The following is a 72,089-nucleotide window of genomic DNA, read 5'->3' as shown; positions in this document are numbered from 1 at the left end:
GGGAGTGTTGTGTGTGTATGTCCCTGTTTTTTCCCTCCCCCCTCCCCTGTGTCGTAGGTGCAGTACTCACCGTGGTCTTCGCCGCCAGCGTTCGTGCTCCTGGTAGAGGAGCAGGAAGACTATCGCAGGTAGAATTTGGAGTTCCGGTTCCATGGTGTCCTCGTTCCTCATGGGGTGTGTAGAGGTGAGTGTTTTCCCTTCGGAATTCCTTTTTCCGCCGTGTTTTTATCCGTGGTGAATCCGCCCTGAAAAAGGTGGTGGATTGGCCTGTCATAACAGTGTGGGCGGTACATTGTCTCCCGCCTGTCTGTTGGCGGTGACCGCCAAGCTGTTTGTTTGTACCGCCGTGGCGGTCGGAGGGTTAAAGTGACTGTCTTTGTTGGTGGTTTCCGCCACGGTCTAATTCCAATTTTTTTACCGCCGGCCTATTGGCGGTCTTACCGCCGCTTTAACACCGTCTGCCAGGGTTGTAATGACCCCCAAAGTCTTTATCTTGTAGAAAGATGAAATCAAGCGTTGCAGTTCTTCTGTATAGTTCAACCGGTTGGGAATTTATTGGTTACAAAAAAATCCTTATGGTTCCATGAATAAAGTGATTGATTTCAAATATACCCCTGCCAGCACTTGTTTTGTCTAGGGGAGTGACCCTATGACTTCCTCAGGGCTAAAATCTTAAAAAAAGAAGAACGAACAGAACGTAAGTATATATGTGAGCAGTATAGAATACCCTTCACCGTAGTGTTATAGGGATGGAAACCAATTGTAGAGAATTCACCTCCTTCCATATATACTTAGAATATACAAATGCCATATTCATCCATGTGATTTGTGACATTCAAAGTAAGATAATGTACCACAACTAATATGTCAAATGATAAACCAGAAGAATTTAATGTGCTCAAATCATGCAAAACCTAAAAGCTCTGAAATAAGAATAGCGCTGGAATGAAAATAATAACCATAAAAATAAAGATAAATAAAAAAATATAATAAAAAGAAATAGAAAAAGAAATAAAAGAGTGTGATGAACCATGCACACACATGTGCTACCTAATCACAAAATCCTACTGATAAACTAGTCCGTTATCTAGTCAACTGTAAGGTTCAGTAATCCTAACAGGCAAGTTCCAATAAATGCCCCACGTCGTATACGCTAAAAAAAGATTGCAGTAAAGGGTATGGACTTAGTCCCACATACCTTACAAGTATATTAAAACCTAATTATATGAGAGTAACCCTAATTCATCATGGCACCGGTAATTTGTGCCTCTACGTCTCAATGTGGCTAATATTTAACCCCTTCGCTGCTAGGCCTATTCCCCCTCCTGTGGCGAGCCTTTTTTTTAGCTATTTGGGGCAGTTCGCGCTTCGGCCCTCATAACTTTTTGTTCACATAAGCTACCCACGCCAAATTTGCGTCCTTTTTTTTCCAACATCCTAGGGATTCTAGAGGTACCCAGACTTTGTGGGTTCCCCAGAAGGAGGCCAAGAAATTAGCCAAATAACAGTGAAAATTTCGTTTGTTTAAAAAAAATGGGAAAAAGGGGCTGCAGAAGAAGGCTTGTGGTTTTTCCCCTGAAAAAGGCATCAACAAAGGATTTGTGGTGCTAAAATCACCAGCTTCCCAGCTTTCAGGAACAGGCAGACTTGAATCAGAAAACACAATTTTTCAACACAATTTTGGCATTTTACTGGGACATAGCTAATTTTTACGATTTTTTGTGCTTTTAGCCTCCTTCCAGTCAGTGACAGAAATGGGCATGAAACCAATGCTGGATCCCAGAAACCGCAACATTTCTGAAAAGTAGACAAAATTCTGAATTCAGCAAGGGGTAATTTGTGTAGATCCTACAAGGGTTTCCTACAGAAAATAACAACTGAAAAAGAAAGATATTGAAATTGAGGTGAAAAAAACATCAACTTTTCTCTACGTTTTACTCTGTAACTTTTTCCTGCAATGTCAGATTTTCGAAAGCAATATACCGTTATGTCTGCTGGACTCCTCTGGTTGCGGGGATATATAGGGCTTGTAGGTTCATCAAGAAGTCTAGGTACGCAGAGCCAATAAATGAGCTGTACCCTGCAGTGCGTTTTCATTCTATACCGTGTATACAGCAATTCATTTGCTGAAATATAAAGAGTGAAAAATAGCTATCAAGAAAACCTTTGTATTTCCAAAAAGGGCACAAGATAAGGTGTTGAGGAGCAGTGGTTATTTGCACATCTCTGAATTGCGGGGTGACCATACTAGCATGTGAATTACAGGGCATTTCTCGAATAGATGTCTTTTTTACACACTCTCTTATATTTGGAAGGAAAAAATGTAGAGAAAGACAAGGGGCAATAACACTTGTTTTGCTAATCTATGTTCCCCCAAGTCTCCCGATAAAAATGATACCTCACTTGTGTGGGTAGGCCTAGCGCCCGCGACAGGAAATGGCCCAAAACACAACGTGGACACATCACATTTTTTCATAGAAAACAGTGCCTACCAGTGGATTTTGGCCTCTAGCTCAGCCGGCCCCAGGGGGGCAGAAATGGCCTAAAATAAATTTGTCCCCCACCCCCCCAGTCCCTCCCACCCCAGGAGCGACCCTTGCCTACGGGGTCGCTCCCCATCTCTAAAAAAACAAACAAACAAAAACACAAAAAAACTATTTGCCTTGGCGCCTAGAGGTTTCTGCCCCCCCTGGGGGCAGATCGGCCTAATAACAATAGGCTGATCTGCCCCCGGGGGGCAGAAATGGCCTAAAATAAATTTGTCCCCCAACCCCTCTTCCCCCGGGAGGGACCCTTGCCTACGGGGTCTCTCCCCCTGCGTGACATTGGCGCCAAAAAAAAATCCCTGGTGCCTAGTGGTTTCTGCCCCCTTGGGGGCAGATTGACCTAAAATCTGCCAATCTGCCCCTAAGGGGGGAAGAAATGGTCTAAATACAATTTGCCCCCCAGGGGAGCGACCCTTGCCTAATGGGTCATTCCCCATCTCTAAAAAAACAAACAAACAAAAACACAAAAAACAATTTGCCCTGGCGCCTAGAGGTTTCTGCCCCCCCCTGGGGGCAGATCGGCCTAATAACAATAGGCCGATCTGCCCCCAGGGGATGCAGAAATGGCCTACAATAAATTTGCCCCCCCCCCGGGAGCGACCTTTGCCTACGGGATCACTCCCCCTGCGTGACATTGGCGCCCAAAAAAAAATCCCTGGTGCCTAGCGGTTTCGATTGACCTAAAATTGGCCAATCTGCCTCCAAGGGGGGCAGAAATGGTCTAAATACAATTTGCCCCCCAGGGGAGCGACCCTTGCCTAATGGGTTGCTCCCCATCTCTAAAAAAAAAAAAAAAAAAAAAAAAAAACAACACAAAAAAACTATTTGCCCTGGCGCCTAGAGGTTTCTGCCCCCCCTGGGGGCAGATCGGCCTAATAACAGTAGGCCGCTCTGCCCCAGGGGGGGGCAGAAATGGTTTAAAATAAATCCCCTTGCATGAAATTCACGTAAAAAAAAAACAACTCCCTGGTGTCTAGTGGTTTCTGCCCCCCTTGGGGGCAGATTGGCTCATCCAAATAGGCCAATCTGCCAGAAATGGCCTAAATATAATTTGCCCCCTAGGGGAGCGACCCTTGCCTAAGGGGTCGCTCCCCACCTAAAAAAAAAAAAAAACATAACAAAAAGAAAAGAAAAAAAAAAGATCCCTGGTGGGGGCAGAAAAGGCCTTCCCCCAAAAAATGCCCCCCCGGGAGCGACCCTTGCCCAAGGGGTCACTGCCTTATGTCCATTTCAACAACAACAAAAAAATCCCTGGTGTCTAGTGGGGTTTCAAAAGCCGGATTGCAAGCAATCCGGCTTTTGAAACCGTGGGGAGACTTCAAAGGGAAGGAAATACATTTCTTTCCCTTTGAAGCCTCTCCGGGCCTCCCCCACGGGATTGAAAGAGAAATGCTGAGCATTTCTCTTTCAATCGCGCTGGAAGCAGAGCTTCCAGCGTGATGGGGGAGACCCTGTGACAAATCAGCGCGCGCTCGCGCGCTGATGTCACAGAGGGGTGGGGGGGTCGGGGGTGGAAGGGAAGGGCTTCCCCTTCCATCCCTGACTTGGGGGGGTGGGGGGGAACCCCACAGAGAGAGCGCTAGCGCTCCCTCTGGGCTCTGTGACCAGGACGTAATGGTTACGTCCTGGGCACAGCAGCACTGTGCCTCAGGACGTAACCATTACGTCCTGGGCACAGAACGGGTTAATGGATAAGCCAAGCGCAATTTCACAAAAACTATGATTATAAAAGAATCATCGAAATCACTGTATAACGAGTACATCACCTCTCAAAATAACCCGAGAACAGAACGTTCTCCCGTGTTTTAAACAAAAATTTGGACGTTCATGGCGCCATGGCTTGCAAGTTCTTATCTCAACGAATTCGATAATATAGACATTACCCTTATCCGTAATTCATTGTGGAAAGCAAAGTTATTAACTAAAATACACCACTCACCTCAAATATGCCAAAACTTGATACTATTTGTGAAAATTATCCGTCCAAAACCATAGATAGAGGTTGCGAGTACGTAGCCTTAATCAACTTCCGGGTACCTCTTATTAAGAGATCACAGAAATAGAGAAGGGACAATTTCTGCACAGTGTTTGCCAAACCGCCATATTATGTGTAAAACCTTCCCCATTACACACCGGCAGAATCATTTTACTAAACTACACTTCAGTGTCGTATAAAACCGAAGTGCAAACACCACTAACGGTATAATGTCAGAAATGATTGTACATTCACTTACGCCCACAAATCCTAATGTACCTGCATCACGCGAATCAGCCAATGTCTCCCATAAATGGTACGTATCTCAAACAAACTATTATAGATTTCCAGATCACTTGGATCATGTCAGCACTCCACGCCAACATATTGAATCGATAGCATGATTACTAAACAATCCATAATGTGAGGTATCGTACCCCACCTAATTAACCGCATCCATATGTTATATTCTTAACTTAATGGTAATAAATAATCTAACGTAGACCATATGTGTGCATGTCCAAATGTTATAACTGTGTAGCAGTCACCAAAGAGTCATTATCAATAAACAAGTCACAGATACGGCAATATTAGCCCCAAGTATTGATTAAGGTTAAGATTGACAAAAGCAACATATATAGATATGCACATAATCATATCAGAAATAAAGTACAATATAAAATAAAATTTGATAAATATACAATGACATACAAAACCAAAAAGGAAATCTCATGAAACAGTAATCACTTTGGCCCTCATTATGACATTGGCGGTAAGTCCCGCTTACTGCCATGCTGACTGCCACCAACATACTGCGGCGGTATACTGCTACCCGTATTATGACCCACACATAGAAATCCGCCACTATACAGACACACACACAAGTCCGCCACACCAAAGGTCAGTGATAAACTGGCAGTAGCAAAACCCACACCATTACACCAACAGAAATACACCCACAGCATCATGACCCACGAATCACTGTGGCGGACATTCAACCACGGTAAACCATTGGCGGTACATACCGCCGTGCTCAAAATACACACACACTAACAAAACTACACCACATTGGACAATTCAAACTACACACACCTGCCACACATACACACACCACTATAAAACACATCCCCACATTACCCACAACCCTTTACCACAACTAACAATTTACAACAGAGAGAGAGACACGCCAGGAGCACCCACAGAATCAGAGCCACAGGACACCATCACCCATACAGCATCCACGCACCTCACAGCACACACCCCAACACATCACCCCACACACACTCACACACACCACACACACTACACCCATGGCATCACAAAGACACCCCAGATTCTCAGAGGAGGAGCTAAGGGTCATGGTGGAGGAAATCATCCGGGTAGAGCCACAGCTATTCGGATAACATGTGCAGCAGACATCCATTACAAGGAAGATGGAGCTATGGCGGATAGTCGTGGACAGGGTCAACGCCGTGGGACAGCACCTAAGAACCAGGGATGACATCAGGAAGACGTGGAATGATCTACAGGGGAAGGTGCATTCCGTGGTTGCAAGACACCAGATAGCAGTACAGAGGACTCGCAGTGGATCCCCACCTCCTCCCCCACAACTAACAACATGGGAGGAGGAAGTCTTGGCTCTCATGCATCCTGAGGGCCTGGCAGGAGTAGCAGGAGGACTGGACTCTGGTAAGTCAAATATTTACTACTTTCACCCCCCTACCTGCATGCCATCACATACCCCCACCCTCACCCCATCACCCCACCACCTCACATACACCCCACCATCACAACCCACACATCCCAGTACTCAGCACTGCATGCACCACCAATGCATGGACACCCATCACAGACCTGCATGGACACCCATCACCACAGCATGCACAGTAATGACAATCACTTAGTCAACCAAATCACAACTCACACAAGCCAAAGCTGCCTTAGTAATAACAACCATAGAGAGGAAAACACCCATGCACCATATGTCACACGCAGAAACAATAACACTGCATTTACATACCCACAGGATCCCCACACAACGTCACCGGAGAGGAGGTGCCAGCAACATCCAGTCCCCCCACAGAAGAGGCCCACAGTGATGAGGGCAGCTCTGCACGCCTGGATATGGATGACCAACCTGGCGCATCAGGGATCTCTGGACAGTCGGTTACCCTGCCACAGTCCCATACCACCACAGAGCCTCCCCCCTCAGGAAACACTAGCACAGCACCCACCCAGCGGGCCCATCCCACTGTCCCCAGGACACATCAATCAGCAGTGTGTCCACCACTACAGGGACCCCAGGCAACCCCACAAACACAGGACGATCAGGGACCTGGGGTCAGTGGCAGTGGGCACACAGTTCAGGGGACAGAGGCACAGGACAACAGGGAAGCTGGGAGGACTGCTGTGCAACAGGGGAAGGACAGGCCAAGGGAACCCACCCTCCACAAGGCACTTGCAGGGATCCTGGGAGCATACGACCATTCCCAGGAGACCATGGGCCAGATACTGGCCAAGTTGCAGGAGACCCAGCGGCTGCAGGAGGGACAGTACCTGGGGATCAGGGAGGACCTGAAGGACATCCACACCACCCTGGTCACCATTGCAGGGTTGCTGGCAGACATGGCAAACACCATGTGGGAGGCAGTGGCAAACCAACGGGCCCCTGACACTAGCCACACCAATGAACAGCCATCCACCTCCGCCAATGCTAGTGGACAGGAGGCCCTGCCACAGGACCAACAGGCCACCAGCACCCCACCCCCTGCAGAAGGAGAACCACCACGCAAAAGGTCCCTGCAATCCAGGCATAAGCCAGAGAACATTGACAAGACCCCCACCAGGAAATTAGACTCTCCTGATTGTCACCCTTGTGTCCCACTCGGTCACCCTGTCCACCTTGAACTGCCATTACTCCACTTCCTATGTCCCCTTGGACAATGCACCTGTGATATCAATAGACTGTACCCTATCATGGACTCCCCTCCACCATCACCCAAGCCCATTTAACATCCCCATTTACTTCTCAGCACTTAAATAAACACCCTTGGAATAAATACATATGGAGTATGTCAAATTACTTAAGGATGTAGTTGTATAACAATCTGTAGACATTGCAAATAGACAGTACAGTGATGTAAAAATAGTTATGACCTGTAATGTGCTGCAATCAATACACCAGGAGCCACTGGAGGGCACAAATATCTGCAAATAGACATGTGAAAGGGTACAATAAGTGGGCTGTGTAGTGGGAGCAACAGACAGGCAGAAAAAAATTACTTCACAAAACAGCAATGGAAGGTGAGATTACAGTGTCTTACATGTGTGTCACTGGAAGTACTGTTGTATTATAGTTGATCTGTTGTCCACATCCTCTTCCTCTGCCTACTCTTCGTTACTGTCCACAGGCTCCACGGCTGCCACACGACCATCTCCAGCCTCATCCTCCTGCAGAAAAGGCACCTGGCGTCTCAAGGTCAGGTTGTGCAACATGCAACGATGATCTGGCAGACCTTCTTTTGTGACAGATGGGGGCACCTGAACCTGGCCTTCAGAAGGGAAAAGGTCTTCTCAATGATCCTCCTTGTTCACAAATGTGCCTCATTGTAACGTTCCTCTGCCCTTGTCCTGGCATTCCTCACTGGGGTCAGTAGCCATGAGAAGTTGGGGTAACCAGAGTCACCTGCAAATACTGAGGGATACCATTTAGCCAGACACTCACCCTTAATGCTAACCCCACACCCATATACCAACAACCACTGGGTGGGGACCATGGGCTCACCTATTAGACACACTGGAGTTGAGCCATCACATATGGGATGCTGTTATTCCTCAGGATATAGGCATCATGCACAGACCCAGGATACTTTGCATTGACATGGGAGATGTACTGGTCCACCAGACACACTCTCTGAACATTCATGGAGTCAAAGCTTTTTCGATTTCTGAACATCTGTTCATTTCTCCGGGGGAGGGAACAAAGGCAATATTTGTACCATCAATAGCACCAATAATGTTGGGGATGTGTCCCAGTGCTTAGAAGTCTGCCTTTACTATGTCCAAATCCTCCACCTGGATGAAAACGATGTAGCTGCACATGTGTTTCATCAGACAACACTCTGGTCAGCATGTTTGAGAACATAGGCTGTGTTCATCCCTGCTGCCATGGCCACTGTCGCATGGAAGGAGCCACTTGCCAAGAAATGGAGCACTGATAGCACTTGCACAAGAGGAGGTATCCCAGTGGGATGACGGATAGTTGAGATCAGGTCTGGCTCCAAAGTGGCACAGAGCTCTTGTATTGTGGCCCTATCAAGTCGATAGGTGAGGATAATGTGCCTGAACTCCATTGTTACCAGGTCCACCAGGGGTCTATACATGGGGGGATGTCTCCATCTCCTATTCAGCTGCAGCGGTTGAACTCTAGATGGAAAAACGGTGAGCAGATGGTCATATTCATACATATCCTCAGAGTAAAATGCCTTGCATGCTGTGACAGAAATAGTATGTGAATGTGTAGTTCCGTTAATGTGTTTATGTCTGCTGTGACGCAATTAGGTGCCATGGCCTGTTCCCCCCTGGAATGGCGGACACCTGAGCTGTGTGGAGGGACAAGTGGAAATGAGGTAATTCTGCTGGCGTTGTGCGCCGTTGCGGGAGGCGGTTGACGACCGCCGTGCAATACCTCATTGGTCATCATTCAGCCCTATGGGTTCCAGTAGCCAATGGTGATGTACGCCGGTGGTGACGGTACGCACCGCAGCGAACGTGACTGCCATTTTCTATCTGTTCACTCACTTGCTACTTGACCTTCAACAGGATGGGACCTACACTGCAAGTGCTGCTGTGACCTGTGTCTGGAAGTGACCATGGCTCGAGTGTCTGGGGACAGGGCCCCTGCCTTCACTTCGGAGGAGTTGAAGAGACTGGTGGATGGGGTCCTACACCAGTACCGTTTACTTTATGGTCCTCCAGACCAACAGGTGAGTACAATGTGAGCACGATGCATGTGACATGAATGCATGGAGTGCTGTGTGTGTCAGCCTTGTGTAAGGGGGCGGTGGGTGAGGGGTCCTGGGCAGAGTGCTGCATGTCTGTTGGTCAATGTCTGTGCATAAGGGGATGGGAGAGATATGGTGGGCCATGAGGGTAACAGGCCGGACGGTATGACTAATACCTTTTTCAATGTATCTTTTTCTGCAGGTCAGCACCCATCAGAAAAAGGGTATTTGGAGTGCCATCACAAAGGAAGTGCGGACCTTGGGGGTCTTTGAAAGGTGGAGCACCCACTGTCGCAAATGGTGGGAGGACCTGCGCCGCTGGGCAAGGAAGATGGCGGAGGTCCAGTTGGGGATGGCCTTCCAACGAGGAAGGGGTGCCTGTCGAATCCTGAGCCCCCTGGTGGCCCACATACTGGCGGTGGCCTATCCAGCGCTGGATGGGCACTTGAGGGTATCACAGCAGCCACAAGGGGTGAGTACAGTGCCCACCATTACAACTTACTCGAGTAGGGTTTATCTGGGTGGTGGATGTATGTCAGTGGATGTCCCTAGGCCAGGCTGACATTGCAGCGTGGGTCCCATGGTGGCTAGGGTCCTAAAGGGATAATCCTGCTACCTAGCTCATAGGCATCCACTACTGGTCAGGGCTGCGTGGGTCCCAGGTGTGCTGCATTTGCCGGTGTGTGCCCCTCCCCATGCCTTGGTGGCTAGCAATATCACCGGTAGTGCAATGCATAGTGCATAGGCCTGTTCCCTGTGTGTGAGGGTGCTGTGTATGCCAATGGTGGTGTTGGTGCAGCCATTGACCCAGTGTATTCTTTTACTCTCTCTCTCCCTTTCTTGTTTTGTCATCCTGTCCTTATGTGCATTACAATAATCTGGCAGAGGAGCAGAGGCACCGGCAACGGAGGGAGCTGCATCCCACAGGACCCAGGAGGCAGAATCCACCGATGCTGAGAGCACCAGTGGGATGGAGGGTGAGGGGAGCACCATGGTGGAGACTGGAGTGGACACTTCAGACGCAGATACCTCCTCCGATGGAAGCTCCCTGGTGGTGGCGGACACTTCTGTGACCACCCCAGCTACAGGTACATCTGCCACCCCCATACCAGCACCACCCTCCCAGTAGCCCCTCATCGAGTTGCCTGTGCCCGCTCACCCAGAAGGGTGGGCATCTCCTTTGCCCCAGGCACCTCAGGCCCTGCCACAGTAAGCCCTGCTGCTACAGTTAGCCCTGCTGCCCTGACTGAGGAGGCTATTGACCTCCTGAGATCAATCTCTGTAGGGCAGTCAACTATTGTGAATGCCATCCAGGGGCTGGCAGCTCAGATGCAACACTCTAATGCATTCCTGGAGGGCATTCACACTGGATTGGCGGCCCAACAAAGATCGAAGAGGCTCTGGCCTCCTCTCTGATGGCAGCCATTGTCCCTGTTTCTACCGTACCCCCTCCAACTTCCACTGCCCAGTCCCATTCTCCTCAACCCCAACCCATCCCAGGCACACATACAGACGAGCATGCACAAAAGACAACACCCTAGAGTGTCGCAGGCAAACACAAGCACCACACTTCATCCCACAGGCACTCACACAAACACCATCCAGTTGCAGACACACCAACATCCACTATTTCCAGTGTCTCCCCCCTTCCTCCTCCTCCACCTCCCACCTAGTTACGTCCACACTCACACTTGCATGTACTACATCATTATCCACTACCAGCATCATCACCACACCAAGCAGAACACACACCTCAATAGCAGACACCTCCACAATATCTATGCACACACCCCCTGTGTCCTCTCCCACTGTGTCTGCCCCCCTCCTATAGTACACAAATGCAAGCACTCAGGCACCAGCAGGCAAGAAGGGCAAGGAGCCTGCACCCACCACCCGAAAGGCCAAGGAGCCTGCACCAGCAAGCAGGAAGGTCAAGGAGCCTGCACCAGCAGGCAGGAAGGGCAAGGAGCCTGCACCAGCAGGCAGGAAGGGCAAGGAGCCTGCACCAGCAGGCAAGAAGGGCAAGGAGCCTGGGCCAGCAGCTGTGACCGAACCCCCACCACAAAGCATGGTTGTGCATCCATCCGAGGGTGCAGGGGATGTGCAGGAGCCTCCCACCACCAGCAGCACCACCACAGTGCATCCGTCTGAGGGTGCAAGGGATGTGCCGGAGCCTCCCACCACCACAAACACAATGCAGCTGTTACCGCTGGCGGACGCAATGTAATCCTGCGTCCATGGGCTGCTGTGCGGCCTGTCCACTCCAGAACCAGTGGGCAAGTCACCTACTCAAGAGACTGTGGCCTTACACTTCCCAGGACCAAGCACAGGGCATGTTGCCCCCTCCAGGACCAGTGGGCAAATCAACCACTCCAGAGACTGTGGCCTTGCACTCCCCAGGACCAAGCACAGGGCATGTTGCCCCCTCCAGAACCAGTGGGGTATTCACCAACTAGAGAGACTGTGGCCTTGCACTACAAACAGTGCAGCCGTTACCGCCGGCGGACAGAATGTAATCCTGCATCTATGGGCTGCTGTGCGGCCTGTCCACTCCAGAAGCAGTGGGCAAGTAACCCACTCGAGAGATTGTGGCCTTGCACTCCCCAGGGCCAAGCACAGGGCATGTTGCCCCCTCCAGAACCAGTGGGCAAGACACCGACTCGAGAGACTGTGACCTTGCACTCCCCAGGACCAAGCACAGGGCATGTTGCCCCCTCTAGAACCAGTGGGCAAGACACCCACTTGAGAGACTGTGATCTTGCACTCCCCAGGACCAAGAACAGGGCATGTTGCCCCCTCCAGAACCAGTTGTCTTGTTTCAGCTCCCGGCTGAGGTACCCCCTGTCCCCTTGAGGTACCTGCCCATTTACCATCTGATTCCCCTGAAGTTTTCTCTCCGTGTTGATGCAGGTGACAAGTGGGGCCTTGCACTTTGGCCTGTGGCCATGTGGCCCGCTAGAAATGAGGACTGGGCTGTGTCCCTTGTTCTGTACATTTGTATATATATGTTACATTGCCTAAATTATTATTTATACTGTGTTGATCTTATTACATTCACTTTGGTAAATTCTTTTTTTTCCTTGCATTATTCAGCCAATTTAAGGGGATTAACTTTTTTTGTGCAGCTGGTGGTGTGTATTGTGTGTGTATGTGTGGTGTGTATGGTGCATGTGTGTGTCACTGTCGTTTTCCTCCCCCCTCCCTTGTGTGTTAGGCAGCTGTACTCACCGTCGTAGTCTAAGCTGGCGTTGGTGTTCATGGTGGAGCAGAACATAGAACATCATCGGAAAAACATGCAGTTCGGGTTCCATGGCGGCATGGTTCTTCCCTGTGTCTCCAAAGGTGAGTCCTTTCACTTCTGAGCTCAGTTTTCGCCTGCCTTTTGATGTCGTTGGTACCGCCCCGGAAAAGGTGGGGGATTGTGTTGTTGTAATAATGGTAGGTGGAACTTTTATATCCGCCTGGCTGTAGCCAGCTACTGCTGTGGTGGCTGTTGTTTCCCACCTGGTGGTCAGTGTGGTACATTGGCTGTCTTTCGGAGATCTTTCCGCCAAGGTCATAATTTGGTGGTAGTTACCGCCACTTTATCACCGACCGCCAGAGTCGTAATGAGGGCCTATGTGTGGTAAATTAGACGCCCCAGCCCCCCGTCCTGTGCCCTAATACCCAATATCCCAATACCTCAGTCCTGCAAGCCACCCCCTCAGCCCTTAAAACGACCCCTTCCCCACCCCCAGCTCTGACGCCTATAACCCTGTCCCCTGCCAATAAGAGCCTTGAACTCAGCCCCCCCCACCCTCAGCTCTAAAACTGACTCCCACCTCTGAAAACTGCCCCTGCCAAAAATCAACCTGACCCCCCTGAGCCCTAAAACCAACCCCAAAAATGACAGCTTACTTCCAGCCCTGAGCCCTCTGACCCCACCCTGCACTGAAAACTACCCTGCACTCCCCGACCTCCCTCGACCTCAGCCCTAAAACCAACCCCCTGCCAAATATCAACCCCGACCCCCCTGGCCCTGAGTCCTAAAACCATCCCCCAAAACTACCCCATCCCCCGCCCTACCCTGCACTAAATACTATCCCACCCTCCCCCGACCTGAGTCCTAAAACCAATCCCCTGCCAAAAAACCTGACCCTCCCTCCCTGAGCCCTAAAACCGCCCCCAAAACTGTTCCTTCCCCCCACCCTGAGCCCTCTGACCCCACCCTGCACTGAAAACTACCCCACCCTCCCCCGACCTCAGCCCTAAAACCAACCCCCTGCCAAAAATCTGCCCGACCCCCCCGGCCCTGAGCCCTGAAACCATCCTCCAAAACTGCCCCATCCCCTCACCCTGTGACCCCACCCTGCACTAAGAAATACCCCACCCTCCCCTGACCTGAGCCCCAAAACCACTCTCCTGCCAAAAAACAACCCGACCCCCCGCCCTTAGCCCTAAAATTGCCCCCAAAACTGCCCCTTCTGCCCTGAGCCATCTGATCCCACCCTTAAAAATACTTTGCCCTCGCCCTGAGCCCTAAAACTGACCCCCTTCCAAAAAACAAACCCAAGCCCCTGTCCTGAGCCCTAAAACCACCCCATAAAACTGCCTCTTCCCCCTGCCCTGAGACATCCGACCCCACCCTACACTGAAAACTACCCCACCCTACCCATGCCCTGAGCCCTAAATCCACTCCCTGACAAAATCAACCTGACCCCCCCACCCTGAACACTAAAACCACTCCCCAAAACTACCCCTTCCCCCTCGGCCCTGAGCCCCACTACCCCACCCCGCTTTTAAGACTACCCCTCCACCCCACCCTGAGCCATAAAACTAACTCCCTGCCTAAAAACTGCCCGACCCACCCTGCCCTGAGCTCTAAAACATCCCCCAAACCTGCCCCTTCCCCCCTGCCCTAAGCCCTACAACCCCACCCTGCACTTAAAACTACCCCACCCCCCCCGAAACCCGCCCCCTGCCCCACTTACCTGGACAGCATCTGGAGCTTCCTTCCTGCTCCTCTCCCCGTTGTTCCTCAGATCAGGCATGTGCCTTAACCATGCATATGCATGCTACCTTAACCACGCATATGCATGGTTCAGGCAAGCATGGTTCCGCTTGCATAGTAACGGCATGCGTGGCTTTGCCCGCATTGAAAAGGCCGTTTCCCTTCTGCCCCTATCTCTGTAACTCAGATCTCTCTACCTTGGCTTTACCTCTCTTTAACTCAACTCTTTCTACCTTAGATCTTTAGCTGCCTCACCACTATCTCACCTATCTCTTTAACTCGTTTTGATCTCCCTCTACTGTGTCTTTATGATTATACTTTTTTCTTGACTAGCAGATCAGTGAGTCTGAGTCATAGGCAGTATCACATCAACACCCACAAGTAGAGAAAGAAACACCTGTTCTTCATGCCTTTTTGTACTTCCTTTGTACCTATGATGCAACAGAGGGTTAACTTAACACAGGGAACAGAGTTAGCTTTTTACGTTTCTTGTGATACTGTCCTTTCTTGAGGTATAGGGCTTCTCTTTATTTATCACACCTAGCCTGTATCCCACAAAGTGGCAGAGGGGAATTCCAAAAAAAGATGGATATCCAAAGAGGAACCAACATTTTAACAAACCATAGTAATTGCTAGCAGTAACGAGCATGCCAGAACATTCCATTAGGGAAATGTCAGCATCTGTCCATGGGAACAGACAACAGACAAGAGGTAGTACTGAATCTGATAAAAATCTGGGTGAACTGCCTTAAATCCTCCCCCTCCTGATGAACTCGACCCTGGAACTTGATGATCTTGCCAAACTCTGCCCAGTCATCCACCTATTATTCAATGGAAAATCATTGGAAAAACATTCTCCACCCAGCCATGGAACCAGATCAGCAAATACTATCTCCTATAATGTTACTTTTGACCATACTGTAACAAGGAGACAAGTGCTATTGAAGCTGTCAGTTATGCCATTCTCATCAATTGCAGAAAACAAACCCTGTCTAAAGACCCTGCATCAACAGTTTGCAGCCTTTGAAAGCATCAGTCATCAAACAACGATCAACACCCTGAAAACATGAACTGATTTCTCAAATACCTGCAGTAGTTTACCTAAGATTTTATCAACTCTCATTTAACCTTACAGATGCCATGAAAGTAAAAATTCCAGAAACCCACATCCTGTAGAACACCCCAGGGCACCAACGTCTCCCAACTCATCTTCATCCATGGATCCATACTCACTGGAAACAGCATCAGCAGCAAACAATAAGCCAGTAATGTTCAATTTTATCTCAAAATCGATTTAATCATTGGCATTCAGTGAACCACAACCTACCTCAAGCTAATCCAGAATCGGATATCAAGTTCCTACCCAAGGCTCACTCTGTTGAAGACTGGTTTCTCTCTGCTAATCACCAGCTCAAACTAGGGCTAAAAAACATAGCCCCTCATTATGAAATTGGAGGCAAACACCACCAACTACTGTGCTGACGGCCAAGAAAAGACCACCAGTGGCGGTGGATGGCATAACGCCGTATAAAAATGCCAAAAATGAAAATCGCCAAAAAATTGTCGACCTCCACCCAAAACCAGGGCCAACGACGGCGGAAATGCAGGAAAACTCACCCTGCCACGCATACAAATCCCCCACCCACAAAATAATGATGCACAAATCAGCCCGGAGGACAGTGACGGTAGAACAACCATTGGCGGTACCAACTGCCACGGTCAGCAATGGGAATCGCCAACAACAAATGCACACATTGGCCAATTTGAAAAGCACACATCTAACACACATTCACACCACTATAAAACACACAAATACACACCCCACAGTCCTCTTCTTTGCCAATAGCATGACACATATTGACACCCCAACACGCATACACTGAACAAACCATCACACAAATCACACACACAAAATCACCACTAAAACTCAAACACTGCACACCACATCACAAACCACACTCCCAACCACAAAACAGCACTGTCATCAACTCACCTACAACACACCACCGACAACACACACCAGGGCATCCCCTAAGCACCCCTGCTTCACCGACAGGGAGCTAAGGACCTTGATGGATGTGATACTCAGGGTTGAGCCACAGCTATTCGGGGCACAGGTGCAGCAGACGGCTATGGCCAGGAAGATGGAGCTATGGCAGAGGATCACCAACAAGGTCAACGCAGTAGGAACCCATTCACGCACAAGGGATGACATCAGGAAGAGATGGAACAACCAGTAGGGGAAGGTGCGCCCCATGGCATCACAACACAACATCGAGGTACAGAAGACTGGCGGTGGTCCCCCATCTCCTCCCCCCAAATACACCGACTGGGAGGAGAAGGTCTTGAATATCCTGCACCTGGAGGGCCTCACTGGACTCCCTGGAGGACTGGACTCAGGTAAGTCAACAACAATACCCTGACTGTCACCACACCTGTAATGCATGTATTACCCCATCCCTCTCACTACCACCAAGCCCCCACCCCCTCCCCAGACCACAACACCCAGGCACTCCTATCCATGTTTCTACCATGCCCACAATACCCCATACAAATCACTATCTAGCCCCCTGTGCACAGTCACCAACCCATGCATGTAATGTCAGGAACACTCAGAATGCACCACCACCCCCTCACTAAATGCTTCAAAAAGAACACAAAGGGACCCTGCATGCTACTACATGGGAATGTAACCACCAATCACTGCTGAGCACTGCTGCAAGGGACAAGAAAGTGCAGGACACCCACATCTCTATTCTCTCACACACAGGTACCACCACCCATGCCCCCCAGATGGAGACATCAAGGAGTGCCAGTCTTCCTTCTGAAGACAAAGGCCGCACTCAGGAGAGAGCAGAGGGATGTCTGGAAACAGAGGAAATCCCTGGTCCATCCCACAGTCCTGGACAGCCACCTTCCAGAAGCCCCACCCAGGACACCACTGACACCCCTACCACTCAGCCACCACCATCAGCTCTGGTCCAACCCCCCATGCCAGTGTCTCCAGGCCACGAACTGCCTGCCCACATGTATAGAGGCCCGAGTCTCCACCCACCACCAGGCAGGATGACAAAGGGCCCAGTGCAAGTGGGACTGCCGGACCTGTGCAGGGGACACAGGCACATGGGGCTAGGGCCAGTGGGAGGGTATCAGTGCCCCAGGGGAGTGACCTCAAGAGGGATGCTGCTGCCCAGGAGGTCATTGCTGAGGTCCTGGGAGCATACCACCATTCCCAGGACAGGATGGGCCAGATCCTTGCCATGTTGGAGCAGAATCAGAGGCTGCAGGTAGCACACCTCCAGGAGGCCAGGGAGCAATGGAAACAACTCAATGCCACCATGACCTCCATTGCAGGCGTGCAGCAGCACCAGACCAACATCCAGCCTGAGTCCTCCACCCACCTGCATGCCCCTTACACTAGCCAGGACACTGCCCTGCCATCAACATCTGCAGCAGCTATTGGAGTGGTGGCACTGCCAGAGGACTCACAGCACACCAGCACTCCTTGCCCTGCAGCCCAGCTTCCCCCTTGCAAACGTGGTCTCAGACCCAGACATCCCAGTCAAAAACGAGCCAAGACCAAGACCACCACCAGGAATTGACTCTGCCCTGAACTGTCTCCCTTGTGTGCCACTGAGCTACCTTGTTGACATGCCACTGCCATTTCATCATCTTCCAATGGCCCCATGGACTTTGCCCCTGTGCTACCAACAGCTGTGGAAATGTACCTGAGGATATTGTTCACCATGTGCCCACTCCTTTCCACTGTCCCATCACTCATGTAAGTTTTGTCTTCAAATATATACACTTGTGCACACAAAAACTGTCCTCATTTAATGTCAGCAAGCAAATGTCAATGTGTATGTATTAGCCAGTTTCCATCATAATGCCGCTTTAATTGCAGTCTAACAGACTTGTGTTTGAAGTATGTCTCACCGCACATTCCATTGCTGTAACACACATCTGTTTGTTTAATGTGGCCTCATGGATTTGCAGATTTGTTGTCTTGGCATTGTCTCTCATTGTTTCCCATTGCAAAGTGTGGCAGATTAGAGGGCCAGGATGGTAATGTGGTGTTGTCGGATCATGCCTACTAGTCAGGGACACATTCATATCATATATTGTGTCTGCTGAGGGTTGGTGCCTGAGATGGGTGGGAGTGTATGTGTTCCAACATTAATATTTTTCCTGGAATTGACATACTTCTTTCTTCTTTTGTCCCCCCCGCTCTTGTGTCCTTGTGTGCTTTAGCATCATCTGTTGAGGGAGCTGAGGCACCGGCAAGTGGGGATGCTGCAGCCCACTGGACCCAGGGGGCAGAATCCACGACGCCAAGGGGACCAGTGGTTTGGAGGGTGAGGGGAGTACCAAGGGGGAGGCGACTACCACTGAAGGTAGTGACTCCGACACCTCCTCCGATGGCAGCTCCCTGGTGGCGGCAGACCCTACTGGGCCCACCCATTCTTTGCCATCTTCCACCACCCCCATACCATCACCGCCCTCCCAGTAGCTCCCCACTGAGTTGACCGTGCCCGCTCTCCCAGGAGGGTGGGTGTCTCCTTCGCCCCAGGCACCTCTTCTCCTGCCCCAGTCAGCCCTGCTGTCCTTACTGAACAGGCTATTGACCTCCTGAGAACCATCTCTGTAGGTCAGACAACCATCGTGAATGCCATCCAGGGGCTGGCATCCCAGATGCAGCAATGCAATGTATTCCTTTAAGGCATTCACAGTGCCATGTCTGGATTACAGACATAATTTCAGGCTCTGGCCTTCTCTTTGACAGCAGCCATTATCCCTGGTCTTTCCGTCCCCCCTCTGACCACCTCTACCCCTTCCAGCACCCCACTCCCTTCACCCATCCCAAGCACACATACATACAGCCATGCACCCAAATGAACACACATGAAGCACATAGAGAAACACAAGCACTACACATTCCACCACATGCAAGCACACACCCAACATACCAAAGCAGACACACCAACATCCACCTCCCCCACTCTGTCCAGCCACCCTCCTTCCAAAACACACAAACGCTCACACTCATCCACTCCACATACATCCACCTCACATAAGCATACTAAACAGGCACCTGCATCCACGTCCAGCACACCAACACCTCGTACCGCCACACCCTCTACCTCCACCCCCAAACCTGTCTCCAAAACCCCTCCTGCTGCACCTAGAAAGCTTTTCCTCTCCCGTGTGACCTGTTTGAACCCACTGGCCCACCCAGTCTTATCCCTAAATGTTCCCTTGGCCTCATTAAGTCACCTCCTTCCTCTTCAAAGTCCTCCCCAGTCCGCCCTTCCCATTCCCATGCCCCTTCCCCAGGCAGGAAGAAGGCCCATGTTGACCCTGGTCCCTCTGCCACCCCCTGGTCCAGGCCCACTCCTCCTCCTTACAAGGGCAAGCCCAAACCCTCTCCACCTCCAGAACCTATGCCCAAGACCCCCCCTTCCAAACCTGAGTCCCCACTACCCCCACCACCCTCTGCCACTGATCCCTGAGGTGCCCGGCTACCCCATTGATGCCCGTTTCTCAGAGGAGGATTTTTCCATTGTAGGAGTCAAGTGTGGCCTATATTTGCCCTTCCGGGACTTGTGTATGGACTGGCCTATGGCCTTGTTTGAACATTTATTTTTATTCCTGTTCATGTAAATTTTAGTGCCCAGCAGACCTGTTGGCACAATATTGACCCGTTGTGTAGCGTTTCACTGTGGGGGTGTGGTGTGCACATGTGTGTGCATTGATGCAGGTATTTGTTGGCTTGTGTCTGGTAAATACATTTTGTTATGGTATGTATGGCTTGGGATGTTGGGAGGGGTTGGGTGTGCATTTCGGTGTTGGGTGTGCATTTCGGTGTTGTGTAATTGTGCCCTTTTCTCCCATGTGTGCTAGGCTGTGGTACTTACCATTATTGTCTTCGTCGGTGTTCACGATCCTTAAGGAATATGGCAAGGAGAAATATTGGCATCGTTTACAACTCTTGCTGCATGTCGGCGTCAGCGTGTTCTGTGGGCCTCCGGTGAGTGTTTCCCTTTATAGGGGTCGTTTCCGCCAGGCTTTGAGTGCCGGTAGTTCCCACCCTGGAACTGATGGCGGTGTAGTGGTTCATAATATGGTGGCCGTGTAGGGCCTTTCTGCCTGCCTGAAGATGGCCTCTGCCGTCGTCGGCGGTGCTCCCAAAATGGCGGTGAGTGGATGGGCTGTTTCTCATGTGCTTCATTATGTGGCGGTCTGGAACGCCAGCATGTGGGCGGTAGTTACCGCGACCGCTGGCGGTGCGGTCTTTACCGTCAGGTTCAAAATGACCAACATAGTCTAAAAACTTAAAAGCATTGTGAAAAACAGCCGCTTGAGTTCTGTTGTACAAATGTGTTTGTGGTAAATGTTTACTGTGAATGGTGCTTTAGCTGTAACTTTCTACCGCAAATGGAGTGTAATTTTGTGTGGAATTTCGAGTAATAAGTATAATGTGAAATCCCCAAAATTATGAGAATTTCATTGGTGTAAATTTTAATTTTGTCAAGGCCTAATTAACACCTCTGAAAGGCATCTACAACACCGTGCAGAGTCTCCCAAAGAGCCTAAACAGTTTTAAGTCAATCATCCAAACGCTGAACGAACAACAAACGGTTCCCTTCTAAGCCCAGTGCACCAGTGAAACCTCGGTGCTCAGGGTCCCCTTACAACCCAGAGATGGACATTCCTTGTGCAAGCTGATACACTGAATTTCATTTCTTCAGGGTGTTATCACCCATTATACCACCCGGAGTAGACAACTGGAATGAGTTGAGCTATGAAACGGAGCACACTGTGAGAACACATCTTCCAAAAGGCCTCCTCACTGGACAGGATTTGGTTGGAGTCTAAGATGAGGCAGTCAAAGCAGATGCAGGGCAGGGACATGGTTGATTGTTCCCAGTATCTTTCCTTGGGCCGGTAACCCTTCCGGTCAGTTAAAGAATATGAAACTGCCCTGTGTCCTTCCACAAAAATTGGTAGTGCAATTTTCCCAGCTTTAGGTTTTCTTGGTAGTGTTTCGACAAGGAAATATAAAACACAGAAAATATTGGGAGAGTTCCTGGCCAATCCAATTTTGCAGCTACAGGACAGGTAATGTCTATATAGGTAAAGTGGCCAATATATGTTGTTAGAATTTCTTCCACCATTTTTTTAAAGTCTTTGTAGCTAATCAAACACAAGACCCAGGGCTGATGTGGTGTGTTTTTCTATGTTCATCCTGAGACAATATCTCCAGGAAAGGCATACTTCACAAGTATTTAAACAAAATCACCATCATCCACAAGATCCTCATCAGCTGCATCACTTCCATGGACATCTGTCATTCACACTCCACGTCACAACCAACTTCACCCTGTGTGGCACTCTTATCTACACACCACCAGGACCGCTGACCAACTTCACAGACCCCATCATGGACTTTGTCACCACTCACCCTTGAAGCTAGCAATTACATCCTACTCAGAGACCTGAAGTTCTGCCTTGACACCACGCAGACCCCAACTCAAAAGCACTCATTGAAAAACTTGGAAGTCTTAGCCAAACTGAATGAGTAAAGGGACCTTCCCATGACACCAGACATCGCTTGACACCTCTGGGATCCTATTTTCACAACCTTTGACAACATCTAAGTCAATGAACCCACAACAGTCTTCTGTACAGACCATGCCCTCATCAAGTTCAGAACTCCTGTCCTAGTCCAATACACACACACACTCAGCAGACCCGCCTGTCAAAGTTTGAACAGCATCACTGACAAGGACTGGAACACTTTCAACACAGAGTTGACCCAATACCCCTCTCCCAGGCGAATATGCAATGGTGGGTGGAAGCAAATGGAAAAACACTACAGCAGGTCAATGAATTAAGACTGCAGACTTAAGGTCCCTGTATTCAAGTATTTATGTTTTTTTTAAATTAAAAAATAGGTATTGGATAACACCAGACAATAACTTAGAATGGAGAGTCAGGGATGACAGACGTGGAATATTCGTGGAAGACTCTACCTGCACTAACCCCCTTCTCTTAAAAGAGACTGCAGTAAAAAGACAGACCAATCACAGTACTGCAGCCTTTCAAGGAGACGTTGGTATGGATAGGACCACCAACAACTCAACAGATCATGCCTACAATTTGATACTGTCTTCCTGCAGCGCTCTGCTGTTCCCCTCAAAACCCCTTGCATCCCTGATCAGGACATGCAAACCACACTTCACGCAGCAGTTGCCTCCTTAAGACTGTCTCTTTACCTCAAATTGGGTATTTGTTTCTTTTGACTCACTTGCAAAGGAACATACCCATAGGGTGGCAAGGGGAAGGACGCACGGCCTAGGAATTACAGAGTTACTTCAACAATTGTTTGCAGTTTACTGGGCTGTCATGGCAACACGAGTCTTCCTCATGTAGCTAGCTGTAGCTCATGGTAGGCTTCCTGCTTTGTAGAGAAAAGAACAAAGAGTAATGAACCCATGATGCTTTACTCTGGTTTTGGATCCACAAATATACTGTGGCTCACAGACAAAGATAATGTTCCTACATGAAGATGGACAAGGTGGAGCTAAATCAGCCAGGCAAAAGGAAATTAGTGTAGAGTGTGTGGCTAGACTCCAGATTGTATGTTATTGGAAGGGAGCAGAGATTAACTGATCGTTTTTTTAATACTAAATGACAGTTAAATGAATACAACCACACCCCCTACTCTTCCCACCTGTGCCAATCAGCAAGTATTCAATCTATCAGACTCCTACCTCTGATCCCCAACGTTTAGAGGACCAGAAGGAAGATTAGAGACTGCTTTGCTATTGAATATATAGTGACTAAACCTGAGGAAGGATCACAGGCTAATGGTTATCGTCATTCAGTATTCAATCAATCAATCAATCAATCAATCATAGTATTTATAAAGCGCGCTATGTACCCGTCAGGGTTTCGAGGCGCTGAGGGGGGGGGGAGCGCTGCTGATTTAGCGGTCGAAGAGCCAGGTCTTGAGGAGCCTTCTGAATGCGAGGAGGTCCTGGGTCTGGCGAAGAGATGTGGGGAGAGAGTTCCAGGTCTTGGCGGCGAGGAAGGAGAAGGATCTGCCGCCGGATGTCTTGCGCTGGATTCGGGGTACGATGGCGAGGGCGAGGTTGGCGGATCGGAGTTGACGTGTTGGAGTGTAGAAGTTAAGTCTGGTGTTGAGGTAGGAGGGTCCGGTGTTGTGAAGTGCCTTGTGAGCGTGGGTCAGGAGTTTAAAGGTGATCCTCTTGTCTACCGGGAGCCAGTGGAGTTCCTTTAGGTGAGGGGAGATGTGACTTCGGCGGGGTATGTCGAGGATCAGTCGGGCGGAGGCATTTTGGATACGTTGGAGTCGTTTGATGACTCCAGTCGTTTGATGATTCAAGAATGCACCAGCATCTGCTGCTCTCAGGTATGCCTCTCCAGAAGAAATGCAGGGCATGCACACCATCCCTGATCACTCAGCTTGCTTCCCATTTGGTCCTGATCTCTCAGCTTCCCAGCTGGCCAGATGCATTACAGGCTTCATGTCCCCTGCAGCTTTAGAGACGTGTTCCTTCTACTTAAGGGCAGCCACACTAAAGTTATTTCATACATTTCACATTCCGTGGTGCACTTCTCGCTCTCTGACACCGCGTAAACAAACACTGGCCTCTCAAAGCTCATGTTCACAGCGCGCAGAGCTGCACGAGGGGAATCCAGTCCGAAGCTGCCCGTTGCTTTCCAGTTCTGCCTCGACTAACCACTCATCAGATGGCTCTATTAACAAAAGTAAACTTACACTTATCGATTAACAAAGCAAAACTTAAGAAGATAGGCCTGTCTGTTTAAGTGCGATGGTGGATTCGCCGAAGTCGTAAAATTGGTATTAAATTGCAAAGTGTAAATTTACCCTTCTTAATTCGGCCCAGAGTAGGGAAGGCTAAAAACGTACTTGATTGTAATAGCGCTAAACCCTTTCATTATGGCCTCTCTCCGGTCGCTTACCTCCACAGCCATGGTTCCTTTATAAAGAAGCATTGTACGAACAAACAACGAGATTCCAAACTGGTACTCCCCAGAACTGCTTCAGCAGCACAACTGAGTCTGGAATATGTATATGTCTAGTGCATGGACTTACACTCAAACCTATTTACTACATCAAAGGCTTTTTAATGTCGCCAGGTTTTATGAACAAATTTAACTTCAATAAAAAAAAACAAGCAAGATTGGTAATTCACCTTTTAAAACATGTTTGGGATTTGGATCAGCAACGCCCTTCTGCAGAAACCAGCGTTCAGCTGGAGCGGCAACTCATAAAACCGGGACTGTTCCTTTTATGGAGAGAAGTAGCCATTTTTACTCCCCAAGACTCTTGGGAGTCTGTTAAAATGCTGTCAGATGTTTTTTATTTTATTTGCCAATAATGCAGTGTATCACATCTGGAAAACAAATAGAGAACAATGTCGCCGATCTACCACAAAACCAGTGCAGCAAACCCTAATTATTTGGCCCAGCGCATTAAGAAAGTTATCAGCTGGCTACTACTAACAAGCACAGTTAAACGCTAATTTAATATTTGCTGTTTTCAATTGAAGGCAACAAAAGTTTGTATAACATACGGAAAAGATTGTCGGGTTGTAAACTGCCAGCACTTCAATCTTTTTCCCTCCACCATTCTATTCATTCTGTGCCTTTCCTAACAAAATATCTCTCTGCATTTCAAACGTTCTCCCAGCCTTCTGTTCCTGGGTTTCCAAAAGGACCAAGAGTTCACCAATTTCCTAAACCCTGTAAATTTGTTGTTAAATTTGAGATTTAGAAGAGGGACTCTCAAATATAAAAAAACTTGCTTTTTCTTAACCTCGACCTAACTTTTAAGAAAGGCTGTATTATTTTGTTATTCTGCTCGCACAGACTGGGCCCATTTGAAAGGTATTGACAGGTTTATGAAGGCTGCTGGCTCGATGGTGTCTCGACCAGGGAAGCTATGCACATAACTTTGCTCCCTTGATTTTATTGTTAGAGTGAGAAGCTCAGATTTTTAATTAGCACTCCAGAGCCCTCATTTCTCCATAGTGTTCCCATAATACAAAGCAAGGTCCTGGTCTTTATGTGGCTAATGCTTTTTTCAGACATCATCTCACTCAAAAGAGGTGGGCTTGAGGTCAAATGTTTACCTGGCCAGCAGCCATCTCGGCAGTTTTACGTGCGTCTAGACAGCTGCATTTTATATCGTTTGTGTTATTTTCTTGTTTCTCTCCCAATTAAACAAAGTCCCCTGGTGAGTTCGGGAGCATTAGTTTGTCCGTGGCTATAACGTAAAAAATAACATTCAACGAATTGTTTGGAATGTGGAGGGCTGCAAACCGGTGTGGTCAATTAAACTGTTCCAGAACAAAGAGCCCACTAACCACTTACACAGAATTGGTTAATATGTTATGGCCACTGTCGTTGACTCATGTAAGGAATACCTTGTCAACCTAGTATACTCAATTTCAAACCTGGTATATACTGCAGACTCTACACAGGGCCTCATTGGAGCGAAGTACATGCAGGACATCTGCCTTAAATCAGCCAATCCTTCTCCAAGAAGTTCATGTTTTTTTCCCACCCCATTGAGAGACGTGGAAGTCTTGGTCCTGATGACGGAACCTCAGCTTACTCTATCATTGGAAATAAAGCGCTTGCCATCCGGCTATTTAGTGTGGGTATTCAACACTGAGACTTCCTGCCCTGCATGCCAGCCATTGCCACTGTTATTTAGCCTCAGAGGAACAAATTCCAGCTTTGGGAGGGTATGTCAGTGCAATAAAAGCAAAGCACTGACAATCACCATAAGTAGGTACACATTCTGCTAAAATTCCTTGCTGTGTCAGTGGGGAACCTTTGACATGGAGTTCCCCCTGGTATGGGGCTAAATCAGCCCCTTACTTCCCATCTCTCTCTTTGCCATGATTACCCCCCTAAGTTGCCCGTAGCCCAGTATAGCTGGGGGTCCAATTAGACTTTCTGAGGTAAAGTCATTTAACAGGGCCCCTAAAGAAATCCCTCTATCCAAAGCCTAGATGCCCAGTCTTAGGTATGTGCCCAGCAGACTAGGATAGAGCCATGATATACTGTTTCTGGGATGGTGGACCTACCGAGTACCAGGGTGAAATGCTGTCTCTTGAAGTACTTCCTGAGTATGGAGTAGTCCTTTTCTAGTCTAAGTAGGTTAGGTAGCACGTTCCAGAGGGATCTGCCGTGCTAAGAAGGGTGCAGCCACTGTATCTTTTACATCTCAATTGATGAGGTCATAGCAAGCTTTCTTAGTAGATGTAAGGTTCCAAGTTTGTTGATAAAGAACATAAAACACCATTCTATGAGTCAGTGGTGGATTGTGACATCTGAAAGTGGTGGGTCATAAAAGTTGGAGATGAGTGTTACGTCGCAAGTGAGCCTGACATAATGAGGATTGAGGGAAGGGGTTCTCCCCCTAAGAACATTTTGAAAAAAACATTAGTAAATGGTGCATTTTGAAGCAAATTTAAGAAAGCAAAATGGTTAATAAAGAAACTGCGAATGTGTACTCTTGCAACAAGTACGATTTTTAATGATCTTACCCTGCACACATGGCTGCCTCTGTACTGCAGTGTGAGAAATTGAGCTATTAGTTGGGCAAGATGTGAGGCCTGAACAAGTAATAAGTCCACAATTGCTTCCTTACTTAGAACACCCCATTGTATCACTTGACTTTCTCAGGATAGCGAAGAAGAGCAGTCCAAGGCTGACTCATGGGTGGGGGTGTGGACTAGTGATCTGCATGCTTTGGCACTGCATTTCTCATTGTGCCAAACCTCCATGTGCGCTCTCTGTTGGAGGCTGGCCCTCTATGTAATGCAGAAAAAGCAATTACACTATGCGGAGGGTCCGAACAACCACATGTTGGTTTTCAGAGGTAAAAATCAGACCACTTAATGCTCTAATTTTTAAGGTAGCTGGTCGAGCAGTTAGGCTAATCCAGGAGATGTGCTAAGTATTTGATGTACTCAATCATGCACCACACACACTCAATGAATAACTCGAGACCAGAATTTATAAAAATACTTCAGACTTTTATATAATTTTTAAGACCAAAATCTTTAGAAAAGGTTAAGTACTTTTCTTGTTATGACTTTGTAAAGTTTTAGCAAAGTTAGTCTTTCTGTGCGTAATTACACACCATAGGAATCAATAGGCAGTCACTTTTAAAAATGCATTAAAAATCGTACGATTGAGTTACCAGTCTCTTCTTTTGCAGGATGATCGCAGGGGTAGGTGGGCACCTCGTGCCAGCTGGAGAGCTTCAGGCAGCTACCGGTTTCGGCAGAGGCAGCATTGGCAAAGTTCTTAGCACAGGGCCACCTGGAGGGACCACTTGGAAAAGGAGCTGGTTTGCAAATTCACAGTGGTGCCTGAGGGTCCCCTTTGGCTGTCGAGGTCACAAGGTGTTGGGGACCTGGGGCACACAGCAGAACCCACGATGCAAGGCCAAGGGCTGCCAGGTGCAGGGTGTTTTGGAGGTCTTGGATGCTGTGCGCAACAGAGTTCTCTGGAGCTGGAGGTAAGTCTCTTTGGGGGTCGCTTGCAGGACAACTGGGGCACTCTGGTCAGAGGTCCAGGGTGTTCCTGAAGTTCCTCGACTGGGGCTTCCTCCTGATCCTTTGTTAGCTGTGGGGGAGCTGGTTTTCTCCTGGTCCGATGTCTGTTGACCAGGACAAGGGTATTGCTCTATCTCGGCCACCAGAGGTCACAGCACCACCAAACTCAGTACAGTTGGGGGGGCACTTCTGGACTGTCATCTGTGTGTTGGTGGGTCCAGCTGTGTCTTCCGGTCACGGAGATATCGGCAACTCGGTGAAGTGGCCTTCACTGGTTTCTTGCTTTTCTTGAGTGATGCCTTCACTCAGGAGGGAGATCTGGGGTGATCCTTGAAGCCTGGAGGTCCCCTGGGGTTCTTGGTGTTAGTCCAGTGTTCAGCTCCTCCGCTGTCATGATTGTCGGGACTCTGGTGCAGCAAGCAGGGGTCTTGGCGCCTTTTCTGGTGCAGCAGGTCCTCAGTTCTCATCCTGGAGGTTTCTCTGGCGCTGGTCTTTTCTTTTTGAAATCCTTTTCAAATCTAAAATCTTGGTCTAGGGGAGCCCACTAAATACTGAATTTAGTGGGAGTTTTAGGGGGAACCTGGTAGTGTCCAATGGGACACTTACCCTTGGGTGGCTACACCCACTATAGTGACCACTTCCTGTGAGTAGGGTCACTTCCCTAAACCCTAAACCTCATTGGCTGTTTCTCTCCATTCAAAGATGGAGAAATCTGAATCAGAAGGTCCATTTCCCATGCAAGCCCTTATGGGTGGTGCATGCTCAGTGAGGCCACTCCTCCTACCCTTTCTCTGGTTTAACACCTTTGATCCCGCCAAAAGTGGGATTTTGCTGAGGGGAAAGCCCTCTGCTGCTAGCAGCAGGCCTGGAGGCTCGAGTTTCAGGGGCTGTAGCCCTTTGAAGCTCACTGCCAGGGTGTTGCACATTCCTGAGGGAGGGGGTTAGCTCCTCCACCCAGGAAGGGCATTGTCTTACAAACCAGAGAGCCAGGGTACTCCCCCAGGTTTGTATATTGGCTGTCTGGAGTGGCAGCTGGATGGAACCAGCCAGCAACTCTGCCAGTTAGGGTTAGCTTTTGCAGGGGACACCTCTAAGGTGGCCCCTGGGTACATTTAAGATTAAATCCAATCCTGGCATCAGTTTGGATTTAATATTCTGAGTTGTTTGATATCAAACAACTCAGGTTGCAGAGTGGCCATTATGTAGCTGCGGAACTCGTGTTTGACCAGTGCCCAGTACATACATTAAAATGGCTGCCCTGTTCACTCACTATGTCCTAGGTTCAGCAGGGACACAGTGGGGGCATATTGCTCAGGCAGCTATTTCCTCACATATAGTGTGGTGCGCCCTGCCTTAGGGCTGAATGTCCTGCTAGAGGGGTGACTTACCCATAACATATGCAGTGTATGGTGGACAGGACACACAGAGTGTGTGCCATGTCGAGTTTTATCCTTTTAGGGTTGCCCCTGTTCCATCAGGCTGCAATGGCAATGCTGGGTGCATCTGGGTGCAGGGCCCTTGGGGGTGGCACAATCAGTGCTGCTGCCCCCAGGGGCCTACTCTTAATATCTCTTACCCTGGGTACTAGGGCACCCATTTACTAGGGTCTTACAGGAGTATTTAAGAGTGTAACCAATTGTGCCCAGCATCACAACAGTTTTATGGAAAGGGATCTGGCCCAGGGAACCTGTTTAGCAGAGGCCCTGTGCACTCCCAAATTCTAGAACACATCAACATCAAGCAAAAAGTGGGGGCTAACCATGCAAAAAGAGGCCTCCTCTCACACTCTCTATAAAGACTTCTGAGCAGTCTCTCTTCTCTCCCACCATTACTTGCATGGAGCGCAAATGTCCATCTCCTCTAAAAGGAACATGAACAGTTTACACTCATTTGCCAACCCCTCCCCAACCCACTATATTCAGCTCAGCTCCACCCCAGAATGTACGTAAGGCACAAAATGTACAGTAATATTTACGCGTTTTGTGTTTGTCACTTTCTGCAATGTGATTTGCTGTAGTCTAATGCCGACAAATGTTGCTTTTTGGGGTCCGGAGGTGATGACATAAAAAACAGGATTATAACAAGTTGTTAGTGGGGTTGTTTATTTAGTCCTGAAGTTCGTCTGCAACTGGTGATGGTCCAGAGCTTTGTAAGCAGGCAAGGCCAGGCCTCAGCTCCAAGGCCAGACATGTGCTCTTTACTTCTGAGTTACCTTCCCTCATGTGCATTGCCTACAGGGCACGAAGGGAAGACTGGGCAATAGAAGGGAAATGGGCAGTCACTACATGGCTTAAAAATAAAGGCATACAGTGATTGGCCATGTTCTGTTCCTCTTCCTACGTGCTTCCTCATGTGTGTAGGAGTTTGGACTAGCTCTTGATGCTTATATTAGCAAATATCATGAGAGCAGGACAAAGTTGTTATTGTTAGTAAAGTGCCACAGCTCCACTGTCTCCATAAGCAGAAAGACAAGTGACCAGGCTGAACACTTAAAAGCATCTCAGCAGGAAAAAAAAATATTTTTTTAAACATTTATTTCCCACGGGGACCAGTTGAACAAATAATACATGGGTCAAAGCCCTATCGCCCCAGCAGTGGATCTGCCCCTGCTGGGAGTGTGAGGATATATACACCACCATTTACAATCAGCATCATCACATAATAAATACCCCTGCACCAACATATGGGCTACATCACCAATTATAACCTACATCAACACCTACACATTGTACTCCTACTGTATGCCCTCACTAGTACCTAAAAGTTACAGCTGCCAAACTCTTTAAATACATCTTTACTTACACTATATACATTTACCTCTCCACATACACTCGCATTACCACTTTCAGACACCCACCTCCTACATTTACTTAACAACCTACCCCATTTATAGAGCTCATCATCACCCTGCTCTACTACCTATAGCCTAAGCCTACAGAAACTACATTGTACGCCCTGCATCAAGAAGTATATGGTGTTGTAGTGTGCACCACCATGTACCCCAAATACAGCCTCAAATACCCTAACCTCTATATTACCATCTACTCCCTACATCACCACCTACACTCTATACTACCACATAAACATCTATATTCTATGCACACATCCAATCTCACCATCTACACAACAGAGCTAACAGTACAGTACCACCATCAACAGCACCTAACAACTAATTAGGCATTTATTTAGTTAATCAAGTATCTTTTTTTCATCCTTTCGTTCTATAATTCTTTAATTCTTCCTTTTTTGCTTTTTATTTTTTTATCTTTCTAACTTTCATTCTTCCTTTCTTATAGCATTTTCAGAAGAGAATCCTTGCAAATAAATAAGACATATTAAAAAAATGAAGTGTTTTGTTGGTATGATGTATGATTATGTGAAGTGTTGACAAATGCGGGATGATGAAAAGATAGTAATCACACAACATAGAGGGGTAATGTAATATTTTAAGTGGTTTCAGAGTGATCTTTAGTTATATGAAGAGGTCAGAGGGTGTAGCTTTAGTCAGCTCCTTGTTAATATTAGCTTACCTTGCTCTCATCATGCCTTGGGTGACAAATCCCGGCGTTGCACAGCCCTCAGCTGTGTATAGAGGGGGTTTGGAGGCAGGACATGGTCAAGACCCCTTCATCCAACTCTCTGAGGAGGTAGGTAAAATGTACTTAACTACACAGGTAACAACCCCCAACTGTGTACGGCTTTCAGCTGTGGAGGTATCTACTCTGGCAGTACTTATGGGACATGCCATGCAAATAATATTCCAGTACTATGGCCCTCATTACAACCCTGGCAGTCGGTGATGAAGCAGCAGTAATACTGCCAACAAGCAGGTGGTAAAAAATTTGAATTATGACCACGGTGGAAACCGCCGACACAGACAGACACTTTAACATACCGACCGCCACAGGGCTAGCAACAAGCACCACAGCGGTAACCGCCAACAGCCAGGCGGTAGACTTTGTACCGCCCACAGTATTACAAGAGGGCTATCCGCCACCTTTTCCGGGGTGGTACCAATGATATCAAAAGCACGGCGGAAACAGTACACAGAAGGGAAAGGACTCACCTCTGGAGACTGAGGGAAGAATCACGCCGCCATGGAGCCCGTACTGCAGGTGTTCCCCATGCTGGTCTACCTCCTCGTACACCAGGAATACCAATGCCGGCGATGACAACCATGGTGAGCACTGGCTCCTAGCACACAGGGGTGGGGGAGGAAAAAGAGAGTGACATACACGCAACACCCCCACTCCCACCCCCAACAGCATACACACAAACAGATGCAACAACATTAGACATCAACCCCATACCCTTCAGGAATAATGCAAGGGCAAAAAGAATTGATTGAAGTGAGTGTAATAAGATAAAATACTAGAAATACATCCTCAAAAATCAAATCAGTACTTACATATATACAAATGGAGGGACACTGCCCAGTCCAATGTCCATGTGCCACAGGGCCACATCACATAGCCAAGGCCCCATTTTACTCCTGCATAAACACGGAGAGAACACTGCAGGGGAATAAGGTCGAAAATACACAGGCACCTCAGAGGAACGGGAAATGGGAGGGCACCTCAACCGGAAGATGGTACAACACCACTTGTCCTTGAGGGGGCAGCATGTCCTGGGTGATGTCCTGGGGAGTGCAAAGCCACAGTCTCTCAAGTGGGTGGTTTGCCCACTGCTTGGTCCTGGGGAATGCAAAGCCGCAGTCTCTCAAGTGGGTGGTTTGCCCACTGCTTGGTCCTGGGGAGTGCAAGGCCACAGTCTCTCTAGTGGGTGGTTTGCCCATTGCTTGGTCCTGGGGAGTGCAAGGCCACAGTCTCTCAAGTGGATGGCTTCTCCAATGGTTCTGGAGGGGGCTTTGTGCCCAGTGTGCTTCATCCTGGCAAGAAGGGGGTGAGTGGAAGGCTTATTCTGCTGGTTCTGGAGGGGGCCTTGTTCCCAGTGTGCTTCATCCTGGCATGGAGGAGGTGAGTGGATGGCTTATTCCACTGGTTCTGGAGGGGGCCTTTTACCCATTGTGCTTCATCCTGGCGTGGAGTGGGTGAGTGGATGGCTAATTCCACTGGTTCTGGAGGGGGCCTTGTGCACAGTAAACTTCTTCCTGTGGAGGATGGGGTAAGTGGATGGCTTATTCCCTTGGTTCTGGAGGGGGCCTTGAGCCCAGTATGCGTCATCCTGGTGATGAGGGGGTGAGTGGATGCCTTCTTCCACTGATTCTGGAGGGGGATTTGTGCCCTGTGATGCAGCACTTGGGGAGTGCAAGGTCACAGTCATTCACCTGGGTGTCAGACCTACACGATTTGCAGTGGTCAGGATGCACTACAGTCCATGGAGGCAGGACTACACACTGCCCGCCGGCGGTGATTGCTGCTCAGTGGTGGCAGTGCCGATGCTGGTGTCGATGCTGCCAGAGGTTGGGAGAGGCTATAGCCCTTCCCCTGCAGCCTCGGATGTCTGCCCACTGGGGCTGCTGCTGCTGACCGTGGTGCTGGTGGCGGTGCAGGTGGCAGTGCAGGTGGCAGTGCTGGTGTAGGTGCTGCCAGTGGTGGGGGGAGGCTCCAGCCCTTCCTCTGCAGCCTCAGACGGCTGCCCACTGGGGCTGCTGCCGCTGGCAGTTGTGCTGGTGGCGGTGCAGGCAGTGGTGGGGGGAGGCTCCAGCCATTCCCCGGCAGCCTTGGAAGGCTGCCCACTGGGGCTGCTGCTGCTGGCAGTGGTGCTGGTGGCGGTGCAGGCAGTGGTGGGGGGAGGCTCCAGCCATTCCCCAGCAGCCTTGGAAGGCTGCCCACTGGGGCTGCTGCTGCTGGCAGTGGTGCTGGTGGTGGTGCAGGCAGTGGTGGGGGGAGGCTCCAGCCCTTCCCTGGCAGCCTTTGATGGCTGCCCACTGGGGCTGCTGCTGCTGGCAGTGTTACTGGTGGTGGTGCAGGCAGTGGTGGGGGAGGCTCCTGCCCTTCCCCTGCAGCCTTGGACAGCTGAAGCGCCATGGTTGGTGTTGGGGGCTCAGATTCTGTCTCAGCACCAGGCCTCCTGTCCTTCATGCCTGCAAGGGCAGGCCTTTTTCCCTTGCTCTTGCCGTCTGGTAGTGCCTCCTTGCCCTTGCCAGCTGGTGGTGCCTTTTTTCCCTTGCTCTTGCCATCTGGTGGTGCCACCTTGCCCTTGACCTTGCCAGCTGGTGGTTCCTCCTTGCCCTTCCCCTTGTAAGCTGGTGGTGCCTCTTAGCCCTTGCCAGCTGGTGGCACATCCTTACCCTTCCCCCTTGGCAGCTGTCGGTACATCCTTGCCCTTGCCAGTTGGTGCAGGCACATTGCCAGTGCTGATGGGTGTTTCCTTGGAGCCTGTCACACCTGCAGTAGCTGCTGAAACTACTGTGGCGGTGGACTGGGTGGCTGAGGTGCTAGCCTGGGTTCTGCCCATCCTGCCCTGATATGAAGGACGGGGGGGTAGGGAAGAGGTCAACGTTGGAGAGAAAACGCTTCTTAGGGACACTGGGGCGGGAAGAGGGTGAATGTTTGGGAGTGGAGGAAGAGGGAGTGGTTTATGGAGGTGTCTGTCTGCTGTGTTTGGGTGCAAGTGCATGGGCTGTATTATGTTGTGAGGTAGATGGCGGTTGGGTGTTTGAGCGCTTGCGTTTGTGTACTTTGGGAGGAGGGGTACAGACACAGCGGGAGAGGACACACAGGACGTGTGCATGGATGTGGTGATAGTGACTGCTAGTGAGGCAACAATGCCTGCCATCAGGGAGGAGGCCAGAGCCTGGAATGATCTCTGTTGGGCCGCCATGCCAAAGTGAATGCACTCCAGGAATGCATTTGTTTGTTGCAAATGCCCTGCCAGCCCCTGGGTGGCATTCACAATGGTTGACTGCCCAACAGAGATGGATCTCAGGAGGTCAATAGCCTGCTCACTTAGGGCAGCAGGGCTAACTGGGCAGGGCCGGAGGTGCCTGGGGCGAAGGAGATGCCCACCCTCCTGGGTGAGTGGGCACGGGAAACTCGCTGAGGGGCTGCTGGGAGGGCGGTGCTGGTACGGGGGTGGGGGCTGTACCTGTAGTTGGGGGGGCAACAAAGCTGTCCGCCACCACTAGGGAGCTTCCATCGGAGGAGGTATCAATTTCAGAACTGTTCCCTCCCGTTTCCACCATGGTGCTCCCCTCGCCCTCCATACCATTGGTGGATGCAGCTCCCTCCATCACTGGTGCCTCTGCTCCTCTGTCAGATGATTCTAATGCACATAAGGACAGGATGACAAAACAAAAAGGGGGGAAAGAGACAGAGGATACACTTGGTGAATGGCAGCTACAACACCACCGTTGGCTTACACAACAAATGGATAGTCCTAGATATGAGGATCCTTTCACATGATTGGCACATAATACAGAAAATTTGATAAACTAATAAAGTAACATTCAAATAAATAAAAATGTGGTTTTTAAAACAATTACAATTTACATTTTCGATCTATATGAATTATGATGACACACAAGTTCTCATGGCTTTTCACTATATAGTACTTTTTTTAATAATTATGCACTCTTTGTAGTTTATATTCATTGTAAATAAAGTTTGATAATGTATATTTGTAATCTAATTACTATAAGTGGTCTTAGAACCAATATGTTGTACTATTCCTATGATATAATAGGGCCAATTAATATAATCGTAAAATGTCAGGGATATTTATGTGATTGGAAGTGTGTTTTATGATTAACCCTCCTGATTAAAATGGATATGTACAAACACATGAATATTAAGAATGATGGTATGTTCCATTATAATTGCAAAATACAGATTCAATTGGGTAACATTAATTCAATGAGAACTGATTGGTTTTGTTATGAATTTCACAGCATTTTTTATATAGCACTTTAGTAGGTAGAGACGGTATGTATGTTTTAGTAGTGTACATATTGATATATTGTATTTTATACTCATATCTTTGTAGCCCTGAAGAAGTCCTTTTGAACGAAATGCGTTGGCTATAGATTCTGTGATTTTTCTAATGGATCAATAAAACATAATGAATTTACTCAAAGGATCATGAATCATTTATTTGGATGAACTTTGAAGATACAAATTAAATGATCTCCACATATGGTTGTGCTGGGTCTTCTATTTTTGAATATTTAAAAACTTTGGTTTTTCTGAGGCCTATGGGGTTGGCCCTCTTGACCTGAGCACCTATATTGTTTTCTTTATCTGGGATTAATATTGAAAGTTCGGCAATCACCACCTCAACCCTTATTCCATTTTTGAACTATTACTGTCCAGTTGAATTGCAATGTCTACAGACTGTTTAATGAATACATAGCCAATCACTTGACAGACTTAGTACTTGTATTTTTTGCAAGGATGTTTATTTATGTGCTAATAAGTGGATGGGGTTTTGCTATAGGCTGGGGTGGTGGTGGAGGAGAGTCCAGGTAAGAGTTTAAGTCTATTTGTATCACAGGTGCATTGCCCAAGGGGGCATAGGAAAAGGAACGATGGCAGATAAAGGTGGACAGGGTGACAATCAGGAGAGTCTTATTTCCTGGAGGGGGTCTTGGCAATGTTCTCTGGCTTCTGCCTGGATCGCAGGGTCCGTTTATGGGGTGGTTCTTCTTCTACAGGGGGTGGGGTGCTGGTTGCCTGTTGTTCTTGTGGCGGGCCTCATGTCCACTAGCATCAGCGGAGGTGGAGGGCTGTTCATCATTTTTGCCAGTGTCAGGGGACCGTTTGTTGGCCACTGCCTCCCTTATGGTGTTAGCCATGTCTGCCAGCACCCCTGCCATGGTGACCAGGGTGGTGTGGATGTCCCTCAGGTCCTCCCTTATCCCCAGACACTGTCCCTTCTGCAGCTGCTGGGTCTCTTGCAACTTGCCCAATATCTGGCCCATCGTCTCCTGGGAATGGTGGTATGCTCCCAGGATGTTGGTGAATGCCTCGTGAAGAGTCGGTTCCCTGGGCCTGTCCTCCCCCTGTCACACAGCAGTCCTCCCAGCTTCCCTGTTGTCCTGTATCTCTGTCCCCTGAACCGTGTGCCCACTGTCACTGACCCAAGGTCCCTGATCGTCCTGTGTTTGTGGGGTGCCCTGCGGTCCCTGTAGTGGTGGACACACTGCTGATTGATGTGTCCTGGGGACAGAGGTAAGGGTCCACTGGGTGGGTACTGTGGTGGTGTTTCCTGATGGGGAGGCTCCGTGGTGGTATGTGTAGGAAAGTACCATCTTGCCTGGCATGTTACCCCCATATTTCACTGTATATATGTTGTTTTAGTTGTATGTGTCACTGGGACCCTGCCAGCCAGGGCCCCAGTGCTCATAAGTGTGCCCTGTATGTGTTACCTTTGTTATGACTAACTGTCTCACTGAGGCTCTGCTAACCAGAACCTCAGTGGTTATGCTCTCTCATTTCTTTCCAAATTGTCACTAACAGGCTAGTGACCAATTTCACCAATTTACATTGGCATACTGGAACACCCTTATAATTCCCTAGTATATGGTACTGAGGTACCCAGGGTATTGGGGTTCCAGGAGATCCCTATGGGCTGCAGCATTTCTTTTGCCACCCATAGGGGGCTCTGACAATTCTTACACAGGCCTACCATTGCAGCCTGAGTGAAATAACGTCCACGTTATTTCACAGCCATTTACCACTGCACTTAAGTAACTTATAAGTCACCTATATGTCTAACCTTTACCTGGTAAAGGTTGGGTGCTAAGTTACTTAGTGTGTGGGCACCCTGGCACTAGCCAAGGTGCCCCCACATCGTTCAGGGCAAATTCCCCGGACTTTGTGAGTGCGGGGACACCATTACACGCGTGCACTATACATATGTCACGACATAAGTATAGCGTCACAATGGTAACTCCGAACATGGCCATGTAACATGTCTAAGATCATGGAATTGTGACCCCAATGCCATTCTGGCATTGGGGAGACAATTCCATGATCCCCCGAGTCTCTAGCTCAGACCCGGGTACTGCCAAGATACCTTTCCCGGGGTTTCACTGCAGCTGCTGCTGCTGCCAACCCCTCAGACAGGTTTCTGCCCTCCTGGGGTCCAGCCAGGCTTGGCCCAGGAAGGCAGAACAAAGGACTTCCTCAGAGAGAGGGTGTTACACCCTCTCCCTTTGGAAAATGGTGTTAGGGCTGGGGAGGAGTAGCCTCCCCCAGCCTCTGGAAATGCTTTCATGGGCACAGATGGTGCCCATTTCTGCATAAGCCAGTCTACACCAGTTCAGGGATCACCCAGCCCTGCTCTGGCGCGAAACTGGACAAAGGAAAGTGGAGTGACCACTTTGTCTTGCTGATGCCCCCTCTGTCTCCTCACGCAATTGGCGACATCCTAGTCCCTCCTGGGCCACAGCAGCATCCAGAAACCCTAACCGCAACCCTTGCAGCTAGCAAGGCTTGTTTGTGGTCTTTCTGCACGGAAACACCTCTGCAAGCTTCTTCACGACGTGGGACATCCATCCTCCAAAGGGGACGTTTCTAGCCCTTGTCGTTCTTGCAGAATCCACAGCTTCTACCATCCGGTGGCAGCTTCTTTGCACCCACAGCTGGCATTTCCTGGGCATCTGCCCACTCCCGACTTGATCGTGACTCTTGGATTTGGTCCCCTTGTTCCACAGGTACTCTCGTCAGGAAATCCATTGTTGTTGCATTGCTGGTATTGGTCTTCCTTGCAGAATTCCCCTATCACGACTTCTGTGCTCTCTGGGGAACTTAGGTGCACTTTGCACCCACTTTTCAAGGTCTTGGGGTGGGCTATTTTTCTAACCCTCACTGTTTTCTTACAGTCCCAGCGACCCTCTACAAGGTCACATAGGTTTGGGGTCCATTTGTGGTTCACATTCCTCTTCTAGAGTATATGGTTTGTGTTGCCCCTATCCCTATGTGCCCTCATTGCAATCTATTGTGACTGTACATTGCTTGCATTGCTTTCTATTGCTATTACTGCATATTTTTGGTATTGTGTACATATATCTTGTGTATATTTGCTATCCTCATACTGAGGGTACTCACTGAGATACTTTTGGCATATTGTCATAAAAATAAAGTACCTTTATTTTTAGTATATCTGTGTATTGTGTTTTCTTATGATATTGTGCATATGACACCAGTGGTATAGTAGGAGCTTCACACGTCTCCTAGTTCAGCCTAAGCTGCTCTGCTAAGCTACCTTTTCTATCAGCCTAAGCTGCTAGACACCCCTCTACACTAATAAGGGATACCTGGACCTGGTGCAAGGTGTAAGTACCGCTTGGTACGCACTACAAGCCAGGCCAGCCTCCTACATTGGTTGTACAGCGGTGGGATAAGTACTTGCAACTACTTATCACTTTGTCATTTTGTACTTTTCATAAGAGAAAAATATACAAAACAAGTTCAGTGTATGTACACCTAACCAAAAAGTTTTGCTTTTCTTCTCTTACTCCTTTGCTAAGTGCTGAAAAGTACCTCTAAAACTTTCAAAAAGTTCTTTAAAAGTTTAAAAAGTTTTTTTCTGTTCCTTAAAAAGTTCTGAAAACTTTTTCTTTCTTTTTCTGTCCCTTAAACCTTTTTCTATAATGTTTGGTACAGGTCAAACTGTTGATCTGACCAAAGTTGCTTATGACCACCTGAGCTGGAAAGGAGCAAGGAGTCTCTGCATTGAAAGAGGTTTAGGGGTAGGGAAGAATCCCTCAGGAGAACTGTTAGTTAATATGCTCATTGAACAGGATAAGACCTTAGTTGGCACCTCTGGTGAGAGATTAGCTGATGGTTCCCACTCTGATTCTGGGGCACCCCCAGTAAAAGGGTTAGAAGGGGACCTTCCCAACCTGCCCCTTAGCAGGCCACCAAGCATGGCTGGTACTAATGTGAGTTCTCATCATAGTATAGAGGTTGCTCCTTTAGGCCAGGTTGTTAGAGTGCCATCTGTTAGGGACAGGTCTCCCTCTGTTCATTCTCACCATTCTTCTGTGTCAAGTCATGCCCACCCCACCCTCCCTGAAGACAGAATGTTAGAAAGGGAACTCAATAGACTGAGAGTGGAAGAATCCAGGCTGAAGCTCAAGAAGCAACAGCTGGATTTAGATAGACAAGAATTTGACTTAGAAAAAGAAAGACAGAGGTTGGGGTTTGGACCCCATGGTGGCAGCAGCAGAATTACAGATAGTAATCCTGTAAAAGAGCATGATTCTAGGAATCTGCACAAGATAGTTCCCCCTTACAAGGAGGGGGATGACATTAACAAGTGGTTTGCTGCACTTGAGAGGGCCTGTAATGTACAGGGGGTCCCTCAAAGGCAGTGGGCTTCTATCCTATGGCTATCTTTCAGTGGAAAGGGTAGGGATAGGCTCCTTACTGTTAAGGAAAGTGATGCCAATGATTTTACAGTTCTTAAGAATGCACTCCTTGATGGTTATGGCTTAACCACTGAACAGTACAGGATCAAGTTCAGAGAAACCAAAAAGGAGTCTTCACAAGACTGGGTAGACTTTGTTGACCATTCAGTGAAGGCCTTGAAGGGGTGGTTACATGGCAGTAAACTTTCTGACTATGAAAGCCTGTATAACTTAATCCTGAGAGAGAATATTCTTAATAATTGTGTGTCTGATTTGTTGCACCAGTACCTAGTGGACTCTGATCTGACCTCTCCCCAAGAATTGGGAAAGAAGGCAGACAAATGGGTCAGAACAAGGGTGAACAGAAAGGTTCATACAGGGGGTGACAAGGATGGCAAGAAGAAGGATGGTAAGTCTTCTGACAAGGGTGGGGACAAATCTAAAAATGAGTCTTCATCAGGCCCACAAAAACACTCTGGTGGGGGTGGTGGGACCAAATCCTCTTCAAATCAAAATCAAGTAAAGAAACCATGGTGCTATTTATGCAAAGCAAAAGGCCATTGGACAACTGACCCCAGTTGTCCAAAGAAAAGCACCAAGCCTCCTACCACTACAACCCCTGCTGCTACACCTAGTGCCCCTAGTAATAGCAGTGGTGGTGGGAGCAAACCTACTAATAGCCAATCCAAGGGAGTAGCTGGGCTCACTTTTGGTAACTTAGTTGGGGTTGGTCTTGTTAGGGAGACCACAGAGGCTGTGTTAGTCTCTGAGGGGGGCCATTGATTTGGCCACCTTGGTTGCTTGTCCCCTTAATAAGGATAAGTACAAGCAACTTCCCCTAATAAATGGTGTTGAGGTTCAGGCCTACAGGGACACAGATGCCAGTGTTACAATGGTAATAGAGAAACTGGTCCACCCTGAACAACACCTACTTGGTCACCAGTACCAAGTCACTGATGCTCATAACAACACTCTTAGCCACCCCATGGCTGTTGTGAATCTCAACTGGGGGAGGGGGGGGTACTGGTCCAAAGAAAGTTGTGGTTGCCTCAGATTTACCTATAGACTGTCTACTAGGGAACGATTTAGAGACATCAGCTTGGGAAGAAGTGGAGTTGGAGGCTCATGCAGCAATGCTGGGCATTCCTGGGCATATTTTTGCTTTGACTAGGGCTCAGGCCAAAAAGCAAAAAGGACAGGGTGACTTGGATCCTGGAAGAATGGACCAAGTGCTCCCTAAAGCTAGGGTTAGTAAAGGTAAAACACTACCTACTATCCCTCCCTCTACAGTGGATTCAACTTCTGAGGAAGAAGAATTTCCACCCTGTGCAGAACCTACACCAGAGGAGCTGGAAGCAGACACTGCTGAGCTTTTGGGTGGAGGGGGGCCTGCCAGGGAGGAGCTGAGTGCGGCAGAGCAGACCTGTCCCACACTAGAGGGTCTAAGACAGCAAGCTGTCAAACAAGCAAATGGGGATGTCAGTGACTCTCACAGAGTTTACTGGGAGGACAACCTCTTGTATACTGAAGCAAGAGATCCAAAACCTGGAGCTGCCAGGAGATTGGTGATTCCTCAGCAATACAGAGAGTTCCTCCTAACTCTAGCCCACGACATTCCCTTAGCTGGACATTTAGGGCAAATGAAAACTTGGGACAGGCTTGTCCCCTTGTTTCATTGGCCTAGAATGTCAGAGGACACAAAGAAATTTTGTAAGTCCTGTGAAACCTGTCAAGCCAGTGACAAAACAGGTGGCACTCCAAAGGCACCCCTTATCCCACTGCCTGTGGTTGGGGTTCCCTTTGAAAGGGTAGGGGTTGACATAGTTGGCCCCCTTGACCCTCCTACTGCTTCAGACAATAGGTTTATGTTGGTGGTAGTGGACCATGCCACCAGATATCCTGAAGCTATTCCTCTAAGGACCACTACAGCTCCTGCAGTGGCAAAGGCCCTCCTGGGAATCTTTTCCAGGGTGGGCTTCCCAAAAGAGGTGGTATCAGACAGGGGAAGCAATTTCATGTCTGCTTACTTAAAGGCCATGTGGAAGGAATGTGGTGTGACATACAAGTTCACCACACCCTATCATCCACAAACAAATGGACTGGTTGAGAGGTTTAATAAAACTCTCAAAGGAATGATAATGGGACTCCCTGAAAAACTTCGGAGGAGATGGGATGTCCTGTTACCTTGCCTCTTTTTTGGTTACAGGGAGGTACCCCAAAAAGGAATGGGCTTCAGCCCCTTTGAACTTCTATTTGGACACCCTGTGAGAGGTCCTCTAACACTTGTGAAGGAGGGTTGGGAACAACGTTTAAAAGCTCCTAAGCAAGACATAGTGGACTATGTACTTGGCCTAAGATCTAGGATGGCTGAGTACATGAAAAAGGCCAGTAAAAACCTTCAGGCCAGCCAAGAGCTCCAAAAGCAATGGCATGACCAGAAGGCTGTTCTGATTCAGTACTAACCAGGGCAGAAAGTGTGGGTCTTGGAGCCTGTGGCCCCAAGAACACTCCAAGACAAATGGAGTGGACCCCACATTATTGTTGAGAAAAAGGGTGAAGTCACCTACTTAGTTGACTTAGGCACTGCCAGGAGTCCCCTCAGGGTGCTCCATGTCAATCGCCTGAAACCCTACTATGACAGGGCTGATCTCACACTGCTCATGGCAACAGATGAAGGACAGGAAGAAGAGAATGACCTTCTCCCTGATCTCTTCTCTTCCACAGAACAAGATGCTCTAGTGGAAGGTGTAGTTTTGGCAGATTGTCTTACTGCTGAGCAGAAAGACCACTGCATAAATCTCCTGGGTCAGTTTTCTGAACTCTTTTCTACTGTGCCAGGCACCACTTCTTGGTGTGAGCACACTATAGATACTGGAGACAGCTTGCCTGTCAAAAGTAAGATCTATACGCAGCCTGACCATGTCAGGGACTGCATAAAACAAGAGGTTCAGAAAATGCTTGAACTGGGAGTGGTTGAGCACTCTGAAAGTCCATGGGCCTCTCCTGTGGTACTTGTACCAAAACCTCATTCCAAAGATGGAAAGAAGGAAATGAGATTTTGTGTAGATTCAGTATGATGATCAAATTTAAAGTATGTTTTAATTGTGAATAATATTTTAAGTTCCCATAGAGTGCTACTTTTTAAAATTTGAATAGCTGGATTGATTAGTGAAAATGTGAAGCACGTTCCCTGGAGAAAACCACCGCTAATCCACAATCAACACTACTTCAGAACCATTCTCTGTTCTTTGGTATTTGATCAGATTGTTGAACTAAAACCCTTAACGACTTTCTGAATTTTGAAGGTTACTTTTCTGGATCAGGTTGTATGTCACAATGTCAATAAGAAAACATTGTGATGCAAAATAATTGTTGCCTAAATAGTGAGTGCAATAATATTGACTTACTGCACTTTTATGTAAAATATTATGATATAGTAAAAAACAAAATACCACCATCAGAGATACTGTAATAAAAATATAATTCATAATGAAAAAATAGAAATTAACTCAATAACAGCATCAAATATATTGTCAGAAAAAATATAAAAATAGAACAGTGAATATATCTATATCTCAAAATGTAATCAGTTCTATATTAAAATTAAAAAGTAAAAGTTGAAAATGTACATTTATTTAAAGGGAAACATCCTAACACGTTTAGTAAAATATATATAATAATTACAAAACTCTAAACCTATATTTAAACAACTATTGAAAAAAATATAACTATAAACATTTTTATAAAATGATCTAAGAAATAGAACAGGTTGCCTATGAAGTAAATAAAACATTATACAAAACATTTAGAGGCATATTTATGAATGATAAAAGCAGACTTACATCTCTTAAGTGTGAAAAAGCTCATAAAATAGGATTTTGTTTTCAATAGTTTGCTATTCATATAAGAGTTTCATAAATTGTCTTAAGAAAATGCCTAACTCACACATCATTGATTAACTTAAGCCACGTTATTTTTTTTTTTAAAGTCAGAGATATTTTTCAAAAACCTTTACGATTATACATAACATGTATATATTGCAATACATTTGTAAACTATGCTTACAATTTGTTGTATATCATAGTCACCATGTGATAGTTCACCCATACCAACTGACAGCATGGAACCCTCTATTCTTTGAGGACACTGCAGCAATAATGAAGACAGTCCACTCAGGGAAGCTCACAGACCCCTGCCCCCACCTTATATAAAACCTAGGAAGTGCCAAGATCAATGCTACATTCATCTCCATCATCAGCATCCCCCTCAAGACAGGCATCTTCCCGGACCGCAGGAAACATGCCAAAGTCACCGCACTCCTCAAAAATCCCTCAGTCAACCCTGAAATACTCAGCAACAACCAGCCCATCTTGCTGCTCCTCTTCCCAGCCAAAACCATTGAGAAGACCATCACTAGACAACTCTCTAACAACTCTAAACCACCTACAATGCTGGGCCCTGTAGACCTCATCTACAGAGTCTTAAAGGGATCATTATTCAGCCCCACACTTGTCAACATGTACATGAGTCATCTGGCTAAAATCAACAGACCCCATGGAATTAACATCATCTCCTATGCTGATTTTTTTCTTTCTCAGATGACACCGCTACTACTAAGACAAACTTCTAACAATGCATGACCAGCATGGTCAGTTTGACGAAATAGAACTGCCTCTAGCTCAACACCAACAGAACTGAAGTACTGATCTTCGAGAATAAGAGCACACCTTGGGACTCCTCCTGGTGTCCCACTGAACTCAGAATTACAACCACTTCAACCAACCACTCTTGGAACCTGAATGTCATCCTGGACACCAACTTCACCATGAAGTCCCAGATCAATGCCGTCACCTCTGCAGGCTTCCACACCCTTCACATACTAAATAAAATCTAAAAGTGGCTCCCAGTGAACACCTGACATACCAAAATGGCGGCCTTAATCGCAAACATATTGAACTACTGCAATGCACTTTACACTGGTATCCCAACCCATCTTCTTCACAGATTTGAAGCTATCCAAAATACCACTGCCAATCACACCCTCAACGCCCACGCTTTTCCTGCACCACACCACTCCTCAGAGAGCTCCAATGGTTCCCATCCAAAAAGCGCTGCCAATTCAAAGGTCTCACACATGCATTCAAGTCACTACAATGAAAATGCAGGACCCACATACCTCAATCACCAGCTTCACTTCCACCAACCCACCAGACACTTTTGCTCATACTCACTCTCATTCACACATGCACCTTGCATCCACAGAAGCAGAACAGGAGGTTGATGATTTTCCTGCCAGGCCGCAAAATCTTGAAATGACCACCTCAACACATCAGGGTCTCCTCCTCACTACTTGAATTCTGCCAGAAGCCGAAGACCTGGTTTTCCAATTAGTCTTCTTGCAGGACCAATGAGACTGTCTGTACTCAGGCACAGCCTCATAAAACGCCTACTCTCACCTATTCAGTGACCGAATACCCTCACGGGTGACAAGCTGTGCTCTACAAATCCACCTTACATTACATATACGTTATATACACTTCACAGACAAATTTAAAATGTCATCAACCATACTGCAGTTTATATATACACATATATATATATATATATATACATAAAAGGTTATATATATTTTTTTAAAATGCTATATTTGTAATTTAAATTATTTAATTTGTCTGCTTGTTCAAAGGCAAACATATTCACCACATTACGCATCTAGTGTTGGCACATTTTGCATGCTCATGCTTACGTTACTCCTCTGTTTTTTGATAGACAATTTCTTTAAAATTTTAACATCATTGATGAAACACAATATGACCAGTTCCACACATCTACATAGTAGGCACCATTCCAATATACATCTATAAAGTCCCAACATCCAAACCATTATATTCCCACCACTTTCCCCAGAGCTTCTCATGTTTTCTAGGGCAGCACCAGTCTATCCCCTTCCTTCACTCTGCCATTGAAGAGGGCTCTAGGGATTTTCATTTGTGAGAAATGTCATGTTTGTTCACCATCGTTGTTACCCCAGTAATAGTCAGCAATATCCTCCGCCCCTCCACCTCTTCCAATAAGCCCAGTAGAGCCACCCAGGGGGTGAGGTCAATCTAGCAGCCCAGAACCATGGAGAGCTCCCCTTTCCCTTTCCAAAAGGAAGGCTGGCTCGGGACAGTCCCAGACCAGGTGGAACAAGTCTGCTTCTGCCACAGAGCAGCCTGCACACTGTGCTTGGGATGCCCAACTTGCTGAAGTCTATGGGGAGTCAAATAGGCAAGATGCAGATAGTTAAGTTGGACCATGTGGAGGTGCGAGGGGATAGCCATTTCCCTTGGGGCCAATGTAGCTTCATGCCAGTCATTATCGTAGAGGTTGCACACCCATGCCTCCCATCACGACTGCAACCCAGGGAAGTGGTCTAGCACATTAAAGATGAGAAAGCAGTAAATCCTAGAGATGTCTCCCTTGCCCGGTCTCCCAATTAAGATCTTAGCTTCACAAGGGCTAAAGCCAGGAATTAGTGTGTCTGGTGGAATGTGCACTAATAGGGCGTGGCGTAATAGCAGGTACTGGTAAAACTGTGTGTGGGAGAGCTGGTAGTGGTCCTGCATTTCCTAAAATGGCAGTATGGCTTCACCTTGCCAGACATCCCCACGACAAGTGATTCCTACTTTGTCCTAACCCCAAAACCCTTTAGGCCAGCAACATGGAGTAACCACCTGCCCTGCCACAGCGGAATCATCCAAGTGAGTTTGTGTCCTCACCCAATGAATCAAAGTGCTGCCCTCCAGCACAGGCATGTCACCGTGTGCAGACTGGGAGCGCTTGGGGGATTGGGGCTTCATATAGTGAGCCAGCAACATGTCAAGGCCCACCAGATCCAATTCATCCCTGTAGGCAGTGTCATCCCACCCCTATTAAACCGGTCATTAATCATCGTGAGTTGCGCAACTATGCAGTACCCATATAGGTCTGCCATTCCCATTTTCCCATAAGATGGGGAGTGCAGTCGATTGACAAAGGCCACACAGTGGCATCTCCCCACCCAGAGAAAGGTGCAGCCTTTGATGCCAAGGCCTGAAACTATTTCCTAGGGATCGGATGGGAAAAATCTGAAAACCTGTACATAAGACATGGCAAATCATAATTTTAAGCAGGGCTACTCGTCCCAAGGGATTCAAGGGAAAGCAGCTCCAATCGCTAAAGATTTCTGTTCAACATGACTGTGAGGGGGTTCAGGTTAAAGCTTCATGCTAATTACGGGAGATGGGAGATGTAGACGCCCAGGTATTTGAAGGATAGGTGGTGTTGCAGGATTGCATCCACCAGGAACCATCGCTGTTATCCCATTCAATTTGCACCTAGAGATTTAGATTCATTGACTTGAAGCTTAGAGGCTTCTCCATATAAGCAGAGAATCTCCAAGCCTCATGGACCCTAGGACTACGGGTTTTCCAGGAACAATAAAATATCATCAGCATACAGTGCTATATGCTCCTCTAATCCTCCTTCCCAGAACCACCCCTGCGTCAGAGTTTTGCAGCAGATAAGACAGATCAATAGTTCAATCACCAAGGCAAATAGAAATGGGAGTGGGACAGCCCTGGCAGGTGCCCTTGTACATGGGGAAGACAGCTAGAGAGTCTCATTAACCCAAGCCTGGAGAGTGGGATTGGCATATAGGAGACCCACAAGCTTACAGAAGTATGGCCTAAGTCGTACCCTCTTCAGCATTGCTTCCAAGAAGGTCAAATCCACTGTATTGGAGGCCTTGTCAAAATCTGTTAGGAGCAGAGCTGTGGGGGTGGTGATGCGATGTGCCTGAGAGAGGTCCACTTGGACTCTTTGGATACAGTGTCAGGTGCTCCTACTCACCATGAACCCACATGGATCTGGATGGATGAGATAGGATACAGTCCGGTTGAGCTGAGTAGCTGCTGTTTCACAAATACCTTAAGGTCAGCATTAATAAGGGAGATATGCCTATACGAGGAACATCGTCTAGGGGTTGGCCGGCCTTAGGGATTACAAAACTAGTTGGCATGTTCAATTCAGGAGGAAATTACCCTTATTCTGGTGTCTCAGTGTATGACAACAGGACTTGAGGGAGTAGAATGGACCAAAAGCATTTGAGATAGACAATTCAATGCCGTCCTGACCCAGGGTCTTTCCCAGTGTCACACCTGACAGCGTCTCCCCAATCTCCTCAACAAAAAGTAGTTGGTCAAGGTCATCGGTGAAGGATTTAGGAATCAAGAGTAGTGGAATATTCAGGAGTATTGGATGGTCAAGTTCCTGAGGAGGTGTGGGCATTGCCACAAAAAGCATGCGGCAATAGTCCGCAAAGACCTGTGCCACCACTGGGGTTCGCTCATGAAGACAATTCGCAGAGTCTCAAAATTGAGGGCACTATCCTAAAAGCTGTTGGCAGAGGCCAGCCAATAGAGGAGCTTGCCAGATTTAACCCCTTGCTCATATACCCTTTAAGTCGGTGCCCTCCAGCCACTGCCTGGCCTCCTGAGGTAAAATTGTCTCAGGCTGGATATTGTCAGCTTCAGTCTGTGATCTAAATTGGCCAAGGGACGGTGATGCAGTTGTTGATGCAACAAGAGGATCTGAGTCTACTAAGCTGTTATTTGTGACTCATGTGCCTCCTTGCTGCAGATATATATCCCATGATCAATCCTCTAGCAGCGGGCTGGCTGGATGCTCAAAGAATCCTGGCAGACGCCACCATGCCCTGGTTCAGATCAAAGAAAGAGTGGCTTTCCATCTCCACATTTAAGCACATTCCTGTTCTGAAAGATATCAGGCGTTAATACGCCACATAGGTCTCAAGTGTGCTACAAGGAGAGCCATTTCAAGGAAGAGAGGGGCCTGATCCAATATTCCTCGGGAAAGGATTTGAACATGAGTGAGGTGGAGGATATTGGGTGCTAGGAACCAAGCCTGGTCAATCCGTGGCAGTGGTTTGTGCGCCATGGATTCATGGGTAAATACGCATTTAAGGGTGCCACATTCTCCACGCTTTATGGAGGTCTGTCAAGTCTGTCTTTAAGAAGAGCTGTGTGGGGTGTGTTCAACGACCCAGCTAGGGGGGCTCAGAAGTACCCCAGACAGGGCCGGGGACAGCACTAATATCACCTCCTATCAATGTGACACCCTGAGGAAGAGTTAGTAAAAGATCACAGAGTGCCTGTAGTAGAATTTGAAGTGGTTGCTGGGGGACGTAGGCCGATAGAAAACTTAACTGTCTGCCCTCGCGTTAATCCTCAATTCCCACGTAACGCCCTTGCGGGTCAACGTTGTAGGCAGAGACCACTAATGGAAACCCTTGGTGTAGTAAAATCACCACCCACCCAGGACCCCCAGGAGAATCCAGCGTGGAACACCCATCATAGCCAAAGCGACCAAGAAAAGAATATTATGTGCCTAACAGGTGGGTTTTCTTGAAGCTACAGCACCTCCAGCAGGAAACGTTTAACATATTGTAGTATGTCCAGTCTTTTAATGCGATCAAGGAGGCTGCTAACATTCCACAATAGAACCTTCACCATCATTAGGAGGAAAAGGAATCAAGGAGGCAACCGTCTGTAAGGAGACGCCATGGGATTCATCCCCTCAACTGCCCTCCACCCTACACTTCCAGCCAGCATCGAGGGTAGCAGACCCAACAGTGCAGCAATCAGGGCTCATCTGTCCTTTCCACAGGCCGGGCAAGCTTTTTGGTGAGTGGGTGTGTTTTTTCTAGGTAGGTTCAGGTGAAAGGATGGAGGCTTCTTCCCTCATCTTTGGAGAGACCCCCTCCAATCCTCCAGAGTGGGGAAGTACACGTTGTTCCATCGCCCATTCACAGGTCTGCTCCGGAAAGAAATAGGTTGAGGAGTTAACTATCACTTTCAGTCTTGCTAGAAAGAGGAGCATGTATTATAGGTTGAGAGTTCGAATTTTCTGCATGACATCTTCAAAAGAGCATCTGCATTGTTAGACTGAGTGGTTATAGTTGGGAAAATCATAATCTTCTCATTTTGAAAGCGCAGATCATGGTGCAGCCAAGCCTCATGGAGAATGCCATTGCCAATAAGTTATTCCAGTTACTTAATTTATTCCATTTGACATAGACTTCCATTGTCACAGCTGCCCTCAGTCAAATGACTTCATTACGACTTTGGCGGTCTTTTCAGAAGACTGCAGCAGTGGCAGTCACTAAAAGACCGCCATGTTGGCAGTAATACCACTGCTGTATTACGACTCACACCATGAAGACCGCTAAAAACAGCCACAAATCCGATAGAGGCCATTCCACCACCAGCACCGCCAGCCCGACAAAATTCCACCCACCAGATTATGAGTCACTAATCACCAAAGCGGTTCTTTCATGGCAAAAAAACATTGGCGATGCAAACCGCCATGCTCAGAACCCACTGGACAGTGTGAATATCCCACACCTGACACACATACACACACCAGACACACCTAACACACCTACTGACTTCACTATATAACACACCCCCACACAACTGACAATCATTTGTAACAAAATTGATTTTCACAAACACACAGAGCAGGAAAATACACTCATATAGCACCATTACACCATGGGCAGATACATATCCCACCCAGCACACACAACACAACAGCAACACCAGCACAAAACACACATATCAAGCACATACACACACACCACAAGCGTCTATCACCCACTACACACCACCCCCACCCCATTAATCATCCTACACTGCACCCTTATACACACAACACCACCCTCAACACAACCACTACCATGTCCCCACAAAAGCACCCAAAGTTCACAGACGAGGAGTTGAGAGTCATGATGGATGAAATCATCAGGGTAGAGCCACGACTGTTTAAAGCACAGGTCCTTCAAACCTCGATAGGCAGAAAAATTGAGTTGTGGCAGAGAATGGTCAACAGGGTCAACTCAGTAGGCAACCATCCACGCACAAGAGAGAACATCAGGAAGAGGTGGAACAACCTTAGGGGGAAGGTGTGTTGCATGGCATCACAACACCAGATCGCCATGCACAAGACTGGCGGTGGTTCCCACTTCCTCCCCCATAGTTCACATCTTGGGAGGAGAAGGTCTTGAACATTCTGCATCGTGAGGGCCTGACTAGAATACCTGGCAGACTGGACTGTGGTAAGTACCCACAACTTCCATGTCTCACAATTGTCATGTCCTGCATACTTCTTCACCACCCAAATACTCCCCAATGTACTGCCTGTCTCACTACACATCCCACCTATCCACCTAATGCCCCTCTCCTGCATGCCACACCTCCACCCAGCCCGACTGTCCACACAGCCTTTGGCAAAGGCATGGATAGCATTGGCTAATACTATTACTATGACTCCCACAATGCACTAGCCCATCTACGTGAATACCTCGAATGTGCACATCACATCACATCCCTTGCATGTATGGCTATTGGACTAGCTATACCATCTAGATGGTGTGACTGAGGACCACTGCATGGCAATGAAAGCAATGCAACGGCACAGCACAATGACAAACAAGGCTAAACCCAACTACAGGACTGTGACTAATCCAATTGGCCACTATTCAGGATCCACCACCCAGAAATTGACCCACCATGGTATGGAGTATAGAATGGCAGACTCCATGCACAACATGCACAGACAGGACAATTAACCTTGCATACTCACATACCGTCCTCCCACTGGGACACCATGCTGCAATGTCCAGCCATTTCTTCTCACAACTACCAAGCCTGATTAGTCACTAGTTAACAGTGCAGAACAGTCATGAGAACAATGAGACAGTACCCATACCCATCCACACACCCAGAGTTCCTAAACCTGGAGTTATGACACTTACCTAAATGGAGTATGGTACACATGTCACAGACCACAAACTACCAACAGTGGTATGCTGTGCAGCATATGTCATTGTCATTGCTGGGAATCATGTCAAGCCACTGTAGGCATATGATACCGAGATAACCAAACACACGTTCAATGTTTAACTCCCTCTCTCACTCCATCCACAGGTACCTCTGTCATTGCCACCATGGAGAGGATACCAGAGACTGCCAGCCCACTTCAGGATGAAGGCCTCAGTGAGGACGACATGCCTGGATATCTGGAAACTGACGACCTACCTGGACCATCTGGGACACCTCGTCACTCTACAACTCCCTGCTTCACCCTGCCCACATCAATCCCCCCAACGCTATGGCTTCTACATCACAGCCAACCCTTCACCCCCAAACCTGTGTCCCAAGGACTGATCAAACTATTGTGTGCCCCACAATACAGGGACCTGAGTTGACCCCTCACACCCCTGTCAATGAAGGTCCTGCAAACATTGGGAGTGGGTATAGGCACATGTGGATAGGGGGCATAGAGGGAAGCTGTGGGCCAAGGGACTCAACAGACCAAGAAACCATCGCCCAAGTCCTGGGAGCGTACCAAAGTTCCCAGGACAGGATGGGCCAGATCATCACCATGTTGGGGAAAACCAAAGGCTGCAGAGGGAATACCACCAGGAAGTCATGCAGCAGTGGCAGGGTCCCAATGCCACCATGGCCACCATTGCAGGGGTGCTGAGGGATATCAACACCACCCTGCATGCTTCCTCCACCCACCAGCAAGCCCCTTCCGCTATCAACCTAACATCCCAGCCATCAACATGAGCGGCAGCTAGTGGAATGGAGACCCTGCCAGGGGAACCACAGCCCTCAGACACCCCTCCTTCTGCAGCTGAAGAACCCCTAGAAAACGTGGATGTCCACCCAGACATCCAGCTGGAGCAGATGCCAAGACCACACCCACTGCCAGGAAGTGACCCTCATCTGATTTGTTTTTTTGGGCTGCTACTGAGACACCCTGTTGACCCTGTTGACCGCCACCGGCATGGTGGCCGAGACCGCCATCTAATATCAGTGGCAGAACCGCCATTTTTGTAACTCCGCCACCGGCAGGCTTCCGCCACCAGGCAGCCTGGCGATGGCGGAGTTACATATCTGACAGGGCAGCGCTGCCCGCCGGATAATCTTCCTGGTTCCACCAGCTGTTCCCTGGCGGTTTACCCGCCAGAGAAAAGCTGGAGGAATGGGTGCCTCAGGGCCCCCATGCACAGCCCTGTCACCCATTTCACTGCTCGATTTATGGGCAGTGAAATGCACGACGGGTGCTGCTGCACTCGCTGCACTTGGCCAGCTGGCGGAAACACTGTTTCTGCCCACTGGCCCAGCTGTCTTCTGTTGACAGTCATCACCGAACTCGGTGGGTTCATAATGACCCCATGTGTATTGTTTGTGTTGACATGTGTAATGTTGGTGTTGTGTGCAATTGTGTGGTTGTTGTGTGTGTGCTAGTGTCTGGTGATGGATATGTCAGATGCGTTGTGGGTTGTCTTAGCGTGGTATGACGTATGCTTCGTTTTATGGCTGTGTGATTGTGTATACTAGTTGTCAGGTGTTGTTACATGTTGTTGTATGTATGTAGTGTGTTGTGGAGGTGTGTAATTAATTTGCTTGCCAAAGTGTTTGTGTAGTTGCGGTTGTGGTGTTGTTGTGTATTGTTGTTTTGGCTGTGCCGGTGCTGTGTGTCTGCAGGTTGGTATGTGTATAGCATGTGTGTGTTGGCCATGGTCTGTGTATTATAGGTGTGCATGTGTGTAGTATGGGTGTGCGTGTGTGTAGGTCGGTGTAGGTGTGTGCGTATGGGTGTATGGTTATGTATGTGTGTCACCATCGCCAGCCATCCCGGATCTGTATGCTGTGTGTGCGTGTGTACTCACAGTTTCTGTCTTTGTCATTGTCGCTGGTTCTGGAGTCGTTGTGTGAGCAGTAGCAGTGGGAGGACGTCTAGTTCAGGTTCTATCGGGGCTCCAGACAGGTATGTGTTTCAGAAGGTGAGTGTCTCTTTTTATAGAGTTGGTTTCCGCCAGGGTTTCTGTGGTGGTGCAACCGCAGCGGAAACCTTGGCGGTGTGCAGCCTTGAATATGTCCGGCAGAAACATGGTGCCTGCTGGCCTGAAGGTGGCTACCTCTGTCTGTGGTTGCATGACCGTACTCGCGGTACTGGCAGTAGTTTGGCTGTCTTCTGTTGGGAAGACCACCATGGTCATAACTTGACGATCTCCGCAGGCCCGTTGGCGGTACGACTGCTGCCACCAACATGGAGGTCCTGGTACCGCCAATGTCATAATGACCCCTAAAGTCTTCAGGAGCTCATAGGACCGGAATAAAGCACATCAAAGGACGCATCCCGAAGACCTCAGATTTCCCAAAACCCTCATATCAGGAAAGATCAAGTATTACCAAGACCCCAAGTGTGCCCAAACCCTCGTCCCGGGAAGGAACAAGTGAGATGCGCAATTCAGGTGAGGGACAGAACACTATAGTTGAAACAGCCCTTCACAGACTAGGTGGATAGAACATCTGTTTATGGAATGAGTGAAGGATCCCCAGGCCTGTCCCATTCTGGCACACATTTTTTGCAGCAATCGTATTGGTTACCATTCAGCACAAATCCGCTCAGTTCTGAGATCTCGCTCCTTTTGGAACTGGAAACTCTTGCAGGATAGGGAGCAGTTACTGGGCTATAAAACATCATACCTGTCTGACTGATGTGCCTGTTATTCATACTTACATGCAGCAGAGGTTGCATCACGGTGGGGTGTAGCGTTCTTACTTTTCTTCAACGCACATTCCAGTGGCTCCTCGTCCAAAGATTCACCTGTCTTCGGATCCTCCTGAAATTCACCTTGAAAGCTGCACCAGCAATAGTATTCTATTCTCTAAAATACCAGTAACACTCAAACGTGCAGCACAGTTAAAGCACTTTGCGTACCTGGGAGTGCTCTGCTCAGCAGTCTTCCCTTGAAATTCTTTTGAGCTCTAATAGAGTTCACTTGGAACTAGCTTTCTGAGGTCTGTAAGACAAAAGGACATAACTCTGATTATGGGCCTCATTACGACCCTAGTGGTCTCCAGGGCAGTGGTGGCAGTCCGACCACCACCAATGCGGTTGCACCACGGTTCGACTACTAGCACTATTTGTTTTCCTCCACTGGAGGGGCTGGCGGTGCTGGTTGTCCCAATCCAGTAGCTCTGCCCTGGGGATTACAAGTCCCTTCTCCACCGGTGATTACATGGCGGTAGCCCTGCCATGTAAAGGTTGGCAGAGACGGGGTGCAGGGGCCCCATGGGGGCCCATGCACTTGGCATGGGCAGTCAGGAGCCCCCATGGCCAGCCCTGTCACGCTTTTCACTGTCTGCTTTGTAGATAGTGAAAAGCACAATATTCACTGGTGCATCCTAAGCACTGCAGCATTGCCGCCAGCTCAATTATGAGCCAGCATCAATATTGTGGGCTTTCTTCCACTGGGCCAGCGGGCGGAAACTCTGTTTCCACCCGCCGACCCAGTGGTAAACTCATAATAGGGCCCATGGGAAGGGGACCGCGCTGGCGGTAACCTGACTGCGGGACTTCGACAGAATGCCTTTTTCTGCCCACTGAAGCCATAATTAGGTCCTTGGAACCCAGAGTATTTATTTGTACATTGCACTTTAGCAGTGCCCATTAGCTTTTGAAGAATCAGCAAAGATTCAGAATTATTACCAGTTGAGAGGTCACAAGGGACTATAAGAATTCCTGAACCCTTATCCTCTACTTCAGAACTCTACAGCCATATCATAGGTATGTGCCAAAAGAGGGATGGTACTAATCAATCTAGTCAGTGTCTATATTATCAATATACTTTACACTGATGAATAACACCACAAGGGAACTGATAGATCTAAAATACTGGTGGGAGACTGATGTGGGACACATGGAGGAGGAGGAATGCAAGGAGTCTCTCATGCAACCCAAGGATGTGTTGTGGAAATCAGGATTATGCCTAGTTCATTAAAATATTTACACCATATATATTAGCAGGGTACAATTGAGCCAACTCAATCATATGTCAACGAAAACAAGTCTACTCTGACACATTTATGTACACACCCTGCAGCATCCAGTTCTAAAGAAATATTGGCCTAAAGCCCTGAAACTGATTGACAAGGCAATAGCAGAATCATTGAGTATGGGCATGTCTATATTCCTGCTGGGAATATTGGAAGACCAGACCATTAATTGTTACCACACACCTTTTGTAAACCTGAGCTTAATAGTCATGAAGATGGATCTGACACATTCTTGGAAAAGTGCAATCTGCCTTCCAACCTCAACGAATAAAGAATGGTTGTTAGAAATGGGGTCTTTGGTTGACAGTCAGGTTACCCCCTGTTCAAGCAAGGACCCTCACTCTAGTCAGGATAAAAGAGAATCACCCTCAGCTAATCCCTGCTTACCCCCTTGGTAGCTTGGCAGAGCAGTAGGATTAACTTCAGAGTGCTTGGTGTAAAGAATTTGTACCAACGCACACAGTAACTTACTGAAAACACTACAAAATTACACAAAACCAGTTTAGAAAAATAGGAAATATGTATCTAAACAAAACAAGACCAAAATGACAAAAATCCACAATACACAAATCAAGTTATCAATTAAAAATCAAAAAGAGTCTTTAAGTAGTTTTAAACACACACTAACGCTGTCAGCATGAAAAAGTACCTTGGGCGCATCAAAAATAACCCCACACGGGCGAGTGCACGTCAAAAAGGGCTTGCGAGGCGTTGATTCCACTCACAAGTGGAACAGTGCGTTGTTTCTCCTTTTGCCGGGTCGGGCACGTCGTTTCTTCTCTCTGCAGGAGAGCGATGCGTCGATCCGGTCAGAGCTCTCGGGTCCGGGCATGCCTTGCGTTGTTTTTCCACGCCCAGCAGTACTTGAGTAGGAAATACAGCCACACGATGATCCGAAAACCCCGCAGCGCGGGTTGTGATCTCCCAGCCTTCGTCAGCGATGCTGCACGAAGTTTCTCCTGCTCCTTGCGTCGCTTCTTCGTCGCGTTTCCTGCGAGCGTCGATTCTCAACTGCGGAGCCGGCGACGCGTCATTTCTTCAGCCGCTGATCAGAGTTGCGTCAAACGTTTTCCCACACAGCACTCTGTGCATGGATTTCCTTGTCTTTAGGCTGCCAGCTTCTCCTTTCAGGGTCACAGGAACTGGATGGGCACCACAGGGCAGAGTAGGAGTCTCTCCAGAGACTCCAGGTGCTGGCAGAGAGAAATCTTTGCTGTCCCTGAGACTTCAAACAATAGGAGGCAAGCTCTAAATCAAGCCCTTGGAGATTTCTTCTCAAGATGGAAGGCACACAAAGTCCAGTCTTTGCCCTCTTATTCTGGCAGAAGCAACTGCAGGATAGCTCCACAAAGCACAGCAACATGCAGGGCAGTATTTCTTCCTCAGCTCTTTAGCTCTTCTCCAGTCAAAGGTTCCTCTTGTTTCCAGAAGTGTTTCTAAAGTCTGTGGTTTTGGGTGATATTCTTATACCCAATTTCTCCTTTGAAGTAGGCCTACTTCAAAGTAAAGTCTCTCTTAAATGTGAAATCCTGCCTTGCCCAGGCCAGGACCCAGACACTCACCCAGGGGGTTGGAGACTGCATTGTGTGAGGGCATGCACAGCCCTTTCAGGTGTGAGTGACCACTCCTCCCCTCCCTCCTAGCACAGATGGCCCATCAGGATATTCAGGCTACACCCCAGCTCCCTTTGTGTCACTGTCAAGTGTGAGGTGCAACCAGCCCAACCGTCACACTGACCCAGACAGGGAATCCACAAACAGGCAAATCACAGAAATGGTATAAGCAAGAAAATGCTCACTTTCTAAAAGTGGCATTTTCAAAAACACAATTTTAAAATCAATTTACTAAAAGATGTATTTTTAAATTGTGAGCTCAGAGACCCCAAACTCCACTGGTCCATCCGCTCCCAAAGGGAATCTACACTTTAATCAGATTTAAAGGTAGCCCCCACGTTAACCTATGAGAGGGACAGGCCTTGCAACAGTGAAAAATGAATTTAGCAATATTTCACTGTCAGGACATATAAAACACATTACTATGGCCCTCATTACAACCCTGACAGTAAATCCCACTTTCCGCCGTGCTGAAGGCTGCCAACATACCGTTGCGGCGGCGGAATTCCGCTACAGGTATTACGACCCACACCTCGGAATCCGCCACAATACAGACACCCACACAAGTCCGCCACACCAAAGGTCAGTGATAAACTGGCTATACCAAAACCGACAAGTCACGCCAACAAGAATATGCCCACACTATCACGACCCACGAATCAACGTGGCAGTCTTTCAACCGCAGTAATGCATTGGCAATACACACTGCTGCGCTCAAAATACACACAGACTTACAAAACACAACCACATTGGACAATTCTTAATACACACACCTGATACAGATACACACACCACACCCGCACACACAATCCAATATAAAGCACACACCCACATTACCCACAAACCCTTACAACCAAAAATTTGGAAGAAGGCCAGAGCGAGACATTAACTAACACAACACCAGCATCCACAAACACACAACAACATCACTTATACAACATCCACGCACCTCAAACAACACACACAAACACATCCCCCCACACATCACATAACAGACAGCACCTCACACATCACCCACACCACATCATGACACTTCAAAGACACCTCAGGTTTTCAGAGGAGGAGCTCAGGGTCATGGTGGAGGAAATCATCCGGGTAGAGCCACAGATATTCAGATCACAGGTGCAGCAGACATCCATTGCAAGGAGGATGGAGCTATGGCGGAGAATTGTCAACAGGGTCAACGCAGTGGGACAGCATCCAAGAACACGGGATGACATCAGGAAGAGGTGGAATGACCTACGGGGGAGGTACGTTCTGTGGTATCCAGACACCAGATTGCTGTACAGAGGACTGGCGGTGGACCCTCACCTTCTCCCCCACAACTAACAACATGGGAGGAGAAAGTCTTGGCAATCATGCATCCTGAGGGCCTCGCAAGAGTAGCAGGAGGACTGGACTCTGGTAGTCATATCTTAACTACTTCATCCCCCCACTCCACCTGCATGCCATCACATACTCCCACTCTTACCCTCACCCCCATCACACCATCAACTCCATATGTCCCACTATCACAACCCACACATATCAATACCAAGGCCCTGCATGCAACACCTATGCATGGACCACCGTCACCAAAGCATGTCCAGTACAGAAACCCACACAGACCCCAAACCAACTATCACAAAAGGGGTAACACAATGACACAAGCACAGGAGTAGAGGGTACCTCACCCAATGCACAAGATGCACACACAGATACTAAAACTATGCATTTACACCCCAACAGGAACCCTACCCAACGTCACCGGACAGGAGGTGCCAGACATATCCAGTCCTCCCACAGAAGAGGCCCACAGTGATGACAGCAGCTCTGCACGCCTGGATCAAGATGACCAGCCCGGCCCATCAGGGACCTCGGGACAGTCGATTCCCCTGACATAGTCCCAAACCACCACAGAGCCTTCCCCCTCAGGAAACACCAGCACCCACCCAGCGGGCCCACCCCTCTGTCCCCAGGACACGTCAATCAGCAGTGTGTCCACCACTACAGGGACCCCAGGCAAACCCACCAACCCTAGACAATCAGGACCTGGGGTCAGTGGCAGTGGGCACACGGTTCAGGGGACAGAGGCACAGGATAACAGGGAAGCTGGGAGGACTGCTGTGCAACAGGGGGAGGACAGGCCCAGGGAACGCACTCTCCACGAGGCACTCTCCAACATCATGAGAGCATACCACCATTCCCTGGAAACCATGGGCACGGTACTGGCCAAGTTTCAGGAGACCCAGCGGCTGCAGTAGGAACACTACCTGGGGATCAGGGAGGACTTGAAGTCCGTTAACACCGCCCTGGTCACCATTGCAGGGGTGATGGCAGACCTTGTCTACTCCATGAGGGACACGGTGGCACACAAACGGGCCCCCAGCACTAGCCTGGACGATGAACAGCCCTCCACCTCCACCGGCCCTAGTGGACAGGAGGCACCGGCACAGGACCAACAGGCCACCAGCACCCCATCCCCTGCAGAAGGAGAACCACCCCGCAAACAGTCCCTGAGATCCAGGAACAAGACAGAGAACATTGCCAAGACCCCCACCAGGAAATAAGACCCTCCTGAATGTGAACCTTCTGTCCCACTTTGTCACCCTGTCCACCTTAAACTGCCATTGCTCCCCTTCCGATGCCCCATTGGACAATGCACCTGTGAGACCAAGAGACTGGACTCAACCCTGGACATTCCTCCACCATCACCCCAGCCCATTGCACACCCCCCTCCACTTATTAGCACAGAAATAAACACCCTTGAATCACAAATCAGTCAGTGCTTTCACAAATGTGTAATTGCAAAATCTCTGGAATATAGCAATGTCAATGTACTTGTTCACACACCAATGTTACTAGCTGTAGGCCAGGAGTAAACATAGCAGAGGGCACAAATTGGGACCCAGATCTGTGAAATGGAAAGCCAAAGTGATAAGTCAGGGTCCATACACAGAGTGAAAAAGGCAGACTTATACTAGGTCCTACAATATTATGAGATGTGGGAAGCAGTTCCATCTTCTTACCTGTGTCTCACTGGAAGTATTGCATGATGATGTTGTTTCGGTTGTCTACATCTTCTTCTTATGCCTCCTCTTCTTCACTGTCCACAGGCTCCACAGCTGCCTCAAGACCACCATCAGGCCCATCCTCCTGCAGAAAAGGCACCTGGCGTCGCAAAGCCAGGTTGTGCAACATACAGCAGGCCACGATGATCTGATACACCTTCTTCAGTGAGTAGTATAGGGATCCACCTGTCATATGGAGGCACCAGAATCTGGCCTTTAGGAGGCCGAAGGTGCGCTCTATTATCCTCCTAGTTCGCGTATGTGCCTCATTGTAGCGTTCCTCTGCCCTTGTCCTGGGATTCCTCACTGGGGTGACCCCATGAGAGGTTGGGGTAACCAGAGTCACCTGCAAATATCGAGGGACAGCTGTTAGACATCCTCCAAACATTAGGGAATCTCCCATACCCAGACACCAATGAAACTGTGAGGGGACTTTAGGCTCACCTATTAGCCACACACGGTGCCTCTGGAGTTGCCCCATCACATAAGGGATGCTGCTATTTCTCAAAATGTAAGCGTCATGCACTGAGCCAGGAGACTTGGCATTCACATGAGAGATGTACTGCTCTGCCAAACACACCATCTGCACATTCATTGAGTGGTAGCTTTTTCTGGTTTCTGTGCACCTGTTCATTCCTGTGGGGGTACAAATGCCACATGTGTACCATCAATGCCACCAATGATGTTGGGGATATGTCCCAGGGCATAGAAGTCACCTTTCACTGTGGGCAAATCCTCCACTTGAGGGAAAACAATGTAGCTGCGCATGTGTTGCAGCAGGGCAGACAACACTCTGGACAACACGTTAGAGAACATTGGCTGGGATATCCCTGATGCCATGGCCACTGTTGTTTGAAACGACCAACTGGCCAGGCAATGGAGTACAGACAGGACCTGCACTAGAGGGGTTATTCCTGTGGGATGGCGGATAGCTGAAATCAGGTCTGGCTCCAACTGGGCACACAGTTCCTGGATTGTTGCACAATCAAGTCTGTAAGTGATAATTATGTGTCTCTCTTTCATTGTCGACAGGTCCACCAGGGGTCTGTACACAGGAGGATGCCGCCATCTCATCACCTGCCCTATGGAGGAGAACGGTGAGCAGAGGGTCATACAACACTGAGGTATCAAATAGTTTTTTTGAAAAAACGTTACAATTTCTCCATGTGCCTTTGTCTGTCCGTATTCCTGGCCTAAATAGGTGTGACGCAGTTATTTGGCCTGCTATGTGGCCCCCTGAAATGGCGGCTGCCTGACCTGTAAGGTGGGACAAGGGGAAATGAGGTACCTGCGCTGGCGTTGTACACGTCGCAGTAGGCGTTCGAAGACAGTGGCACAATTCGGCATTGGTTAACATAGGGCCCTATGGGTTCCAGGAGCCAATGACGATGTACATCGGCGGTGACGGTACGCACCGCCGTGGACGTGGCTGCCATTATCTAACTGTTTACTCACTTGATACCTGACCTTCAACAGGTGAATACCTACACTGCAAGTGCTGCTGTGACCTGTGTCTGGAAGCGACAATGGCTACAGTGTCTGGGAAAAGGGCCCCTGCCTTCACTTCAGAGGAGTTGGAGAAACTAGTGGATGGGTCCTCCCCAGTACACGCAACTCTATGGTCCTGCAGACAAACAGGTGAGTACACTGTGAGCATGGTGGATGGCACAAAATTGTATGGTGTGTTGTGGATGGAAGATGGAGGGGAGGGGGACAGGCCAGCATGTGAGGATAGTGTGTGTGTATGTATGTCTGGGCCAGGGTGGGAGGTTTTTAGGGAATGCGTGAGAAGAACTGTACGGGTTAGTAACATCCAATCTTACTTCACTTTTCCTCTAGGTCAGCGCCCACCAGAAGAAGGGGATTTGGCGTTCCATGGCCAAGGAAGTGCAGACCCTGGGGGTCTACCATAGACGGACCACCCACTGCCGGAAAAGATGGGAGAACCTGTGCTGCTGGAGCAAGAAGACGGCAGAGGCCTAGCTGGGGATGGCCTCCCAATGTGAAAGGGGTTCCCGTCGCACCATGACCACCCTGATGTACCAGATTCTGGCGGTGGCATATCCGGTGTTGGATGGGCGCTTGAGGGCATCACAGCAGCCACAAGGGGGTGAGTACACTCTGCACGCTTGACACGGTGTCTGGGTGGGGGTGGGGGCCTGTGGGTTTCCCTAGGCAAGGGCATACACGCAAATGTAGATCTATTGTTTTGCAGCCTCATTCCCAGTCCAACTTCAAAGGTGGTATTTGTCCTCTACACCTAGTCAGGCTCCCATGGGTGCCAGGTGTGCATGAAATGGGTCTAGACAGAGTCCCCCTTGGGCATGTGCTTTTCCCCTGCACTGTTAGTGCTTGGCTTAGTGCATAGGGCTGCACCCTGTGTGTTGTGTCCGTCAATGGTAGTGGTGTTGCATGCCCTGACCATATGTATCCTCTGTCTTTCTCCCCGCTTTTTGTTTTGTCACCCTGTTCTTGCATGCATTAGCATCATCTGGCGGAGGAGCAGTGGCACCAGAGCAGGAGGGAGCTGCATCCCACATGGCCCTGGAGGGTAAAGTAATGGAGTCTGAAGGCACCAGTGGGACGGAGGGCGAGTGGAGCTCCACGACAGGGACAGGAGCATACATCAGCGACAGCGACTCCTCCTCTGTTGGGAGCTCCCTTGCGGTGGCGGGCACCTCTGTGCCCACTGCATCAACAGGTACAGCCGCCACCCCCCTACCAGCACTGCCCTCCCAGCAGCCCCTCAGTGTGTGTCCCGTGCCCGCTCACCCAGGAGGGTAGGCATCTCCTTTGCCCCAGGCACCTCAGGCCCTGCCCCAGTCAGCCCTGCTGCCCTCAGTGAGGAGGCTGTTGACCTCCTGAGATCCCTCACTGTTGGGAAATCTACCATTTTGAATGTCATCCAGGGTGTTGAGAGGCATTTGCAGCAAACAAATGCATACCTGGAGGGCATTCATTCTGGACAGGCAGCCCAACAGAGAGCATTTCAGGCTCTGGCCTCAGCACTGATGGTAGCCATTATCCCTGTGTCCAGCCTCCCCCTCCAACTTCCTCCACCCAGACCCAATCCCCTCTACCTCAGCCTATCCCAAGCACACCATCAGACCAGCATGCACACTCATCAACACACAAGAGTGGACATGGCAAACATAAGCACCACACATCCCACAGGCACTCACACAAGCACGATCCCCATACAGACACAGTAACATCCACTGCCTCCACTGTGTCACCCTCCTTCATGTCCTCCTCCTTCCTCCGTGTCTCATCTCACTCACACCTGCATGCACTACATCTTCTTCCACTACTTCCATCACCAGCACCACCATCACCACACACCACTCATGTGCACTCACCATGCCCACTACCATTCACACATCCCCTGTGTCCTCTCGCAGTGTGTCTGTGAGCCTTCCTCCCAAGGCACACAAAAGCAGGCACACACCCACCCAACAGCCATCCACCTCACAACAGCCTCCGGCCCATGCACCTTCACCCAAATTCAGCAAACGTACACCTCCTACAACCACTACCTCTTCCTCCACTCCCAAACCCCCTCCATCTTCCTGTCCCAGTCTGTCTAACAAACTTTTCCTGGCTAACATTGACCTCTTCCATACACCTCCCCCCTGTCCTTCCCCCTAGGGCCAGGCTTTCCAGGTCCCAGCCCAGCACCTCAGCCACCAAATCCACAAGCACAGTGGTCCCAGCAACTCCGGTCTCATCGTGGGGGTCCACCCATCAGGGCTGCCACTGTGCCACCTAGCGAGGCAAAAGAGCAGGCCATTCCACCACCTGCCAAGGTGAAGAAGGTGCCCACATGCCGGAGGGAGAAGCCACACGTACCAGCAAGCAAGGGCTCCTCCAAACCAAAAAGGGACAGTGGCAAGACACCAGCAGCAACATCAAAGGTGGGAAAGGGACACAAGCCAAAGAGCCGGTCAGGATAGGGCACTGTGGCTCCGACTGAGGGACCAGAGTCACCCCTTCTGTCAAACACTACACCAGCCTGTAGGGCGGTGGACACCGCCACCTGCACGGCCACCAGCACTGCCACCAGCACCACCACCTGAATATCTGCTGCCTCAGCAACAGTCCCCAGCACCATCCCCAGTGGGCAGCCATCCGATGATGCAGGAGACGTCCTGCTGTGTCCCTTAACAGGTGCAGACACATGCACCACCGCCAGCACCTCCGCCACAGACATCGCCGCAACCACTGCCACCAGCCCGCGATGTGCTCAGACAGTGCCACCACAGCTGACATGGCAATCATCCCCAGTGGGCAGCCGTCCGACGCTGCAGGAGACATCCTGCACCCTGACCAGCGTCCATGAGGCATGACTCTCAGCACTGTTTGTACCTGCAGGTGACAGGCGAAGTCGCAGCAGGGTGGAGTGTGTCTCTGCCTCCATGGCGTATCATGCTACCTGTTCCCAGGCAATCTCGTGACACACACACCCATGTGAGGGAAAGGGACCTGCCACACTGCATGTGAAGCACTCTGGGCACCAAGTCCCCTCCAGAATCAGTGGAGAGATACATCCACTTCCTCAGTCCTTGGCAGGATGAAGCACTCTGGGCACCAAGCCCCCTCCAGAACCAGTGGAGAGATACATCCACTTCCTCAGTCCTTGGCAGAATGAAGCACTCTGGGCACCAAGCCCCCTCCAGAACCAGTGGAGAATCACATCCACTACTTCAGTCCTTGGCATGATAAAGCACTCTGGGCACCGAGCCCCCTCCAGAACTGACATCCACTTGTGAGACTGTGGCTTTGCATTCCCCAGGATAGAGTAGTGGGAAAACCACCTACTGGAAAACACTTGTGAGACTGTGGCTTTGAACTCCCCAGGATAGAGCAGTGGGCAAACCATCCTCTGGAAAGACTTGTGAGACTGTGGCTTTGCACTCCCCAGGATACAGCAGTGGGCATGGAGCCCCCTCATGGAGCAGTGGCATTGTGCCTTCATCTGGCTGAGGTGCCCCTCTCCCCTGAGGTGCCTGTTTCATTTTGATCTGATGCCCCTGCAGTGTTCTCGCCGTTTCGAGTCAGGTATCTTGTGTGGGCTTCGCCCATGCATTTTGGGACACTGGCCCGCAAACGATGTTTGATTAATATCTGGACTTGTGTAGTTGGTGTACTTATTTGTATATACTGATTTTTGAAATTGCACTATCTGAATTTTATTGATTATAATTGTTACAATCATTTCCTTTTGTCCTTGCATTCTTCCAGGGGGCAAGGGAGTGTATATGTAATGTTGCTGCATGTATTTGTGTGTATAGTGTTGTGGGTGAGGGTGGGGGTATTGCGTGTTGCGTGTGTGTGTCACTCTCTTTTCCCTCCCACCCTCCCCTGTGTTGTAGGTGCAGTACTCCCTGTGGTCGTCGACGGCGTCTTTCCTGCTCCTGATACAGAAGGAGGAAGATCAGCATGGGCAGGACATTAGTTCGGGCTCCATGGCGTCCTGGTTCCTCGATGGGTGTCGAGAGGTGAGTGGTTTCCATTCCAATTCCTGTTTCTGTCGTGCTTTTGATATTGTTGGTACCGCCCAAGAAAAGGTGGCGGATAGGCATCTTGTAATAGTGTGGGCGGTACTTTGTCCTCTGCTTGTCTGTTCGCGGTTACCGCCGCGGTGTTTGTTTCTACCGCCGTGGCGGTCAGAGTGTTAAAGTGGCTGTCTATGTTGGCGGTTTCCGCCATGGTCGTGATTCCATTTTTTTTCTTCGCCGGGCTGTTGGAGGTATTACCGCTGCTTTATCACCGACCGCCAAGGTTGTAATGAGGGCCTATATGTCCTACCTTAACAATACACTGCACCCTGCCCTTGGGGCTACCTAGGGCCTACCTTAGGGGTGCTTTACATGTAAGAAAAGAGAAGGTTTAGGCCTGGCAAGTGGGTACACTTGCCAAGTCGAATTTACAGTTAAAACTGCACACACAGACACTGCAATGGCAGGTCTGAGACATGATTACAGAGCTACTTATGTGGGTGGCACAACCAGTGCTGCAGGCCCACTAGTAGCATTTCATTTACATGCCCTGGCACTTCTAGTGCTTTACTAAGGACTTACTAGTAAATCAAATATGCCAATCATGGATAAGCCAATTACATACACATTTTGTAAAGGAGCACTTGCACTTTAGCACTGGTTAGCAGTGGTAAAGTGCCCAGAGTAACAAAAACAGCAAAATAAGAGTCCAGCACATATCAACAACCTGTAGAACGGAGGCAAAAAGTTAAGGGAGACACCAAGGATGAAAAGTCTAACAATGGCTTTAAAACTAGACTATTGCATGGCCATAAACAGAGTGGTTGCAAAGGAAGGGGATGTCCCACACAATTCTGAACAATCTGGGGTGGCTGGTCAACACTAAATGAACATGGTTTTGATCAGGAACAGAGAAATGTAGTTTCCAGGGGATATGGACGAAAGAGATTTTTGAAGAGTCTCTACTGGGACTCACTGGTAACTGCAGAAGCACAAAGGGGACACATAGGCGGTGATTCTAACCGCGGCGGGCGGCGGTCGCCGCCCGCCATGCGGTTACCGCCAAATGACCGCACCGCGGTCACAAGACCGCGGCGGCCATTCTGGCTTTCCCGCTGTGCTGGCGGGCGACCGCCAAAAGGCCGCCCGCCAGCACAGCGGGAAAGACCCAGCAACGATGAAGCCGGCTCCGAATGGAGCCGGCGGAGTTGCTGGAGTGCGATGGGTGCAGTAGCACCCGTCGCGAATTTCAGTGTCTGCTAGGCAGGCACTGAAATTCTTTTTGGGGCCCTCATACGGGGGCCCCTGCAGTGCCCATGCAATTGGCATGGGCACTGCTGGGGCCCCCAGGGGCCCCGCGGTACCCCCTACCGCCATCCTGTTCCTGGCGGGAGACCCGCCAGGAACAGGATGGCGGTAGGCGGTGTCAGAATCCCCATGGCGGCGGAGCGCGCTCCGCCGCCATGGAGGATTCTGTAGGGCAGCGGAAAACCGGCGGGAGACCGCCGGTTTTCCTAGTCTGACCGCGGCCAAACCGCTGCGGTCAGAATGCCCTGCGGGGCACCGCCGGTCTGTCGGCGGTGCTCCCGCCGACCCTGGCCCCGGCGGTCTGAGACCGCCGGGGTCAGAATGACCCCCATAGACATATAGGTGGTCATTACAACCCTGGCGGACGGTGTTAAAGATGCGGTAATACCGCAAACAGTCAGACGGACAAAAAAAGGGAATTATGACCCTGGCGGAAACCGCCAACAAAGACAGCCACTTTAACACACCACCTGCCACGGCGGTACAGACAAGCAGCGCGGCGGTCACCACCAACAGACAGGCGGGAGAGAATGTACCGCCCACAGTATCACAACAGGCCAATCCGCCACCTTTTCCGGGGCGGATTCACCATGGATAAAAACACGGCGGAAACAGCTTTTGCTATGGGAAAACGCTCACCTTCTACACATCCCACGAGGAACGACGACTCCATGGAGCCGGAACTCCAAATACTACCTGCCCTTGTCTTTCTGCTCCTTCACGACCAACAGCGACGTAGGTGCAGAAGATACCGATGAGTACTGCACCTACGACACGGGGGGGCAAAAGTTAGGGGGACACCCACCAAACACCCCCACCCTCGCATAGTACAACATACACACCAATGCAGTCACAAAAAGAACAGTAACAACCCACAATCCCCTGGAAGAATGCAAAGACAATTCGAATTTCGGGCAAACATAATGTGCCAATATACATGTCATAAAAAAATATACAAATATATGTATTCCAAAATCACTCATATTTACATAAATAATCCAAGAAGTATTGCAGATATGTACACAACAATGTCCGTGCACAAACAGTCCAAAAATGCATGGGCGAGGCCCACAATAGATACCTGACCAAAATCGGAGAGAACACTGCCGGGGCATCAGATAGAAACACTACAGGCACCTCAGGGGGAAGGGGGGGTACCTCAGCCAGATGAATGCAAAGACAGATCCACGACGGGGCTCCATGCCCATTGATGTATCCTGGTGAGTGCAAAGCCACAGTCTCTCAAATCTCTACAGTGGGTGGCTTGCCCACTGTTCAATCCTGGGGAGTGCAAAGCCACAGTCTCTCAAGTCTCTACAGTGGGTGGCTTGCCCACTGTTCAATCCTGGGGAGTGCAAAGCCACAGTCTCTCAAGTCTCTACAGTGGGTGGCTTGCCCACTGTACCATCCTGGGGAGTGCGAAGCCACAGTCTCTCAAGTCTCTACAGTGGGTGGCTTGCCCACTGTTCAATCCTGGGGAGTGCAAAGCCACAGTCTCTCAAGTCTCTACAGTGGGTGGCTTGCCCACTGTACCATCCTGGGGAGTGCGAAGCCACAGTCTCTCAAGTCTCTACAGTGGGTGGGTTGCCCACTGTTCAATCCTGGGGAGTGCAAAGCCACAGTCTCTCAAGTCTCTACAGTGGGTGGCTTGCCCACTGTACCATCCTGGGGAGTGCAAAGCCACAGTGTCTCAAGTCGATGCAGGTCCATACTGGTACTGGGGGGTGACTGGTGCCCAGACTGGATGAGTCTCCCTGTGAAAGGTAGTGTCCTGTCACTGTCCCAGCTGCACATGGGATAAGGATGCCTGATGTGGTGGGCCATTCATTCCTACCCGGTGCATTGCCCTGTTCAGCGGTGCTTTGCCATGGTGGTCTATGGACTGTTCAGCGGTGCTTTGCCATGGCGGTTCTGGACTGTTCAGCGGTGCTTTGCCATGGCGGTCTTTGCCCTGTTCAGCGGTGCTTTGCCATGGCGGTCTCTGGACTGTTCAGCAGTGCTTTGACATGGCGGCCTTTGCCCTGTTCAGCGGTGCTTTGCCATGGCGGTCTCTGGACTGTTCAGCGGTGCTTTACCATGGCGGTTCTGGAATGTTCAGCGGTGCTTTGCCATGGCGGTCTCTGGACTGTTCAGCGGTGCTTTGCCATGGCGGTTCTGGACTGTTCAGCGGTGCTTTGCCATGGCGGTCTTTGCCCTGTTCAGCGGTGCTTTGCCATGGCGGTTCTGGACTGTTCAGCGGTGCTTTGCCATGGCGGTTCTGGACTGTTCAGCAGTGCTTTGCCATGGCGGTCTCTGGACTGTTCAGCGGTGCTTTGCCATGGTGGTCTCTGGACTGTTCAGCGGTGCTTTGACATGGCTGTCTTCGCCCTGTTCAGCGGTGCTTTGTATGGCGGTTCTGAACTGTTCAGCGGTGCTTTGCCATGGCGGTTCTGGACTGTTCAGCGGTTCTTTGACATGGCGGTTCTGATACGGACATTGGTGTGTGGCATGACGATCTCCATACTGGACACTGGTGTGTGGCATGACGAACTCCACACTGGACATTGGTGTGTGGCATGACGAACTCCACACTGGACATTGGTGTGTGGCATGACGATTTCCACACTAGACATTGGTGTGGCATGACGTTCCATCATTGCCCAGCGGGGCATTGGCATCCTGGCCCCGTCTGGGCTGTGTCTTGTGCGGTGGTCTCAGGACCAGTGACGATACTTGGGCCCTCCTGGGCTGTGTCTTGTGCGTTGGTCTCAGGACCAGTGACGATACTTGGGCCCTCCTGGGCTGTGTCTTGTGCGGTGGTCTCAGGACCAGTGACGATACTTGGGCCCTCCTGGGCTGTGTCTTGTGCGGTGGTTTCTGGACCAGTGACGATACTTGGGCCCTCCTGGGCTGTGTCTTGTGCGGTGGTCTCAGGACCAGTGACGATACTTGGGCCCTCCTGGGCTGTGTCTTGTGCGGTGGTCTCTGGACCAGTGACGATACTTGGGCCCTCCTGGGCTCTGTCTTGTGCGGTGGTCTCTGGACCAGTAACGATACTTGGGCCCTCCTGGGCTGTGTCTTGTGCGGTGGTCTCTGGACCAGTGACGATACTTGGGCCCTCCTGGGCTGTGTCTTGTGCGCTGGTCTCAGGACCAGCGACGATACTTGGGCCCTCCTGGGCACTGACTCTGGCGGTGGGCTCTGGACCCGTTACGATACTTGGGCCCTCCTGGGCACTGACTCTGGCGGTCGGCTCTTGACCCATTACGATATTTGGGCCCTCCTGGGCACTGACTCTGGCGGTGGGCTCTGGACCAGTGACGACGGTGCTGGCGGTTGTGTCTGGACCGCCGGAAATGATGGCGCACTTCTCCGCCGTGACACTCACAACAGGCTGGGCAGACTTCCTCGGGACCTTCCCCACCTTTTTTTGGAGTTACAGCTGACTCACCAATCGCCTTCGATCCCATTTCACTTGTTGTCCCACCAGGAGTCTTGACACGGTCCCGTTGTCCACTAGCCGGAGGCGCGCCAGAGGCAAGCCCGTCTGCGCCCGTCTGCGCCTGGCCCGCGCCCAGCGCCACGACCCCTGGTCCCCAGCCCTCCCCTACCCCACTGACCCGCTACGACCCCACCACCCTCCACGCCCTCAACCCCGGGCGCTCCAACACCTGCTTCCAAGCCCACCCCAAGCGCACCCATGGACCCTTCGCCTGTAACTCCTGCAAACGCATCTTCCACCACGCAACTACCACGACCACCAGCCCACGCGCCATCAACCACCTCAAGTGCATCCTGGTCAACTCTCGCTCTGTCCACAAGCACGCCGTTGAACTCTGGGACCTCCTAGACTCCACAGCTCTGGACGTCGCCTTCATCACGGAAACGTGGATGAACGCCTCATCAGCTCCAGACATCGCCACTGCCATCCCCGAAGGCTACAAAATCTCCAGAAAAGACCGCACCAACCAAGTAGGAGGAGGCATCGCCATCGTCTTCAAAGACTCCATCAGCGTCACCACCTCCACCGAAGACACCCCTCTCGCCGCTGAACATCTGCATTTTCAAATCCGCACCGACCCCAGGACCACCCTCAGAGGATCCCTCGTCTACCGCCCCCCCCGGACCGCGTGCCCCTTTCAGCGACGCCATCGCCGACTTCATCTCCCCGCACGCCCTCGCCTCGCCGGACTACATCCTCCTAGGCGACCTCAACTTCCATCTGGAACA

Source organism: Pleurodeles waltl, chromosome 7 (genome assembly GCF_031143425.1).
Source record: "Pleurodeles waltl isolate 20211129_DDA chromosome 7, aPleWal1.hap1.20221129, whole genome shotgun sequence".
NCBI classification, from domain to species: domain Eukaryota; kingdom Metazoa; phylum Chordata; class Amphibia; order Caudata; family Salamandridae; genus Pleurodeles; species Pleurodeles waltl.
The sequence above is the reverse complement of the archived record's forward strand: the minus strand, read 5'-3'. Positions refer to the sequence as shown.